The sequence below is a fragment of the Centruroides sculpturatus genome, unplaced genomic scaffold, assembly GCF_000671375.1.
Source record: "Centruroides sculpturatus isolate CEXI.00-Female unplaced genomic scaffold, Cexi_2.0 scaffold162, whole genome shotgun sequence".
Classification (NCBI taxonomy): Eukaryota; Metazoa; Arthropoda; class Arachnida; order Scorpiones; family Buthidae; genus Centruroides; species Centruroides sculpturatus.
In genome coordinates this window covers 94,117-166,205 of record NW_019384555.1, presented here as the reverse complement: position 1 = coordinate 166,205, position 72,089 = coordinate 94,117, and the positions used below count along the sequence as shown (strand labels likewise).

At 29.8% G+C, this 72,089-nt stretch overlaps 3 protein-coding genes and 1 pseudogene across 4 annotated transcripts in view; 3 read left to right on the top strand and 1 right to left on the bottom strand.

Moving 5' to 3' along the window:
- The window catches only part of LOC111623813, a 39,132-nt gene extending 35,169 nt beyond the window's left edge, over positions 1-3,963 (top strand). The window contains exon 8 of one of the 2 annotated variants that reach the window (XM_023366519.1): positions 3,693-3,963. In XM_023366519.1, coding sequence (XP_023222287.1) covers positions 3,693-3,734 — 42 coding nt within the window. In that variant the 3' untranslated portion in view covers positions 3,735-3,963. Of the gene's footprint in view, positions 1-1,130; positions 1,445-3,692 lie in introns of those variants that run through there. The other variant, XM_023366520.1, reaches the window with a different exon arrangement.
- Positions 3,964-6,673: 2,710 nt separating this feature from the next.
- Positions 6,674-7,813, bottom strand: LOC111623812 (annotated as a pseudogene).
- Positions 7,814-28,638: 20,825 nt separating this feature from the next.
- Positions 28,639-71,529, top strand: LOC111623798 (ras GTPase-activating protein nGAP-like). Its single transcript, XM_023366498.1, has 23 exons — positions 28,639-28,818; positions 33,228-33,355; positions 36,344-36,473; positions 39,786-39,863; positions 47,524-47,621; positions 51,415-51,512; positions 52,655-52,876; positions 52,955-53,056; positions 53,130-53,228; positions 53,314-53,406; positions 54,746-54,749; positions 55,163-55,180; positions 56,866-56,981; positions 57,056-57,204; positions 57,277-57,352; positions 57,518-57,608; positions 57,689-57,808; positions 58,258-58,526; positions 63,128-63,690; positions 63,803-64,100; positions 64,175-64,256; positions 64,447-64,649; positions 71,052-71,529. Exons 1-23 carry the CDS (start codon positions 28,764-28,766, stop codon positions 71,308-71,310), a joined length of 3,351 nt encoding a protein of 1,116 aa, XP_023222266.1. The 5' UTR covers positions 28,639-28,763; the 3' UTR covers positions 71,311-71,529.
- Positions 41,990-43,086, top strand: LOC111623811 (ras GTPase-activating protein nGAP-like). The gene is made up of 4 exons (XM_023366518.1): positions 41,990-42,269; positions 42,348-42,449; positions 42,523-42,621; positions 42,707-43,086. The coding sequence occupies exons 2-4, from the start codon at positions 42,382-42,384 to the stop codon at positions 42,801-42,803; spliced, it is 264 nt and encodes an 87-aa protein (XP_023222286.1). The 5' UTR covers positions 41,990-42,269; positions 42,348-42,381; the 3' UTR covers positions 42,804-43,086.
- Positions 71,530-72,089: the final 560 nt, after the last annotated feature.

Genomic DNA, 72,089 nt, shown 5'->3' with positions numbered 1-72,089 from the left:
TGCATGCAAAATATGCAACAACAAGTATGATTTACATTAAATATCAGGTATGGCATTTGCAGTGATCAAATTCTTGGCTCTGGATTCATTGACAGCACCTGGACTAGTGACTTAATATCCTATGCACAATAGTGGATAAATTGATTGATGAGTTGCCATTGGATCAACTACATCAAGTTTGATAATAGGATAGTGAACCAGCTTATTCTTGGGCAGAAGTGCATCAGTGGCTTAGAGTGATTCAGCAACACATCAATAGGACAACACGGTCCTGTTCCACATTGTCCTGTCAATTTGTTGCCGAATCGCACCACGTTCTCCGGGCTCGATACCACTAGATTTTTTCCTGTGGAATCACCCGAAAGCATCAATTTATGACACACTCAGCATCACCATATGGTTTTGTCAAACTTCTGAAATGAGTTCCAGAGACTTTTACAACAGTGACTGCAAGTATGCTACATCACCCATAATATCATCTGTATATCTTTGTGTTTCCACCGAGACAATTGTCTCGAATATGCACGATAATTTATTGAAAAACGTATATTTTTTTTTAACATTCTAAAATTCTACAAATAAAAAATTTTCCATAATTTTTTCAGGCTATTTTATTGAACATACCAGCATATGTAAAAAGCAGCCTTGTAGATTTAATATTTGATATAATTTTTCATCATTTATTTGAAGTGCATTATAACTTTTTTCATCTTTACATATTTTGCCAGAATAACTTTACATAAAAAGTTTTAATTTTTCTGTTGATTTTAAACATATTTTTATATATTCTAATTTATCATTAATGATGATAGTCTTATTAAAATAACTTTGATTTAAGATAATGAATAAATTAAAAGATATCACATTCAATTAAGATGTTAAAAACTGATTTTAATATTTTTGTATTGGAGATTACAAAATTTAAACCCAAAATAAAATATTTGTTAAATATTTATCAATTATAAAGTCTAAAATTCATCTTATTAAATATGATAATTTATTGAAATATTATATTTTAAATCTATTAATGTGCGTAATTAAATAACAACTTGCAATAAAAACCTAACTAAAAAATTAATATATATGATAATAATAAATTTCGACTAATTAAATCATTTTTTTAATGGCAGGTGTAAATGTTAGAGGGATAATTATTCCACTTACCGCTTCACCAACAGCAAGACTTTTGTCCTTGGCTTTACTCGGCCATCTCAATTATTTAATACAATTGTTTGAAAAATGCTTTTGAATAAAAGATAAAAAAAATTGTTAACATTACAACTAAATAAACTCAAGATTTATTCTTGTGATATTTTAAAAAATAAAATAAAAATTAGAACAGGTTTATTTATATGCATAGATGTAAAGAATTCGCATCATTACAATGTATAGATACTTGAAAGAGTACGATTAAAAAAATTGTTTACTGAGAGAATTCATGTAAACAAAAGAAAATCAATTAATTAATTTGTTTTATTTTGAAATGACACACTTCTGCTTGCAGCTCTTCAACAATGATGCCGTTTTTATTTATTTCATATAATCAAATTACTTTTGTATAACTTTTTACAATATTTTTTTAGTGTGTGTGTATATATATATACAGTGATAACTGCTTAGGCGACCACCCGCACTCGACGGGCACCTGTCAAAACGGGCAAAAATTTCTGGCACGGAATAGTTTATACATAGTCTTCGTATAGACCGTGGGCATCGATTTTTGATCCGAAACAACATACGCAACTGTAATAAGCGACCACTTCCGCGAAACTATTGTTCGAATCCATCTCAACAACGTTTCCTCCTCCTCATATAACGAATTAGTCTAAACTCTTCTTCGAACCCTCGAAATTACGTTCAGGTGTTAATGAATTAGTCTAGCAACAAAGGAAATTCATTTCAGTTTGTCGAAATTGTCCGAAAAACGAAAGAAATGCAAAGTGTGGTCGTTAGATCTTCAGAGAAAGTGAAAATGGTTTATCACAACGGCAATTAGCGGCGAAGTTTAACTGTGTGAAAACGAAATTTATTTTACCGTAGATCTACAGTATTTTCCTTAGGAGTATAAAATATTGTACACGATACTATTAATCGGTTGATCTCATTGTTTAATAAAATTTATTTTGAAGCTCATATACAGTACACGTGCGATAAATAATTTCTGTATCAATCTACTTTATTTCCACGATATTTTTAGAAAAATAATATCCAAGTAATTTTCGCAGGCAAAATACTCAAAAAACAATAAACGCATTAATGCAAAAATCAGTTTTACAGGCAACCTTCCTTTTTCCATGTAATGAAATTGTATTATGAGAAAAAATAATAAAATAGTTTTACAGTAGAGCATCGATTAACCGTCACATCGGTTAACCGACCGTTCTAGTCGGCAAATTCAAATGTCCGCTAGTGATGTGGCGCTACAATATTTGGCTATGTCTTGGCTACTTCAATATTATTTTTACATGTTTTAGCTGGCAACACTAGCTGGACCATGAAAGGGAGCCAGTATTTAAACGAGGCTTGATTTTCTAATGTTTAACGATACAATAGCGACGATTATTATTTTTAAAAAATTTTTGTTAGGCTTAACATCGATGAAAATTCAACACGAAGTAGGTTAATACTAATATACTAATTACATCGCATATAATAATATACTACACTAATAATGGATTTTTTCATACTTTTCAATTATCCGACCAATCCCAGTCCCCAATTGAGTCGGATAATCGATGCTCTACTGTGTTAATTAATCAATTTTTCTTATTGTACTTAAGAAAAGATTAAAAAATAATTTTATTTTAACTTTAAAAATACTGTAAACTAACTAAAACCAAAGTGATGGAGAGATACCACGCGCTTGTATATCGATGACGTAATACACGTAACTGAGGGGCGAACGAAAACGACCGAGTTGAAAGTCGAAAAAAAAAAGAAAGTGTGCATTGTAATCGAGAATATGCCAGTGTTGTATTAATCTGTCTTATAAAAGACAGGTTTTAATATATATATTTCAATCCTTTTTAAAGAATATAAGATATATAATACATATATTAATGCTTTCTTCTATGCACATTAACAGGAGTTTTAGTAATACTCATTAAAGATTTAGCTAGATATTGGGAGAGTTCATAACATTCATTAAAGATTGCTGAGAATTTAATCCAGATTCAAACCTAGATCCATTTCAGAGCAGTAGTATATATATATATATATCTTGGCCACTTTGTATATCCAGTCATCACAAAAACATATTTATATTAATAACTTTTTACAAAAATTATATTACCAGGGTTTAAAAATTGCAATTATCTATAAAATGAATGGATCATTATTTAGTTATAATCACTAATTACATTTTTATGATACAGTAGACTCGCTTATTGTAATTACGATGTCCCAAAACATGTAAGTTAATAATAATAATTATTAATTATAATTGTATAAATTGAAGATTTTTTGATAATATTTTTAATTGTTTTAATGAGAAGTTTCACTAATTGCAGTCTTATTTAATTACACTACTTTATGCCATTATTTGGTTATTGTTATCAGTATAGACACAATTAGTGGATTCTACTGTATTATAAAAAGTTTTTTTTCCCCCACTATTTGTTTTACATAGGTTAATTTTAACTGGCCTGTAAATATATTATTTTTTAATTCATTAAACTACTTTTCTTTTGCAGATTGTGAAAATAGATGGTATCAAATATGAAATATTCTCTTGATATGGTGTACTGGTTTACTTACAGTGGACAGTTCATAATCATGTTTTTAACTGCAAATCATAGAATTGATGTTGATAAATATCTCCATTAAATAAAACCTGACAAACTGTAATTGTTAACGGTTTTTGAAAGCAGTTTTGTATAAATTATTTTTTCTGACTCATCAATCAATCAATCTGAATTAAAATTTTAACAATATTTTGTTATTTGTACATATGATTATACAAAATTTATGTAATCAAATTTATATTAAAAAATAATTTTATTTTAACTTTAAAAATACTGTAAACTAACTAAAACCAAAGTGATGGAGAGATACCACGCGCTTGTATATCGATGACGTAATACACGTAACTGAGGGGCGAACGAAAACGACCGAGTTGAAAGTCGAAAAAAAAAAGAAAGTGTGCATTGTAATCGAGAATATGCCAGTGTTGTATTAATCTGTCTTATAATAGACAGGTTTTAATATATATATTTCAATCCTTTTTAAAGAATATAAGATATATAATACATATATTAATGCTTTCTTCTATGCACATTAACAGGAGTTTTAGTAATACTCATTAAAGATTTAGCTAGATATTGGGAGAGTTCATAACATTCATTAAAGATTGCTGAGAATTTAATCCAGATTCAAACCTAGATCCATTTCAGAGCAGTAGTATATATATATATCTTGGCCACTTTGTATATCCAGTCATCACAAAAACATATTTATATTAATAACTTTTTACAAAAATTATATTACCAGGGTTTAAAAATTGCAATTATCTATAAAATGAATGGATCATTATTTAGTTATAATCACTAATTACATTTTTATGATACAGTAGACTCGCTTATTGTAATTACGATGTCCCAAAACATGTAAGTTAATAATAATAATTATTAATTATAATTGTATAAATTGAAGATTTTTTGATAATATTTTTAATTGTTTTAATGAGAAGTTTCACTAATTGCAGTCTTATTTAATTACACTACTTTATGCCATTATTTGGTTATTGTTATCAGTATAGACACAATTAGTGGATTCTACTGTATTATAAAAAGTTTTTTTTCCCCCACTATTTGTTTTACATAGGTTAATTTTAACTGGCCTGTAAATATATTATTTTTTAATTCATTAAACTACTTTTCTTTTGCAGATTGTGAAAATAGATGGTATCAAATATGAAATATTCTCTTGATATGGTGTACTGGTTTACTTACAGTGGACAGTTCATAATCATGTTTTTAACTGCAAATCATAGAATTGATGTTGATAAATATCTCCATTAAATAAAACCTGACAAACTGTAATTGTTAACGGTTTTTGAAAGCAGTTTTGTATAAATTATTTTTTCTGACTCATCAATCAATCAATCTGAATTAAAATTTTAACAATATTTTGTTATTTGTACATATGATTATACAAAATTTATGTAATCAAATTTATATTAAAAAATAATAATAATAATAGTACTTAAATGTGTTATTTGAATGAATTGTTTTATAACATTATATAATACAGATATATTTTTTTTAATTTATTTAAAACAAAGTTTTACTATCATTCCATTGAAAGACTTTTTGTTATACTTTTTTAGGCTTCAATCTACATAAAATATGTATGTTTTAAAAAATGTACAGAAAACAATGCAAATTGCTACTTTATGTAGATTAGTTTTAAAAAAATAACAAAAAAAATATAGCAGAGACAATAGAATAAAACAGAATCGGTAGGACACATAAGAAGTATCTTTAAAGTGACTGCTTAAGTTTCTCCCTCTAAATGGAGGCCTGACAATGACCATCACAATTAGAACAATGCCAGGTCTGTTCAAATTTTTACAAAGAATCAACAATTTAGAATTATGGTTTCAACTTTAATTAATTCTTGTATTTAAATCAAAAAATATTTTTCTGTTTTAAACTAAAGATATAAATATTTTATTACTCATATTTATAGAACAATGCCTCTGTAACACTAGATATAAACGAATTGTTATTATCCAAAACGCAGTAGAAGATAAAAGAAAAATTATTTACACAGAAAAAATTCCAAAGCGTATAGATTTAGCATATCCTGTATAAATATTTACATTTAAAAATAGTAAAAATTTGAAGAAGTGACGTGCCCGAAGAAACAAAGATAGATATAAGAAGCACAAACACCGGTTGTTGGTCATCGTTGTTGTTATACGTTATCCTACGTCACATGGCCGCTAGCAAATATACTGTAACATGTGAATGACCTAGGAACGAGTCCGCCTGCGCAGAGCACTTGTTGCGCCACCGAGCGCTAAAAGAAAACATTTAAACGATAGTATGACTTGGTCGAGTGTGGTTACGTTTAGCACATGGTTCTGCAACTGTGTTATAAGCTGTGTTTAGCGTGTACTATAACACGTAACCATGACTAAACAGAAAGTAATACAGCGCAGAGTAGAAGGCTGGCTTAACATTTGCGGTAAGTACTATATTGTTTTATTTAAATTACCTCTATATAGCGCCATTTTTAAACGTCGTCTCGTGTATTTAAATATGTATATACGTTCTAAAGTCTTGCAAATTTTAACTACGTTGAAACTTTGGTTTGCGCCGTGTTTAGTTACAAACTCTGCACCCTTATCTCGTGTCAGATTCGATATATTTGTCCTTGGTACCTGATGTAACTATGCACTGTCTGAGTAGACATTTTTAAATGTTTAAAATTCCCCTCTTGACAGAAATTTTTCTTCTATCTAACCTCGTTAGAGATGACCGTAAATTCTCACGATCATAACTTTCTCAGGGTCAACCACTCGATATTGTTGCACGGCAAACAACAATCAAGCACCATAACATTGCAAATGTTTTGATGGAAGGAAAAAAAAAAGTGCNAAACATTTTGTTTTTTAATGTGATTTTTGTTGCTGCATATTAGATGATAAGGATTTTATATCTGGATTATACTTTGTTATTTTTAAAAGTACACATGCAGAGCTTGATTCGTCCGGCATCCTATTTTTGAATTTATTTTTTATAAAATTCCTGGATCAGGGGTTGAATTATCACTGAAAATTCTTGATTTGGTTTTTTCTTGATTTGGTTTTTCTTTCATTTCTCTTGATTTGGTTTTTCATGACTTTCAATGTCAGAAAAAACTTTTTTGTTTTCGAAAAATGTTTATGTGAATTTGAAAGAATGTCGCAATTAAAAACTTTAATTTGACTTCAAACGCTTTGATTAAGTCAAACATTACAATGATTGGTTTATTAACACCTTGTAGTTTTATCTTCTCACTTAAATGAGTTAAATATCAATCAGTAAAAAAAGATAGTTTTGCCAGCCATTCTATATCCATTAATTGACTGTATTGTTCAATAATAATCTCATTATTTAGAAATAATCTAATTTCCTCCAAACAATCTACAAATCTTTGCAAAACATTTCCACAGGTTAACCACTGTACATTATTGTGCAAAAATAAGCTATTGTATGATGAGTTTACCTCATTTAACAATTCATGAAATTTTCTTTTAGTTAGAGCCCTTGCTGATATAAAATTGACTACTTTTGTCACCAAACTCATATCATCATCCAAAATTTTCAAACCTGTCTTGGCACGTAACGCCTGCTGGTGAATAATGCAATGGAAATTGAGAATTGAATGTCCAATACATTTTGTAAATAAATTTATAAATCCATTTTCCTATCCAATAATGCTGCAAGTACCATCAGTTGTTACTGATACAATTTTGGAAGTACTGTACATATTTCTTTTTTGCCCAATGCATCTATAACTGCATTACAAATGTCTACTCCTTTTGTTGTTGTTAGTGTTGATAAACTTATTAATTCTTCTTTAACATTATTTTGAACAAAATAAGGTACAAAAATTGCTAAATGAGCTGAACCCGTTACGTCGGTGGACTCATCAAGGCAAATGGAAATAAAATTTCAAGATGTATTGATTGTTGAATTCTAATTCATTTTTATAATTTATAAAATAAAATTTCGTTATGATTAATAAAAAAAATCATATTGTGCGTGCCATCAAATTTTCTTTTATGCCATAGGTTTGCCATCCCTGCCATAGGATGCAAATTCACTTAATTATATTTTTGTCTTTGAATTTATATAAAATTTATAATTTATACAATAATTTATTTTAAGATATACCTAATAATTTATATATTATTAGGTATATCTTAAAATAAATTATTGTAAATAAATAAATAAATCATATATATATGGCATTAACCAAACTTAAAATAAATTTAGTATTTATGATTGTTAAATTAGCTTCATAATTTCTGATTAATAAATGTAATTGTATATAGTACCTTTCCATGAAATTTGTATGATTTGTATGATTTAATTAAGTTATTTAATGTAACTATCTGTTGCCATTTATTTAAGTGATTAAAAACAGATTACATCATATTATACATCAGCTGAAAGTATAGATTTGATTATGGCTTTCCTTCTTGTTTGTTTTCATATGGTCTTTAGATAAAGAATCAGATTTTTTTCTTTCCTCGTTGTTATATATAACAGAGGGAAAGTATGGCAATCGGTCAAAAAATAACCCCCCAAGAATTTTACATATTTTGACTGACGACTCTTGAAACGTCAAGAAATGCAAAAATATTCAAGGGTAATTTCTATATGTGTGGATGTTAGTGTAAGTATGTGGGCATTTTGTTAACCCTCTTCAAAGCTTAATAACTTCTGTGCTTTTGTCAAAAATTTCTGAAATTTTGCAGGGAGGTTTGTTTATTAGGGGGATTGATGTTGTTAAATTTTGGTGATTTAAAGGTCAAGGGGGGTGGACAGAAAAAGGAGATTGTGCGCATCTCCAGTAGGGTCAGACTAAATGACAATTTTACTTGTTATTAGCATTTACAATGTTTTTTTAAACCTATTTCTTCCCTCAAAATTAAGCTTTTTACCATTTTTATAATAGTTAAAAATATAAAAAGTTTTTAAATGAAATATGATAACGGATGGTGCCACCAAATATTGCCAGGAAAGTTGAGCAACTTGTCACTGGATTTTTTTTTAATTACTTAAGATAAAACATTATAAAAATAATAAATAGCAATAAATTAGCTAAATAGTTAGATTAGCTAAAAATATTTCTTATTTACAGATTATTTTTTTCAATGAAATCTAGAAACAGAAATGTTACTTTATTCAGACTGGTCACTTTAAACCCGGATGAGTGTTAAAACTTATCCAGGCGTAAAGATCTTTCCAGCACTGCTTGACTATATTCATATGATGCATTAGTTTCACAGCAGTGTTTACAGTAAAATAAATAAATAAATTCAAAAAATGAATATGTGTAAGTCATTCAGTAGTTTTGAGGCAATATATGTTTTCCAAACAAAGAAACAATATGCAAAATAAATGCAAAAATAAATCATTATGGCACAAGATGCCAGTGTCCTTATAAAAGAGTGAACATTGTACAGTCTGCAAATTGGTAGAAATCTGCAACGATTTCTTATATTCATGAACATTTTACTCTAAAATGATTATACTTTATGGGAAAAATGAGATGAAACATACAAGACCTAAGCATACAATCATTCTGAATGTAATATATCAGTTGATACAAATCTGTAGCATAGACGGGGATTACAATCCAGATTTCCCTTGTCTTTACAACATTGAAATTTTGGTATACTTCCATGCATATCCACATAGAAGCATATGTGAAGCAGCAAGACAACATGGCTTGAAGAAATCAAAAACACATCAAATTTACATTGCCATGACATACATGCATTCAATTGCTATGTGAAACATGCAAACTTATGATAAATTTATACTAGGACAAACCACAACTGCTTGAGAACATTTTATGGATTGATGAGACACTTTTTCCGCGGAATGAAGTGTATAACTGCCATAATGTACAACATTGGGCATGGCATGTTTCACAATGCATGCAAAATATGCAACAACAAGTATGATTTACATTAAATATCAGGTATGGCATTTGCAGTGATCAAATTCTTGGCTCTGGATTCATTGACAGCACCTGGACTAGTGACTTAATATCCTATGCACAATAGTGGATAAATTGATTGATGAGTTGCCATTGGATCAACTACATCAAGTTTGATAATAGGATAGTGAACCAGCTTATTCTTGGGCAGAAGTGCATCAGTGGCTTAGAGTGATTCAGCAACACATCAATAGGACAACACGGTCCTGTTCCACATTGTCCTGTCAATTTGTTGCCGAATCGCACCACGTTCTCCGGGCTCGATACCACTAGATTTTTTCCTGTGGAATCACCCGAAAGCATCAATTTATGACACACTCAGCATCACCATATGGTTTTGCCAAACTTCTGAAATGAGTTCCAGAGACTTTTACAACAGTGACTGCAAGTATGCTACATCACCCATAATATCATCTGTATATCTTTGTGTTTCCACCGAGACAATTGTCTCGAATATGCACGATAATTTATTGAAAAACGTATATTTTTTTTAACATTCTAAAATTCTACAAATAAAAAATTTTCCATAATTTTTTCAGGCTATTTTATTGAACATACCAGCATATGTAAAAAGCAGCCTTGTAGATTTAATATTTGATATAATTTTTCATCATTTATTTGAAGTGCATTATAACTTTTTTCATCTTTACATATTTTGCGAGAATAACTTTACATAAAAAGTTTTAATTTTTCTGTTGATTTTAAACATATTTTTATATATTCTAATTTATCATTAATGATGATAGTCTTATTAAAATAACTTTGATTTAAGATAATNTAATAATATGCGGCGCTCTGCCACGCACTCCGCAATATAATCGAATGTAATTTTAAAATATGTTAAGCTTATTTAAATATTAGCCACTCGGATAATGAAAATGATCAAGTTATTATTGAATAAGCTGAAAGGATAATATCGATTATTGTTAATAAATTTACAGGAAAAAATTCATTTTATATTCCAGGATGTTATGTGTAGTCGGGGAAAGTGCCAAATTTGTTTTATTAACCCAAAAAAGTAAAAAAAAGGAAGAATTTCCCGGAATGTGTGTATACGTAGATGGGTGAGGTGTGTGAGCGGGGAGTGAGTAGTGGGAATTTGGCATCGATGCTACTAAAGTTTGGGTACGGAACTCCAGAAAGTGGGATGAATAAACATTTTAATCGTTATTGATATTTACAATTTTTTAAAAAACTCATTTCTTCCCTCAAAATTAAGCTTTTTACCATTTTTATAATAGTTAAAAATATAAAAAGTTTTTAAATGAAATATGATAACGGATGGTGCCACCAAATATTGCCAGGAAAGTTGAGCAACTTGTCACTGGATTTTTTTTTAATTACTTAAGATAAAACATTATAAAAATAATAAATAGCAATAAATTAGCTAAATAGTTAGATTAGCTAAAAATATTTCTTATTTACAGATTATTTTTTTCAATGAAATCTAGAAACAGAAATGTTACTTTATTCAGACTGGTCACTTTAAACCCGGATGAGTGTTAAAACTTATCCAGGCGTAAAGATCTTTCCAGCACTGCTTGACTATATTCATATGATGCATTAGTTTCACAGCAGTGTTTACAGTAAAATAAATAAATAAATTCAAAAAATGAATATGTGTAAGTCATTCAGTAGTTTTGAGGCAATATATGTTTTCCAAACAAAGAAACAATATGCAAAATAAATGCAAAAATAAATCATTATGGCACAAGATGCCAGTGTCCTTATAAAAGAGTGAACATTGTACAGTCTGCAAATTGGTAGAAATCTGCAACGATTTCTTATATTCATGAACATTTTACTCTAAAATGATTATACTTTATGGGAAAAATGAGATGAAACATACAAGACCTAAGCATACAATCATTCTGAATGTAATATATCAGTTGATACAAATCTGTAGCATAGACGGGGATTACAATCCAGATTTCCCTTGTCTTTACAACATTGAAATTTTGGTATACTTCCATGCATATCCACATAGAAGCATATGTGAAGCAGCAAGACAACATGGCTTGAAGAAATCAAAAACACATCAAATTTACATTGCCATGACATACATGCATTCAATTGCTATGTGAAACATGCAAACTTATGATAAATTTATACTAGGACAAACCACAACTGCTTGAGAACATTTTATGGATTGATGAGACACTTTTTCCGCGGAATGAAGTGTATAACTGCCATAATGTACAACATTGGGCATGGCATGTTTCACAATGCATGCAAAATATGCAACAACAAGTATGATTTACATTAAATATCAGGTATGGCATTTGCAGTGATCAAATTCTTGGCTCTGGATTCATTGACAGCACCTGGACTAGTGACTTAATATCCTATGCACAATAGTGGATAAATTGATTGATGAGTTGCCATTGGATCAACTACATCAAGTTTGATAATAGGATAGTGAACCAGCTTATTCTTGGGCAGAAGTGCATCAGTGGCTTAGAGTGATTCAGCAACACATCAATAGGACAACACGGTCCTGTTCCACATTGTCCTGTCAATTTGTTGCCGAATCGCACCACGTTCTCCGGGCTCGATACCACTAGATTTTTTCCTGTGGAATCACCCGAAAGCATCAATTTATGACACACTCAGCATCACCATATGGTTTTGTCAAACTTCTGAAATGAGTTCCAGAGACTTTTACAACAGTGACTGCAAGTATGCTACATCACCCATAATATCATCTGTATATCTTTGTGTTTCCACCGAGACAATTGTCTCGAATATGCACGATAATTTATTGAAAAACGTATATTTTTTTTTAACATTCTAAAATTCTACAAATAAAAAATTTTCCATAATTTTTTCAGGCTATTTTATTGAACATACCAGCATATGTAAAAAGCAGCCTTGTAGATTTAATATTTGATATAATTTTTCATCATTTATTTGAAGTGCATTATAACTTTTTTCATCTTTACATATTTTGCCAGAATAACTTTACATAAAAAGTTTTAATTTTTCTGTTGATTTTAAACATATTTTTATATATTCTAATTTATCATTAATGATGATAGTCTTATTAAAATAACTTTGATTTAAGATAATGAATAAATTAAAAGATATCACATTCAATTAAGATGTTAAAAACTGATTTTAATATTTTTGTATTGGAGATTACAAAATTTAAACCCAAAATAAAATATTTGTTAAATATTTATCAATTATAAAGTCTAAAATTCATCTTATTAAATATGATAATTTATTGAAATATTATATTTTAAATCTATTAATGTGCGTAATTAAATAACAACTTGCAATAAAAACCTAACTAAAAAATTAATATATATGATAATAATAAATTTCGACTAATTAAATCATTTTTTTAATGGCAGGTGTAAATGTTAGAGGGATAATTATTCCACTTACCGCTTCACCAACAGCAAGACTTTTGTCCTTGGCTTTACTCGGCCATCTCAATTATTTAATACAATTGTTTGAAAAATGCTTTTGAATAAAAGATAAAAAAAATTGTTAACATTACAACTAAATAAACTCAAGATTTATTCTTGTGATATTTTAAAAAATAAAATAAAAATTAGAACAGGTTTATTTATATGCATAGATGTAAAGAATTCGCATCATTACAATGTATAGATACTTGAAAGAGTACGATTAAAAAAATTGTTTACTGAGAGAATTCATGTAAACAAAAGAAAATCAATTAATTAATTTGTTTTATTTTGAAATGACACACTTCTGCTTGCAGCTCTTCAACAATGATGCCGTTTTTATTTATTTCATATAATCAAATTACTTTTGTATAACTTTTTACAATATTTTTTTAGTGTGTGTGTATATATATATACAGTGATAACTGCTTAGGCGACCACCCGCACTCGACGGGCACCTGTCAAAACGGGCAAAAATTTCTGGCACGGAATAGTTTATACATAGTCTTCGTATAGACCGTGGGCATCGATTTTTGATCCGAAACAACATACGCAACTGTAATAAGCGACCACTTCCGCGAAACTATTGTTCGAATCCATCTCAACAACGTTTCCTCCTCCTCATATAACGAATTAGTCTAAACTCTTCTTCGAACCCTCGAAATTACGTTCAGGTGTTAATGAATTAGTCTAGCAACAAAGGAAATTCATTTCAGTTTGTCGAAATTGTCCGAAAAACGAAAGAAATGCAAAGTGTGGTCGTTAGATCTTCAGAGAAAGTGAAAATGGTTTATCACAACGGCAATTAGCGGCGAAGTTTAACTGTGTGAAAACGAAATTTATTTTACCGTAGATCTACAGTATTTTCCTTAGGAGTATAAAATATTGTACACGATACTATTAATCGGTTGATCTCATTGTTTAATAAAATTTATTTTGAAGCTCATATACAGTACACGTGCGATAAATAATTTCTGTATCAATCTACTTTATTTCCACGATATTTTTAGAAAAATAATATCCAAGTAATTTTCGCAGGCAAAATACTCAAAAAACAATAAACGCATTAATGCAAAAATCAGTTTTACAGGCAACCTTCCTTTTTCCATGTAATGAAATTGTATTATGAGAAAAAATAATAAAATAGTTTTACAGTAGAGCATCGATTAACCGTCACATCGGTTAACCGACCGTTCTAGTCGGCAAATTCAAATGTCCGCTAGTGATGTGGCGCTACAATATTTGGCTATGTCTTGGCTACTTCAATATTATTTTTACATGTTTTAGCTGGCAACACTAGCTGGACCATGAAAGGGAGCCAGTATTTAAACGAGGCTTGATTTTCTAATGTTTAACGATACAATAGCGACGATTATTATTTTTAAAAAATTTTTGTTAGGCTTAACATCGATGAAAATTCAACACGAAGTAGGTTAATACTAATATACTAATTACATCGCATATAATAATATACTACACTAATAATGGATTTTTTCATACTTTTCAATTATCCGACCAATCCCAGTCCCCAATTGAGTCGGATAATCGATGCTCTACTGTGTTAATTAATCAATTTTTCTTATTGTACTTAAGAAAAGATTAAAAAATAATTTTATTTTAACTTTAAAAATACTGTAAACTAACTAAAACCAAAGTGATGGAGAGATACCACGCGCTTGTATATCGATGACGTAATACACGTAACTGAGGGGCGAACGAAAACGACCGAGTTGAAAGTCGAAAAAAAAAAGAAAGTGTGCATTGTAATCGAGAATATGCCAGTGTTGTATTAATCTGTCTTATAAAAGACAGGTTTTAATATATATATTTCAATCCTTTTTAAAGAATATAAGATATATAATACATATATTAATGCTTTCTTCTATGCACATTAACAGGAGTTTTAGTAATACTCATTAAAGATTTAGCTAGATATTGGGAGAGTTCATAACATTCATTAAAGATTGCTGAGAATTTAATCCAGATTCAAACCTAGATCCATTTCAGAGCAGTAGTATATATATATATATATCTTGGCCACTTTGTATATCCAGTCATCACAAAAACATATTTATATTAATAACTTTTTACAAAAATTATATTACCAGGGTTTAAAAATTGCAATTATCTATAAAATGAATGGATCATTATTTAGTTATAATCACTAATTACATTTTTATGATACAGTAGACTCGCTTATTGTAATTACGATGTCCCAAAACATGTAAGTTAATAATAATAATTATTAATTATAATTGTATAAATTGAAGATTTTTTGATAATATTTTTAATTGTTTTAATGAGAAGTTTCACTAATTGCAGTCTTATTTAATTACACTACTTTATGCCATTATTTGGTTATTGTTATCAGTATAGACACAATTAGTGGATTCTACTGTATTATAAAAAGTTTTTTTTCCCCCCACTATTTGTTTTACATAGGTTAATTTTAACTGGCCTGTAAATATATTATTTTTTAATTCATTAAACTACTTTTCTTTTGCAGATTGTGAAAATAGATGGTATCAAATATGAAATATTCTCTTGATATGGTGTACTGGTTTACTTACAGTGGACAGTTCATAATCATGTTTTTAACTGCAAATCATAGAATTGATGTTGATAAATATCTCCATTAAATAAAACCTGACAAACTGTAATTGTTAACGGTTTTTGAAAGCAGTTTTGTATAAATTATTTTTTCTGACTCATCAATCAATCAATCTGAATTAAAATTTTAACAATATTTTGTTATTTGTACATATGATTATACAAAATTTATGTAATCAAATTTATATTAAAAAATAATAATAATAATAGTACTTAAATGTGTTATTTGAATGAATTGTTTTATAACATTATATAATACAGATATATTTTTTTTAATTTATTTAAAACAAAGTTTTACTATCATTCCATTGAAAGACTTTTTGTTATACTTTTTTAGGCTTCAATCTACATAAAATATGTATCAGTTTTAAAAAATGTACAGAAAACAATGCAAATTGCTACTTTATGTAGATTAGTTTTAAAAAAATAACAAAAAAAATATAGCAGAGACAATAGAATAAAACAGAATCGGTAGGACACATAAGAAGTATCTTTAAAGTGACTGCTTAAGTTTCTCCCTCTAAATGGAGGCCTGACAATGACCATCACAATTAGAACAATGCCAGGTCTGTTCAAATTTTTACAAAGAATCAACAATTTAGAATTATGGTTTCAACTTTAATTAATTCTTGTATTTAAATCAAAAAATATTTTTCTGTTTTAAACTAAAGATATAAATATTTTATTACTCATATTTATAGAACAATGCCTCTGTAACACTAGATATAAACGAATTGTTATTATCCAAAACGCAGTAGAAGATAAAAGAAAAATTATTTACACAGAAAAAATTCCAAAGCGTATAGATTTAGCATATCCTGTATAAATATTTACATTTAAAAATAGTAAAAATTTGAAGAAGTGACGTGCCCGAAGAAACAAAGATAGATATAAGAAGCACAAACACCGGTTGTTGGTCATCGTTGTTGTTATACGTTATCCTACGTCACATGGCCGCTAGCAAATATACTGTAACATGTGAATGACCTAGGAACGAGTCCGCCTGCGCAGAGCACTTGTTGCGCCACCGAGCGCTAAAAGAAAACATTTAAACGATAGTATGACTTGGTCGAGTGTGGTTACGTTTAGCACATGGTTCTGCAACTGTGTTATAAGCTGTGTTTAGCGTGTACTATAACACGTAACCATGACTAAACAGAAAGTAATACAGCGCAGAGTAGAAGGCTGGCTTAACATTTGCGGTAAGTACTATATTGTTTTATTTAAATTACCTCTATATAGCGCCATTTTTAAACGTCGTCTCGTGTATTTAAATATGTATATACGTTCTAAAGTCTTGCAAATTTTAACTACGTTGAAACTTTGGTTTGCGCCGTGTTTAGTTACAAACTCTGCACCCTTATCTCGTGTCAGATTCGATATATTTGTCCTTGGTACCTGATGTAACTATGCACTGTCTGAGTAGACATTTTTAAATGTTTAAAATTCCCCTCTTGACAGAAATTTTTCTTCTATCTAACCTCGTTAGAGATGACCGTAAATTCTCACGATCATAACTTTCTCAGGGTCAACCACTCGATATTGTTGCACGGCAAACAACAATCAAGCACCATAACATTGCAAATGTTTTGATGGAAGGAAAAAAAAAAGTGCGAAAAATCCTTGATTGCAATTAAAACTGGCTTCGCAGACATTCAATCTGTCTCCAACGTCATTAAGTACGTGCCAGGCGGGTAAACTGCTTATTAATTCTGTAATTGCGACACTATAATTAAAGAATCGTGTGATAATTATGTAGACTTAACTATATACAAATAAAAAATACATATATAATAAAATATCATATCAGACTATCTCGAATTATATTCACCATTGTTTCAAAACCAACCCCCGATATAACAGACGGGGGAAGTAGATTCGATTTTTCTTTCACTCTCTCTCTCTGGAGACCTTCTAATGAGGACCACTTATCGAATTCAGTTATTAGTTCAACAATAGATTGACCAATTATCCGGGTCACATTCGATCACGTGATTGCACAGTTAAGCCGGGTGACGTCTCGTCAAAGAAATTGAAGACAAAAAAAAAACAAAATGGTGATAACAAACTGACGGATTGTTTTTGACAGTTTGATAATATTTTCTTCTTTAATCGGGATGCCGCTGTACGAAATTAAAGAAAAACGTGTCTAAATTCTGTAATTCTAATCCAAAATTCACGATTTATTTTTAAAAAAAAAGTGATAAAAATCGAGACTTGTCGGCGCAAATCTGAAAGTTTACACCTCGTTACTGATATCAAAATAAATCGCGTATATCGTTACGGCCTTCAAAATATAGAAGATAATATTGTTAATAAAGCTATAAGAAGCTTCATAAAAGAAGACTTCTTTCATCTAATTGAAGGTTGATCTTTTACTTAAACTCTGCTGATGAATAAATTCATCGACATCTTTTAATAGTCAATTAGATAATTAAACACTTATACGGGGCGAATTAAAATTGACTGTTAGTATAACAGGCAACTCAGACAGAATCTAACAATGTGTGACGAACCAATGACAGGAAGTCAATGTCATCTTATTCAAATGGATGACAAGATTTTTTTTTAACATCCTTTGCCGAATTAAATGGAACTTTATCTAATCTTAACGGTTTTTACTAGTTAAAACATATTCAGAATCCTTGTTTTTTTTTCTATTTAATCTCGTTTAATTATTCGTAGAAGTTGCGTAACTCCTTTCCTCTGTCTTCCTGTTACGCTTCGCACTTCCTTTATAACATACATTATAGACAATTTAACGACATTTTTCTACTAATTCGGAAGCTAGTTTTTTAAATTCGAACCCGTAACGGTGCTAAAATTAAGACCTTAACCAGTCGGGCTTCCCTATAACGTGTGGGTCGAAGTTACACGGAGTCGAGCCCTATTTTATTGCACTTTACGCCCATTAGTGACGAATTCTCGAATGATTCACGGCTTCTAACATACTTTTATAATCCAATAGCCCTAATGGCTGCGTAACATTTCGCACCTTACTCTTTAAAATCATTCATGTGCCGCTCTTTCAAAAAACCATCCGAGTGTATCGAATGACTTTAAGTAATTCAACATTACATCTGCTCGAGTCGATTTTTTAATATCCGGTACTCTGTACCCAACTTTATGCGGCTTTAGTTACATAATCCAGACATTTATGATGCTGAATGAATGAACAATAAAACTAAAACATGTCCTATATGTAAGTAATTTTATACAGTAGCAGTGCATCTTTGTCAGTAAAAAAAATTCATACCAATATTCATAATTAGTTGAAGTAAATTATTCCTTTTTTTTCCTCCTTCTCTCAAATGACAGCTCGTTAAGAATCATTACACTAAGTTTAAACTAATTTTCGTAAGCGCTAGTGTAAGTTTTCTGTGTCAGTTTACAAGCTACTCGAGTAAATTTCCTTATTTTACGTTTAAATTTCGCGATTAATACCGAATAAAGTACGAAATACGTGGCTTCGTACGTCACTTTTCGTGTAAATTATTATTTTTTTCGATGACGAAATAATAATGTTTGTTTGTTCGACAATCGGGTGATGATTATAAATACAAAATACGTGACTTTAGATTTATAAAACTGCTGAAGTGTTGGGAATTTATTTACTTATAAGTACATTATTAAACTTTTTAATTGCTTATTGTTTATCGTGAAATTTTTTTCTATACATTTCATTCTTTTGTGTGTAAATTACATCGTTAAAATCAACCGAAACGTGAAGAAAGAAATCGGATATCGATCGAAGAAAGTTTACACTATTATGTTTCTATGAGTTTGAAGTGTATAATTTTACGTGTAGTTTACATTACAGCGATGAATTTAAAGAAAATATTATATCGTTGCATTCTCCGACGATTTCATTTATTTGTTTAACTACAAAACAAAATATAAAGTAGATAATAAAGCGGTAAAATTATCTACTCTCTTCGGGTTTACTCAGGATATCGATAATCTTAGCGATGATTTAGAGTATGGGTGTAAACTCGTGACTCGGTGACATCATTTCCGTTATTTATAAAATGTAAGTAAACAAATAAATCATAATTTGTTTATATTATAAAAGGTTGCTACTAATTCTTTTAGATTTTTAGAATAAAATGATGCGGCGGATGTAAGTTGTCGACAGATACTTGACAAGGTGATGGAAACGTCAAAACAAATAAATATAGAAAAAACAACAAACTTTGGTTACAAGAGAGACATTAATTTAGAACACGCCGTTGAACACTTGAGGGTTTCAAGATCGAAATTCTAGTAATTGCAAAATTACAAAAGATTCTTTTAGTTATTTTACCGAGTTGAATTTTTGTTTAATTTCGCTCTTTGTGACCAATGGTATGTTGTTGACCCACTACAAGGTCTCGAAACGTAATTGGATACTGTAAGTCATGAGTATCACGAACAACGTGACTACTACAGTTCAGTGAGAACGAATGCACTTTCTTTGTGTATGATTTGTACCATTCTTTACCAATAATCGTCCACGGGCCACTAGTAGCCGAAAAGATTATAGTTTATTGGCATTCCGATAGAGCCTTTCGGTTTCTTTATTCCGTTTAAAGTTTTTATAAGAATGGCAGGTTACTAGATGTATCGAAAAGGTAAGCGATACACGACGTGATAAGTACTCGGAATACCGAAAGTTCGATGCTTGGAATACAAAAATGTCGAGTGTTCGATTGCATGGGAAGATGTCGAGAGGATAATTTAATAGTGTGACACGCCACCATTTTCGATTTAATGCTACGATAACATTGGCGGGTATCTTAATTGCGTATCCGTTAAAGTGTTGGCGATTTTTATCAGAAATCGAACAATAGAATAACTGAAAGTAATGATAAACAAACCAATCAACTTTATGCTAGAAATGTTTAGGTGGAATGCAATAATAGCAGGAAGTAGCGCGATAGTTGTTGACCAGAACTTCCGCACGATTCCACCAACGAATTTTTTTTCAGATTTTAAAAGATATCGAGATTCTATTAGCCCACACTAATGATTTATAAATGTATAAATCCACCCGTATAAATCTTAATCGATCCGAATAAAAGAGTTTGTAGACCCTTAATAAAATGAGTGTGACATTCACGCTAGACAAAACACAAATATGTTGTTGTCACCTCAATTATAGGTCGTTGGACATCGTTTTCTTTTCTCTATTGTTCTCTCCGAGCAGGAAATTCCATTAAGAGAGTGTCTTCTGAAAGATGAATATCTACCGTTGTGTGACTGACACGGATCTTTAGTCAGCTGACCACTTTCTTCCAATAGTCTGGACTAGTTAATAACTTATTCGAAATAAATCATCTTAATGTGAACAACCTTCTTTCAAACTTTTACCTTAAAAAACATATAATCCAGGAAAATATTCGGTGCATTAAATTATATAATAAACAAGAAGCTCGGGATCTTTAATTATTTTTCTTTACGTGCTTCGGGTCGTGCCCATTAATAACTTCGCATACGAGTATAACCTGTATCTAAATTATTTTATCCCTTTTTTTTAAATTTTACTATATTATTATTTACTAGTAAAAATCTTAGGTAATTATTGGTCACAATTTTTAAGATAAACCATTTTTTTTTTCTTCTTCTTCTTTCTAGAAAGTGCAGATTTACTGGGCATAAACAGATGGAGATATCAATACAATCCTACGGCGTGGTTTTCTTACTATTGCGTCCTGACCATGGACAAAAAGATTTTTACCCATTACTCTGTTAAAGAACTGCAGGTAATGTATTATTAATCGTAAACTATGTGTAAGATACGAGTGCTGTTAAGATGTTTAGCGCTGTTATTTAATGTTTGGAGTTCAGAAATCGATACGGGGATTTGATTTTACGAGTCATAAATGAAATTATAGAAGTGATACGCCCTGTGTGGTACTTATAAAGCACGAAAATTAACTAAGCAGAACTATTTTCGGGGAGGAATACTTTCACATCACTGAATTCATTTTTTTTACTATAAAAAAAAGAAATGTGAACTCCGATTCAAAACCGTGTAGTATTAAGGACAATTTCTTTTTATTCTAATGTATATTATTCGCTTATATTAAGTTAACATTGAACCCGTTTAAGTCTATAGTAAACCTAGCATAGATGAGTGAAACTTAAAAGACAAATTTGATTACTTCCTCAATTACATTGTAGTTACTTCCTCAATTTTTTATTCAAATTATAATTTAACACAGTATTTATAATTTACATACGTTAACATATTTAAATAAATTATACATTTTAGTTTGTTTTTTTTTCTGTCTTTACATTAACCATTTAAACGTTAATTAGATTAACCGCAAACAGAATAGTTTCGTTTCTATCAAAATAATTGTATTTCGCATTAATGTTTTAAGTTTATTAAATGTTATTTATGAGATTGTTGTTATTTTTTTGTGGGAAAACGGGCAATTACTTAGAGGAAAAAATTGTACGAAGTAATAAACTCTATTGGGGAAGACATAATTGCTCGAAAGAGCATGAAAACTCGTATGTGTCCATGATTTTTGCGATGTTCTCGTAAGAAGCATCACGCACGAGCTGTAATATATTTAAATGGGTCAATAACATATTTGTTGGCCACGTTATCCTTCGTCTTTTTCCTAAGATTTTTATTATTTTAAATAACTTTTTATTATCCTTAATAGAAAAGTTATGCTTAGTTGGTGTTGTTCTCGATCAAATTTCTGTTTAAAAAGATAACTCGAGGGACAAATTAATGTATTTTTAGATACGTTCTTCAAGTATTAAATTTCAGAATATTNATTTATATATTATTAGGTATATCTTAAAATAAATTATTGTAAATAAATAAATAAATCATATATATATGGCATTAACCAAACTTAAAATAAATTTAGTATTTATGATTGTTAAATTAGCTTCATAATTTCTGATTAATAAATGTAATTGTATATAGTACCTTTCCATGAAATATAGATATGATTTGTATGATTTAATTAAGTTATTTAATGTAACTATCTGTTGCCATTTATTTAAGTGATTAAAAACAGATTACATCATATTATACATTAGCTGAAAGTATAGATTTGATTATGGCTTTCCTTCTTGTTTGTTTTCATATGGTCTTTAGATAAAGAATCAGATTTTTTTCTTTCCTCGTTGTTATATATAACAGAGGGAAAGTATGGCAATCGGTCAAAAAATAACCCCCCAAGAATTTTACATATTTTGACTGACGACTCTTGAAACGTCAAGAAATGCAAAAATATTCAAGGGTAATTTCTATATGTGTGGATGTTAGTGTAAGTATGTGGGCATTTTGTTAACCCTCTTCAAAGCTTAATAACTTCTGTGCTTTTGTCAAAAATTTCTGAAATTTTGCAGGGAGGTTTGTTTATTAGGGGGATTGATGTTGTTAAATTTTGGTGATTTAAAGGTCAAGGGGGGTGGACAGAAAAAGGAGATTGTGCGCATCTCCAGTAGGGTCAGACTAAATGACAATTTTACTTGTTATTAGCATTTACAATGTTTTTTTAAACCTATTTCTTCCCTCAAAATTAAGCTTTTTACCATTTTTATAATAGTTAAAAATATAAAAAGTTTTTAAATGAAATATGATAACGGATGGTGCCACCAAATATTGCCAGGAAAGTTGAGCAACTTGTCACTGGATTTTTTTTTAATTACTTAAGATAAAACATTATAAAAATAATAAATAGCAATAAATTAGCTAAATAGTTAGATTAGCTAAAAATATTTCTTATTTACAGATTATTTTTTTCAATGAAATCTAGAAACAGAAATGTTACTTTATTCAGACTGGTCACTTTAAACCCGGATGAGTGTTAAAACTTATCCAGGCATAAAGATCTTTCCAGCACTGCTTGACTATATTCATATGATGCATTAGTTTCACAGCAGTGTTTACAGTAAAATAAATAAATAAATTCAAAAAATGAATATGTGTAAGTCATTCAGTAGTTTTGAGGCAATATATGTTTTCCAAACAAAGAAACAATATGCAAAATAAATGCAAAAATAAATCATTATGGCACAAGATGCCAGTGTCCTTATAAAAGAGTGAACATTGTACAGTCTGCAAATTGGTAGAAATCTGCAACGATTTCTTATATTCATGAACATTTTACTCTAAAATGATTATACTTTATGGGAAAAATGAGATGAAACATACAAGACCTAAGCATACAATCATTCTGAATGTAATATATCAGTTGATACAAATCTGTAGCATAGACGGGGATTACAATCCAGATTTCCCTTGTCTTTACAACATTGAAATTTTGGTATACTTCCATGCATATCCACATAGAAGCATATGTGAAGCAGCAAGACAACATGGCTTGAAGAAATCAAAAACACATCAAATTTACATTGCCATGACATACATGCATTCAATTGCTATGTGAAACATGCAAACTTATGATAAATTTATACTAGGACAAACCACAACTGCTTGAGAACATTTTATGGATTGATGAGACACTTTTTCCGCGGAATGAAGTGTATAACTGCCATAATGTACAACATTGGGCATGGCATGTTTCACAATGCATGCAAAATATGCAACAACAAGTATGATTTACATTAAATATCAGGTATGGCATTTGCAGTGATCAAATTCTTGGCTCTGGATTCATTGACAGCACCTGGACTAGTGACTTAATATCCTATGCACAATAGTGGATAAATTGATTGATGAGTTGCCATTGGATCAACTACATCAAGTTTGATAATAGGATAGTGAACCAGCTTATTCTTGGGCAGAAGTGCATCAGTGGCTTAGAGTGATTCAGCAACACATCAATAGGACAACACGGTCCTGTTCCACATTGTCCTGTCAATTTGTTGCCGAATCGCACCACGTTCTCCGGGCTCGATACCACTAGATTTTTTCCTGTGGAATCACCCGAAAGCATCAATTTATGACACACTCAGCATCACCATATGGTTTTGCCAAACTTCTGAAATGAGTTCCAGAGACTTTTACAACAGTGACTGCAAGTATGCTACATCACCCATAATATCATCTGTATATCTTTGTGTTTCCACCGAGACAATTGTCTCGAATATGCACGATAATTTATTGAAATATTATATTTTAAATCTATTAATGTGCGTAATTAAATAACAACTTGCAATAAAAACCTAACTAAAAAATTAATATATATGATAATAATAAATTTCGACTAATTAAATCATTTTTTTAATGGCAGGTGTAAATGTTAGAGGGATAATTATTCCACTTACCGCTTCACCAACAGCAAGACTTTTGTCCTTGGCTTTACTCGGCCATCTCAATTATTTAATACAATTGTTTGAAAAATGCTTTTGAATAAAAGATAAAAAAAATTGTTAACATTACAACTAAATAAACTCAAGATTTATTCTTGTGATATTTTAAAAAATAAAATAAAAATTAGAACAGGTTTATTTATATGCATAGATGTAAAGAATTCGCATCATTACAATGTATAGATACTTGAAAGAGTACGATTAAAAAAATTGTTTACTGAGAGAATTCATGTAAACAAAAGAAAATCAATTAATTAATTTGTTTTATTTTGAAATGACACACTTCTGCTTGCAGCTCTTCAACAATGATGCCGTTTTTATTTATTTCATATAATCAAATTACTTTTGTATAACTTTTTACAATATTTTTTTAGTGTGTGTGTATATATATATACAGTGATAACTGCTTAGGCGACCACCCGCACTCGACGGGCACCTGTCAAAACGGGCAAAAATTTCTGGCACGGAATAGTTTATACATAGTCTTCGTATAGACCGTGGGCATCGATTTTTGATCCGAAACAACATACGCAACTGTAATAAGCGACCACTTCCGCGAAACTATTGTTCGAATCCATCTCAACAACGTTTCCTCCTCCTCATATAACGAATTAGTCTAAACTCTTCTTCGAACCCTCGAAATTACGTTCAGGTGTTAATGAATTAGTCTAGCAACAAAGGAAATTCATTTCAGTTTGTCGAAATTGTCCGAAAAACGAAAGAAATGCAAAGTGTGGTCGTTAGATCTTCAGAGAAAGTGAAAATGGTTTATCACAACGGCAATTAGCGGCGAAGTTTAACTGTGTGAAAACGAAATTTATTTTACCGTAGATCTACAGTATTTTCCTTAGGAGTATAAAATATTGTACACGATACTATTAATCGGTTGATCTCATTGTTTAATAAAATTTATTTTGAAGCTCATATACAGTACACGTGCGATAAATAATTTCTGTATCAATCTACTTTATTTCCACGATATTTTTAGAAAAATAATATCCAAGTAATTTTCGCAGGCAAAATACTCAAAAAACAATAAACGCATTAATGCAAAAATCAGTTTTACAGGCAACCTTCCTTTTTCCATGTAATGAAATTGTATTATGAGAAAAAATAATAAAATAGTTTTACAGTAGAGCATCGATTAACCGTCACATCGGTTAACCGACCGTTCTAGTCGGCAAATTCAAATGTCCGCTAGTGATGTGGCGCTACAATATTTGGCTATGTCTTGGCTACTTCAATATTATTTTTACATGTTTTAGCTGGCAACACTAGCTGGACCATGAAAGGGAGCCAGTATTTAAACGAGGCTTGATTTTCTAATGTTTAACGATACAATAGCGACGATTATTATTTTTAAAAAATTTTTGTTAGGCTTAACATCGATGAAAATTCAACACGAAGTAGGTTAATACTAATATACTAATTACATCGCATATAATAATATACTACACTAATAATGGATTTTTTCATACTTTTCAATTATCCGACCAATCCCAGTCCCCAATTGAGTCGGATAATCGATGCTCTACTGTGTTAATTAATCAATTTTTCTTATTGTACTTAAGAAAAGATTAAAAAATAATTTTATTTTAACTTTAAAAATACTGTAAACTAACTAAAACCAAAGTGATGGAGAGATACCACGCGCTTGTATATCGATGACGTAATACACGTAACTGAGGGGCGAACGAAAACGACCGAGTTGAAAGTCGAAAAAAAAAAGAAAGTGTGCATTGTAATCGAGAATATGCCAGTGTTGTATTAATCTGTCTTATAAAAGACAGGTTTTAATATATATATTTCAATCCTTTTTAAAGAATATAAGATATATAATACATATATTAATGCTTTCTTCTATGCACATTAACAGGAGTTTTAGTAATACTCATTAAAGATTTAGCTAGATATTGGGAGAGTTCATAACATTCATTAAAGATTGCTGAGAATTTAATCCAGATTCAAACCTAGATCCATTTCAGAGCAGTAGTATATATATATATATATCTTGGCCACTTTGTATATCCAGTCATCACAAAAACATATTTATATTAATAACTTTTTACAAAAATTATATTACCAGGGTTTAAAAATTGCAATTATCTATAAAATGAATGGATCATTATTTAGTTATAATCACTAATTACATTTTTATGATACAGTAGACTCGCTTATTGTAATTACGATGTCCCAAAACATGTAAGTTAATAATAATAATTATTAATTATAATTGTATAAATTGAAGATTTTTTGATAATATTTTTAATTGTTTTAATGAGAAGTTTCACTAATTGCAGTCTTATTTAATTACACTACTTTATGCCATTATTTGGTTATTGTTATCAGTATAGACACAATTAGTGGATTCTACTGTATTATAAAAAGTTTTTTTTCCCCCCACTATTTGTTTTACATAGGTTAATTTTAACTGGCCTGTAAATATATTATTTTTTAATTCATTAAACTACTTTTCTTTTGCAGATTGTGAAAATAGATGGTATCAAATATGAAATATTCTCTTGATATGGTGTACTGGTTTACTTACAGTGGACAGTTCATAATCATGTTTTTAACTGCAAATCATAGAATTGATGTTGATAAATATCTCCATTAAATAAAACCTGACAAACTGTAATTGTTAACGGTTTTTGAAAGCAGTTTTGTATAAATTATTTTTTCTGACTCATCAATCAATCAATCTGAATTAAAATTTTAACAATATTTTGTTATTTGTACATATGATTATACAAAATTTATGTAATCAAATTTATATTAAAAAATAATAATAATAATAGTACTTAAATGTGTTATTTGAATGAATTGTTTTATAACATTATATAATACAGATATATTTTTTTTAATTTATTTAAAACAAAGTTTTACTATCATTCCATTGAAAGACTTTTTGTTATACTTTTTTAGGCTTCAATCTACATAAAATATGTATCAGTTTTAAAAAATGTACAGAAAACAATGCAAATTGCTACTTTATGTAGATTAGTTTTAAAAAAATAACAAAAAAAATATAGCAGAGACAATAGAATAAAACAGAATCGGTAGGACACATAAGAAGTATCTTTAAAGTGACTGCTTAAGTTTCTCCCTCTAAATGGAGGCCTGACAATGACCATCACAATTAGAACAATGCCAGGTCTGTTCAAATTTTTACAAAGAATCAACAATTTAGAATTATGGTTTCAACTTTAATTAATTCTTGTATTTAAATCAAAAAATATTTTTCTGTTTTAAACTAAAGATATAAATATTTTATTACTCATATTTATAGAACAATGCCTCTGTAACACTAGATATAAACGAATTGTTATTATCCAAAACGCAGTAGAAGATAAAAGAAAAATTATTTACACAGAAAAAATTCCAAAGCGTATAGATTTAGCATATCCTGTATAAATATTTACATTTAAAAATAGTAAAAATTTGAAGAAGTGACGTGCCCGAAGAAACAAAGATAGATATAAGAAGCACAAACACCGGTTGTTGGTCATCGTTGTTGTTATACGTTATCCTACGTCACATGGCCGCTAGCAAATATACTGTAACATGTGAATGACCTAGGAACGAGTCCGCCTGCGCAGAGCACTTGTTGCGCCACCGAGCGCTAAAAGAAAACATTTAAACGATAGTATGACTTGGTCGAGTGTGGTTACGTTTAGCACATGGTTCTGCAACTGTGTTATAAGCTGTGTTTAGCGTGTACTATAACACGTAACCATGACTAAACAGAAAGTAATACAGCGCAGAGTAGAAGGCTGGCTTAACATTTGCGGTAAGTACTATATTGTTTTATTTAAATTACCTCTATATAGCGCCATTTTTAAACGTCGTCTCGTGTATTTAAATATGTATATACGTTCTAAAGTCTTGCAAATTTTAACTACGTTGAAACTTTGGTTTGCGCCGTGTTTAGTTACAAACTCTGCACCCTTATCTCGTGTCAGATTCGATATATTTGTCCTTGGTACCTGATGTAACTATGCACTGTCTGAGTAGACATTTTTAAATGTTTAAAATTCCCCTCTTGACAGAAATTTTTCTTCTATCTAACCTCGTTAGAGATGACCGTAAATTCTCACGATCATAACTTTCTCAGGGTCAACCACTCGATATTGTTGCACGGCAAACAACAATCAAGCACCATAACATTGCAAATGTTTTGATGGAAGGAAAAAAAAAAGTGCGAAAAATCCTTGATTGCAATTAAAACTGGCTTCGCAGACATTCAATCTGTCTCCAACGTCATTAAGTACGTGCCAGGCGGGTAAACTGCTTATTAATTCTGTAATTGCGACACTATAATTAAAGAATCGTGTGATAATTATGTAGACTTAACTATATACAAATAAAAAATACATATATAATAAAATATCATATCAGACTATCTCGAATTATATTCACCATTGTTTCAAAACCAACCCCCGATATAACAGACGGGGGAAGTAGATTCGATTTTTCTTTCACTCTCTCTCTCTGGAGACCTTCTAATGAGGACCACTTATCGAATTCAGTTATTAGTTCAACAATAGATTGACCAATTATCCGGGTCACATTCGATCACGTGATTGCACAGTTAAGCCGGGTGACGTCTCGTCAAAGAAATTGAAGACAAAAAAAAAACAAAATGGTGATAACAAACTGACGGATTGTTTTTGACAGTTTGATAATATTTTCTTCTTTAATCGGGATGCCGCTGTACGAAATTAAAGAAAAACGTGTCTAAATTCTGTAATTCTAATCCAAAATTCACGATTTATTTTTAAAAAAAAAGTGATAAAAATCGAGACTTGTCGGCGCAAATCTGAAAGTTTACACCTCGTTACTGATATCAAAATAAATCGCGTATATCGTTACGGCCTTCAAAATATAGAAGATAATATTGTTAATAAAGCTATAAGAAGCTTCATAAAAGAAGACTTCTTTCATCTAATTGAAGGTTGATCTTTTACTTAAACTCTGCTGATGAATAAATTCATCGACATCTTTTAATAGTCAATTAGATAATTAAACACTTATACGGGGCGAATTAAAATTGACTGTTAGTATAACAGGCAACTCAGACAGAATCTAACAATGTGTGACGAACCAATGACAGGAAGTCAATGTCATCTTATTCAAATGGATGACAAGATTTTTTTTTAACATCCTTTGCCGAATTAAATGGAACTTTATCTAATCTTAACGGTTTTTACTAGTTAAAACATATTCAGAATCCTTGTTTTTTTTTCTATTTAATCTCGTTTAATTATTCGTAGAAGTTGCGTAACTCCTTTCCTCTGTCTTCCTGTTACGCTTCGCACTTCCTTTATAACATACATTATAGACAATTTAACGACATTTTTCTACTAATTCGGAAGCTAGTTTTTTAAATTCGAACCCGTAACGGTGCTAAAATTAAGACCTTAACCAGTCGGGCTTCCCTATAACGTGTGGGTCGAAGTTACACGGAGTCGAGCCCTATTTTATTGCACTTTACGCCCATTAGTGACGAATTCTCGAATGATTCACGGCTTCTAACATACTTTTATAATCCAATAGCCCTAATGGCTGCGTAACATTTCGCACCTTACTCTTTAAAATCATTCATGTGCCGCTCTTTCAAAAAACCATCCGAGTGTATCGAATGACTTTAAGTAATTCAACATTACATCTGCTCGAGTCGATTTTTTAATATCCGGTACTCTGTACCCAACTTTATGCGGCTTTAGTTACATAATCCAGACATTTATGATGCTGAATGAATGAACAATAAAACTAAAACATGTCCTATATGTAAGTAATTTTATACAGTAGCAGTGCATCTTTGTCAGTAAAAAAAATTCATACCAATATTCATAATTAGTTGAAGTAAATTATTCCTTTTTTTTCCTCCTTCTCTCAAATGACAGCTCGTTAAGAATCATTACACTAAGTTTAAACTAATTTTCGTAAGCGCTAGTGTAAGTTTTCTGTGTCAGTTTACAAGCTACTCGAGTAAATTTCCTTATTTTACGTTTAAATTTCGCGATTAATACCGAATAAAGTACGAAATACGTGGCTTCGTACGTCACTTTTCGTGTAAATTATTATTTTTTTCGATGACGAAATAATAATGTTTGTTTGTTCGACAATCGGGTGATGATTATAAATACAAAATACGTGACTTTAGATTTATAAAACTGCTGAAGTGTTGGGAATTTATTTACTTATAAGTACATTATTAAACTTTTTAATTGCTTATTGTTTATCGTGAAATTTTTTTCTATACATTTCATTCTTTTGTGTGTAAATTACATCGTTAAAATCAACCGAAACGTGAAGAAAGAAATCGGATATCGATCGAAGAAAGTTTACACTATTATGTTTCTATGAGTTTGAAGTGTATAATTTTACGTGTAGTTTACATTACAGCGATGAATTTAAAGAAAATATTATATCGTTGCATTCTCCGACGATTTCATTTATTTGTTTAACTACAAAACAAAATATAAAGTAGATAATAAAGCGGTAAAATTATCTACTCTCTTCGGGTTTACTCAGGATATCGATAATCTTAGCGATGATTTAGAGTATGGGTGTAAACTCGTGACTCGGTGACATCATTTCCGTTATTTATAAAATGTAAGTAAACAAATAAATCATAATTTGTTTATATTATAAAAGGTTGCTACTAATTCTTTTAGATTTTTAGAATAAAATGATGCGGCGGATGTAAGTTGTCGACAGATACTTGACAAGGTGATGGAAACGTCAAAACAAATAAATATAGAAAAAACAACAAACTTTGGTTACAAGAGAGACATTAATTTAGAACACGCCGTTGAACACTTGAGGGTTTCAAGATCGAAATTCTAGTAATTGCAAAATTACAAAAGATTCTTTTAGTTATTTTACCGAGTTGAATTTTTGTTTAATTTCGCTCTTTGTGACCAATGGTATGTTGTTGACCCACTACAAGGTCTCGAAACGTAATTGGATACTGTAAGTCATGAGTATCACGAACAACGTGACTACTACAGTTCAGTGAGAACGAATGCACTTTCTTTGTGTATGATTTGTACCATTCTTTACCAATAATCGTCCACGGGCCACTAGTAGCCGAAAAGATTATAGTTTATTGGCATTCCGATAGAGCCTTTCGGTTTCTTTATTCCGTTTAAAGTTTTTATAAGAATGGCAGGTTACTAGATGTATCGAAAAGGTAAGCGATACACGACGTGATAAGTACTCGGAATACCGAAAGTTCGATGCTTGGAATACAAAAATGTCGAGTGTTCGATTGCATGGGAAGATGTCGAGAGGATAATTTAATAGTGTGACACGCCACCATTTTCGATTTAATGCTACGATAACATTGGCGGGTATCTTAATTGCGTATCCGTTAAAGTGTTGGCGATTTTTATCAGAAATCGAACAATAGAATAACTGAAAGTAATGATAAACAAACCAATCAACTTTATGCTAGAAATGTTTAGGTGGAATGCAATAATAGCAGGAAGTAGCGCGATAGTTGTTGACCAGAACTTCCGCACGATTCCACCAACGAATTTTTTTTCAGATTTTAAAAGATATCGAGATTCTATTAGCCCACACTAATGATTTATAAATGTATAAATCCACCCGTATAAATCTTAATCGATCCGAATAAAAGAGTTTGTAGACCCTTAATAAAATGAGTGTGACATTCACGCTAGACAAAACACAAATATGTTGTTGTCACCTCAATTATAGGTCGTTGGACATCGTTTTCTTTTCTCTATTGTTCTCTCCGAGCAGGAAATTCCATTAAGAGAGTGTCTTCTGAAAGATGAATATCTACCGTTGTGTGACTGACACGGATCTTTAGTCAGCTGACCACTTTCTTCCAATAGTCTGGACTAGTTAATAACTTATTCGAAATAAATCATCTTAATGTGAACAACCTTCTTTCAAACTTTTACCTTAAAAAACATATAATCCAGGAAAATATTCGGTGCATTAAATTATATAATAAACAAGAAGCTCGGGATCTTTAATTATTTTTCTTTACGTGCTTCGGGTCGTGCCCATTAATAACTTCGCATACGAGTATAACCTGTATCTAAATTATTTTATCCCTTTTTTTAAATTTTACTATATTATTATTTACTAGTAAAAATCTTAGGTAATTATTGGTCACAATTTTTAAGATAAACCATTTTTTTTTCTTCTTCTTCTTTCTAGAAAGTGCAGATTTACTGGGCATAAACAGATGGAGATATCAATACAATCCTACGGCGTGGTTTTCTTACTATTGCGTCCTGACCATGGACAAAAAGATTTTTACCCATTACTCTGTTAAAGAACTGCAGGTAATGTATTATTAATCGTAAACTATGTGTAAGATACGAGTGCTGTTAAGATGTTTAGCGCTGTTATTTAATGTTTGGAGTTCAGAAATCGATACGGGGATTTGATTTTACGAGTCATAAATGAAATTATAGAAGTGATACGCCCTGTGTGGTACTTATAAAGCACGAAAATTAACTAAGCAGAACTATTTTCGGGGAGGAATACTTTCACATCACTGAATTCATTTTTTTTACTATAAAAAAAAGAAATGTGAACTCCGATTCAAAACCGTGTAGTATTAAGGACAATTTCTTTTTATTCTAATGTATATTATTCGCTTATATTAAGTTAACATTGAACCCGTTTAAGTCTATAGTAAACCTAGCATAGATGAGTGAAACTTAAAAGACAAATTTGATTACTTCCTCAATTACATTGTAGTTACTTCCTCAATTTTTTATTCAAATTATAATTTAACACAGTATTTATAATTTACATACGTTAACATATTTAAATAAATTATACATTTTAGTTTGTTTTTTTTTCTGTCTTTACATTAACCATTTAAACGTTAATTAGATTAACCGCAAACAGAATAGTTTCGTTTCTATCAAAATAATTGTATTTCGCATTAATGTTTTAAGTTTATTAAATGTTATTTATGAGATTGTTGTTATTTTTTTGTGGGAAAACGGGCAATTACTTAGAGGAAAAAATTGTACGAAGTAATAAACTCTATTGGGGAAGACATAATTGCTCGAAAGAGCATGAAAACTCGTATGTGTCCATGATTTTTGCGATGTTCTCGTAAGAAGCATCACGCACGAGCTGTAATATATTTAAATGGGTCAATAACATATTTGTTGGCCACGTTATCCTTCGTCTTTTTCCTAAGATTTTTATTATTTTAAATAACTTTTTATTATCCTTAATAGAAAAGTTATGCTTAGTTGGTGTTGTTCTCGATCAAATTTCTGTTTAAAAAGATAACTCGAGGGACAAATTAATGTATTTTTAGATACGTTCTTCAAGTATTAAATTTCAGAATATTTTTTTTATAATTATTATTTTTTAATATAAGAAAGACATCCTTATGTTTTTAATGAAACACTGGATGTGAAAGGTTTCCTATCAAAGATAGTTTTTCAGTCTAAAATTAGAATTCCTATTATCGTTTCCTTTTAATTCCGGTAAGAAAAAAAAATCTTTTTAAATAACGCGCTTGTATTTAAATATAAAGTTATGTAATTTTTTAAATTTAATTTTAAAAAAATAATTATAAAAATTTACAACAGATGTCGCCACTAAATAAAAAATTTTTTTTCCTAATTTATTTTAAAATATGCCCGAAGTTTAGATTAGATAAGAGCAAATTATGTAAAAAAAATTAATTTTAAATTTATCACCGACGATAATCGCCTAAAAATTCTTAAAACTCGTATTAACGCCCTTTCTCTAACAGTAAGCGAGAATCCGTATATAGAGCTTGAAATGTTAAATTTTTACAGTCTAATAACCGGTTAAAATAGAAAAGTGGCATCTCTACCGTCTTTTTACAATGGCGCGCCTTATATTAATGGATGCATTTACCGGATAAGGGTAACTCGTTACCACCTTTTCGTAATTCCGTAACGATAACTTTTATGAGGCTATTACGAGAACGTACACAACATTTTTTAGATATCATCCAGGACGTGACAGTAGATACGAAAAAGATTTCTCACGTCTTTTTTGTTCAAAGATTGCCGATGATAAGGGGGGGAGAAAAAGAATTGGACAAGATGCGTGACGTAGAAAATGCCATTTACTCATTTACTTCGGGCGCCATCTTGTAATGTATTTTTTAAAATTTATTTTAATAGAAATATTTTGATACGATTGGAGTTCGCTCGAATTTATTAATAATTTNACTCGTGATATTGTTTTGTATATAAATATATAAACGTGTTGTGGACAAGGACGTGTGCCGTGATTAAAATCAGAGTATAACTTAATATATATACATCAGATATGTCAGACAAAGGCACGCTTAATATTGTTTCCTTTGGTATTTAACTCCCTATCGTAATTTTATGTGATAAGAACACTTTAGTTTACTCTATTTGATCGGAATTCTTAAAGGAATTTTTACGTCACCACTTAAATAAACGGCGGCCGTACTAAAAAAAGCAAAAATTAAGAAATGAACGAAACCAATCTAGAAAGTCGGAAAGGGGCCAATTTAACGCATACTTGTGTGTCTGTTCGGGACAGTCTTGGTAGTTCCTCAGCCAATAACACATCCTGTTACAACCAGGAAACGACCACGGCCTTTACCACGTGATGTACCGAGTCGCGTACACAACCGGAGACGTCGTAAGTTCTACAAGTGTTTCTGAATGCATTTGTGTAACGTTGGCGGGGGATGTCCAGTCGAGGCATCGTAATGCCCTGGTGTTTAAATTAAACGTGTTGAATGTTTAATAAATCATAACACGTTACATTCGAATGCAATATAATATGGCTTAACGCAAATGCATTTATGACGTTTCTACAATAAAAACATTTTCCGAAAATGTGAATAAAATCGGATCAAAATCGCTTTAAATGTTAGAATTACTTTAAATTATTTTAAAAGGAAACAATAAAGATGCCAGTGATCTATTTCAATTTTGACGCGCTTCACTGTCACGCGCACGAGATAAAAATGTTAAATAACTTCCGTTTCCGGTGTCGGATTATGCCAAAAATCGATACATTTTATCGTAAAATTGAAGCGAATTTTTAGCTGTAAAAATCATTAACATCGAACGAGCCGTTATTTAGTTATGGGGAATGTATTTAATAGGAAAATATGGAAATTTTCATTATTTATATGATATGATTTTTTAAAAGTAAACAGTAATTCGATATACATATGAAGAACTATTCATTATTTTGATGTATTAGATTCGTACTGTATTATTTTTCAAGATGTATTATCATTACTAAATCTAAAAGTAGTGCATAATTTATTGTTTCTACTTTAGTTAGGAGATATTAGAAGATCCAAACTGCAAAAAGAACATCGTTTGAGTACTCCAATCACACCTTCGGTTCGAGAGGAAGTTAGCGAAGAATTAGCTGAATTGATTTTCCCTAAAAGTTCTGTTATTAGAGGTGAGAATCGTATAGCATCTAAATTTAAAGGGTATTTCTTTTTCTTTTTTTACTGTGTCGTGTAGAATAAAAGTATAAAGGGAAAAATGAATGAGAGAGACGTTAATAGATAAAGATCAGCATAATCTTCTTTCCTGTGTGTAAGTTTTCACGCAAGGGAAGCGTCGGAATTTTTTTGACCTTTCGTGAAAAGGAAATGGCCTTTTGGTTGTCTTTTCGTGAAGCGGAAACTCTTGGTAATTTTTTTTTATTTTATTTTCTCTATGCTTTAACAAATCTGGCAGTATGATTTTGTAATCATTCGTGTCTCCATCTATCCGCTAAAAATCTAACTAAATTCGATAATAATTATTACGAGTAAAATTTAATAATTAAACTGGAAAAATGCGTATCGTCGATTTCTCTTTATTTTTTCAAATTTTAATTTCAAAAAATATCAATACGTATTTAATAAGACTATAAGCAGAATTTATTTTTAGTGAAAATTACGTTTGAATTTTTCTAAATTTTAAACGAAACGTAATAGTTCGTTTAAATTTCGTAAGATGGCGCTACGAAATTTTCTAATTTGAACTCTTAAAACAGAGGAGAAGAGAGAGAGTGAGACGAATGCAAAGTGTTATCGATTGTTTTATTTATACCAATAAATACATCTTTTGTATGGGTATTGTGATGTAAATACGAAGTGGCCTATTTGTATATGTTAATTTTACCTCATTTCACTTTTAGATGGGCATCTGCTTTTTTCAAGATTGATCACCTGCCTTTTTGTACGGAGCTACTGCTTTCATACATCGATTATCCGCTTTTTACAATGATCATCCGTATTTTTTTTTTTAAGACTGATCACCCGCTTTTTTTACATTAAACAACTGCTTTTATTATAACGATCAATTGCCTTTTTTTTCTATCGATTATATAATATATATATTTATTTTTTCATGATTTAAATTCTTCTCTCTTCTTCCCTCCCCTTCTTGATAAATGCTTCTACATCGACTTGTATTTTATTATTATTATTTATTTTGTAGTTTTTAAAATTGAATAATTACAATTTTGTTTTGCTTATTGATTCCTTAACTAAATTTAGATTTTTCTATTGATTTTTTTTCCTCCCTTTCTTTTTACTAGTCTTTTTATTATTTTATCGTGTTTTTAAATTGATAAATTTGATTTTATTTTGTTCTATTTTTAATTTATGCCATCAGATTTTTAAATTTAACAGCTTTTTTCTTCCTTAGAACACCGTTATTTTTCTACTTATCACCTTGTTTCTAGGTCAATCAACTTCTTAGTTTATCAATTAGTTCTTAAGATTGATAAATTATTTTCTTCGAATTAGCAGACAAGTTTTTTATATGAATGTGCAATGTTTGTTTATGTATAAATCTATATATTTTTTTCATTTAGAGGAATAATAATAATAAATATTACCGGACAATCTTGTGCCAGTTATAAATCACACTTTATCAAATTGGCCGAGTCATTAAAACTTTATATAAATTATCAGCAAAATGAATTTTTTTCCTATCGATCCTTTAATAGATGTCTCCATTAATCACTCTTGCCGAGTATTTTATATTATTTACGATATTTTTTCATTACTCTTACGTCGCTATAGATATTTTCTCTAATTAATGCCAACGTAAAACTTTCAGCTGCACTCTCGAATTTTTTATTATATTATTTTTATTATTTTTACGCTTGTTTTCTCCTGATGGCTTCTTGAGAATTTTAATTTTCAATAAGTAGAGTTTTTTTAGATGGAAATTTGCGGAAGTATTCCAAGTCTAAATAGGAACCAGGTGATAACAAAGACATCTGTTTCCTTTAAAAACATCTGCATGTTAAGCAGATGTGGAGAAATAATTAGTATTCGAGTAAAGGAAGTAAACGTTTGGTCGAATTATACATTTATTAAATGCTCCCTTACACGAAAAATAAGTGTGTAAACTGTATAGGTATGCATTATTATATATAGCTTACTCGTGATATTGTTTTGTATATAAATATATAAACGTGTTGTGGACAAGGACGTGCGCCGTGATTAAAATCAGAGTATAACTTAATATATATACATCAGATATGTCAGACAAAGGCACGCTTAATATTGTTTCCTTTGGTATTTAACTCCCTATCGTAATTTTATGTGATAAGAACACTTTAGTTTACTCTATTTGATCGGAATTCTTAAAGGAATTTTTACGTCACCACTTAAATAAACGGCGGCCGTACTAAAAAAAGCAAAAATTAAGAAATGAACGAAACCAATCTAGAAAGTCGGAAAGGGGCCAATTTAACGCATACTTGTGTGTCTGTTCGGGACAGTCTTGGTAGTTCCTCAGCCAATAACACATCCTGTTACACCCAGGAAACGACCACGGCCTTTACCACGTGATGTACCGAGTCGCGTACACAACCGGAGACGTCGTAAGTTCTACAAGTGTTTCTGAATGCATTTGTGTAACGTTGGCGGGGGATGTCCAGTCGAGGAGTATGGTCGTCATTTGCCAGAAGAAAGAAGTATGGAATTTGTAAGTAGCTTGTCCCGTTTAAGAGAGATTTTTAAACTCATAACTTGAAAAGAAAGAGGAAAAAAAATAGGTTAATGTACAACAGGAGGCCCTACGGGAGAGGTCCCTATTGTGTTTTGGAAGCACGATTTCCATACCACACCCTAATTATCAAGAAAAATTTATATTGTTGTGCAGGATATCGGATGCCTTTCCAGTTTTTCTTGATAGGAGAAAGTTTGAAACTTTAACCTTGTCCCCGGTGTTAGCATGCATTTCTATTCTCGTACAGTGAAGAGAATGTGGGTCAAACAAAAATTTATTTTTTCTCCTCCCCTTCATCTTCGTCTTTATATATATATATATATATGTATATATGTTCTACAATTCGACCTAAGTTCCACAATTCGCTCCCCGGTCCGGAAGTTTGGATATACTTCCCGGATATGACGTCGAATTTTTGTAATTGAGAAGATGAATTATAGAACGGATGCATTTTCAGATAAACAGATAGAAAAAAAAAAACCTTATAATAATTGTCTTTACAGAAAATTTTTAAATTTATATCTCGGCCATTTTTAATTAATAAGAACACTAAACTCTCCTGTTTATAGTTATTTTTAGGGATAATAAATCCGTTACAGCATCCTTTTAAACTCGGGCTAATAATTAAATGTTTATGGAATAATAATAATAATAATAAAATTAAGTTTAATATTTAATTAAAGTGATAAAATATATAGAAAACGTATGAAAGAATATTATAAAATTTTATTTTATGCATTTTTTTCCCCCTCAGCATCAGAGTCGAATTCCACAAAAAGACATACCATCGGTATCACTCTGCCGACATCGTATTCTTTGGATGGATCTCAAGGTATTCCACTTACTATGGCTTATACGCGGTCGCTACTACAAAGTTAATTAAATGACTCACTTAATTTATACTTTAATAACATAACTTTAGACTAACTAATTAATATTGTAATTAAATAATTAATTATTAACAGATATTACTTGTTATATGGCACGGTAATGCTTACTTAATTAATATAAATGCTCCGTTCGATGAATTTTATTTCGCTGGAAAAATCGATGAAATATGAGACACTCCGCCTTTTTTCTTTTTTAAATGCATTTTAAATATTAATTTGCATAGTACTTAACTTTTTAAAAGCATATTATTGGATTTTTTATGGTCTCCGGAGAGGCGAAAACTCTTCAAATTTTTATTGAAGAAATGAAGCTCGAATTATTTTATATTTTCCATGATAAAAATAGAAATAATTTGGGATTTTTATGCCGTAAATCACGGTCTTTTCGATATTTTTATCGGAGTTACGGATCTAGAAATATCGACGGAGAATTTTTAACGCCCTTAAGAAGTTTGAAATTGTACTATTTGCAGTGATGGAACGGTTTTAAACGGGGCAGAATTGTTGTTATTTAACGTCGGCATTAATCTCGTTTAATATAAATATATATTTGCAACGTCATTTTTTAAACACTCCCCTCCCCCCGCATTGGGAAGTGCGGACGTGCCTAAGTTCGATGCACAAGCCTATATCCGCAATAGGTTCCTTGAATTCAGCCCAGGAAAATTGACTTCCTGTAACCCTGGATGCTAGCTGGGATTTGTCCATAATAATAATCAGATAGAAGCATGGGCTGTAATTATGGTCGATGTTGTAAGTGGAAAATAAGTCAAAGGTCATTCGACGAATCGGCAAGAAATTCGATTTTATCAGGTGAGACGTCACTTTTTTTTTTCTTTTATTTTCGGTAATTTGGTGTTTACGTCCTAAAGGGCATGCCGATCCACTACGAGGATGATTCATTTGTGTAGTTACTAAATTAGATTCGGTAGCTCGTTCCCCTAAGCATAGGGGTTGGGGAAGTTGAAAGATGGGTTAAATTAGCGCACTATCTAACAGAAAAATTATACACCCCTATATAGACAAATAACGGAATCAGAAGCCGGTCAAACTGGATATACATAAAGGAATATATTTTAAAGGAAACGTAAAAAATATGATTTAATTTTTAAAAGGCAGATGTTGAGTGTGACTTTTTGTAAGCTTCATTTCGCGCAGCTGTGGTTCCTACTTCACCCCTGGGGGTCCACCGTCTGCCACACTTTGGTCCCGTTCGGTCGCGTGCTACACGTTGTGTCACAACAGCTGCACAGTATGGTTAGTTCGGATAGCTCTGAGTGTATCGTCGGAGAAAGTTGTTTCAAACGAAGAATATCCAGGTTTTTGGGATTTTGCATTACCGTCGAACAGATAGATGATGCAGGTAAATCCGTTTGTTATATTTTATATATCCTATTCCATTACGTACGCTTCGAAAGCCGCCAATTTCGGCACTTTTGAAACTCCGCTCTCTCATTGGTCAGTAATTATCATATTTTAAATGAACCGTAACTTTGTTTATGATTTAAATAAGACAGGAAGACGTTTCGCACGCTTTGTTTCTCGGTTGTAACTTTATTTGTACTAATTCGCAACAACAGAAAAGTACTTCTTTTCTGGAAGTATCGGGTATTTGTTTGGTTTGCTGATAGAAAAGAAAGAAAAGAAAAATAATAATAAAATAAGAAGGGAATAGAAAAAAGGAAACAAATCTCTCCGGAAACACCTGACATGTAGTGAGTTTATTGTATAGAATATCACCGCCGACTGACAGAAGATAATACAATTTGAAAAAAACTCTTGTGATATACGGTCTTCGACTTCAAAGAAAATTTTAGTAAATTCTAACAGAAGTCATCGTTCGATAAAAATAAACTTTTTATTTTTAATAATAATAATAATAATAAAATTAAGTTTAATATTTAATTAAAGTGATAAAATATATAGAAAACGTATGAAAGAATATTATAAAATTTTATTTTATGCATTTTTTTCCCCCNATTTTAATTCAAAAAAGTTTTTTAATTTCAAATTAATACTATACTCAGTAAGGTATATTTTTTTCTTCCTTCCTTTTTAAATTAAAAAGTTGTAAAGGAAAATATAATAAAATAACCATTAAAAATTTAATTTTCTGCTAACCACAGCGTACCTTCATCGAGGTTACGTCCATCACGTTCTCATGAATCTCTACTTCAGTCGAGTCCAAGTGTTTTGGGAAGCTTAGATTTATCCCAGGGAAATGTTAAAGTCTCGGCACTGCATCCAAGCATTCTTGGTCAGGATAACTGTTTTCATTTAACTGCTGACGGCAGCACACGATATTATTACTGTCATACTGCAGCAGAAAGAGACCGATGGGTTAAGAGGTACGTACATTTAAATTACGAAAACTAACAGTACTTTTATCTTAAAATGATAAACGTTAATAAATAATCTATATTCAGTCTTAGAGGAACTATTCAGCCAGATCAGGAAAATATGAGAAGGACTGAAAAATCTCTACACATATGGATACTTGAAGTCAAAGGAGTTGCTCCTAAAAAAAAGTGTGTTACACTACTTCTAGTGCGCACAGATATTCTGAAGCTTTGAAATTCAAAGTAATTTTTCTCTTTTTAGATACTTCTGTGAATTATGTCTTGATAAAACATTATATGCAAGAACATCATCTAAACCAAAAAGTGATATGTGTTTTTGGGGAGAACGTTTTGAATTAAAGTAAGTTACATTTTGAAATAAAAAAAAAAAGAATAATCTATATTTTAGTTTTGAATTCTGATGCAGACCATGTTTAAAATTTTAGTAGCCTGCCAGAATTAGAGATGATCACAGTAAATCTGTACAGAGAAGCTGACAAGAAAAAGCGCAGGGATAAAAATGTTCTCCTGGGTAAGATGTAATTTTATGTAATTTAAAATTGAAAGTTTTCAATATTTAATTTTATCATGCAGAATAAAATGTAATATTTAAAATATTAGTTTTATAAAAGTATTTACGAATCACTTAAGTTAAAATTATATAGAATTTTGTTTTGAATAAAGGCTATGAGAGATTACAATAATATAAACTGGTAAGAAATAAAAATTTTTCTTACATCTTGATATGTGGAAAAGTAGCTTAACAGATAAGTTTGTCAATAAATATGTATTTCTTGCTTTAAAATAATTCTATTTGGGACAATCTGTTAATCTTAGGATCCGCAATAAAACTATTTATAGTGCAATTTCCAGAAGAAATTATAAAGTAGAATGAATAAAAAACATCCAAAAATACTTACGTCATAAATAAACTGTCAACGTTTAAATTATAATTAAAATAATTGAAAATTATAAATTATTTCTCCGAAATAATGTAAAAATATTATTTTAATCACTTACGTCGATAGAAATCTCACTTTCGGGTCGACGACCTTTCATTTATCGATGTTTTTGTGCTGATAAATTTGTATGATTCTGGCATATTTTCCGCCCCGATTTATAATATGCCCGACTCGACAGGTCAATGCAGTGTTCTTTAAAGATCTTTACTACACTTTTTAAAGATTAAAAAGGAAAAAGAAAAGATTTTTAGTAGATCCGAACCAATGCCGCCTCATCGTATCGTCTATCTCGCGTTACATTAACTTCAGTTTACGCGATGGAAAACCGACATACATTTTAGCAAAATATGTCTTTTTCGTACTTAAAAACTAATTTTAGAAAAGCCGGTAATAAGTTCGTTGGGGTAAAATAGTAATCCGATATTTTCAGAAACAGAAAAAAATTACATTTAAAGAACATTTGTAAGCGGTAACAGCTTTTACGATACGTTTTTGTGCGGCTCGTGTAAAGTCGCTAACAACTTTTATCACGAAAAGGAAGGGGGAAAGAAATGAAATTCTTCGTAGAAAAGAATTAAATATCCTCTATCAAAAATTAATAAGTTTTATACTAGAATCGAAATTAAACAACTGCAGAAAGTTTTCCGTAAGGGCATGCATTATACATTTTAGTTTCGAAAGCCGAAAACAATTTTTTTACGCCGAAAATACTTACTTCGAGTCTAAAAATAATGCACTTTTTGAGCTTAAATCTTTATTTTTCTTTTTTAAAAAAAAGCAGAGATAGATTAGGAAAAAAGTGCAGAAATACTTTTGGAACAGAACGTTTATTTATTTCTGGCCAAAATTTTTAAATTATTAAAAAAAATTCCGATCTAACACGTTGCATTCTACGATCTAATCCGGATGTCATAGACATCGAAATTTCTAGATATTTTGGGGGAAAAAGAATTAATAATATATCGTGAATCTGTGAGTCGTTGGATTAAAGTCTAACCCATCAATTCAAAACTTTTTAGACACGAAAAAAATATTTTTTTTTCTTTGAAAAAGGAAAAGAAAAACAGAAATGTAAACATGGTACATTGAAAGAGAGTAAGGTCTAGCGGCAAAAAATAAAACTACTTAAAAACTACCCAACAGTGATTAATCATCTACATAAACGAGAGCACTCGCGACTAATTACTCAACAAAGGAAATGACAATTAAATTCATAACTAGAAACGTTTATTTTTATTTTTACTGATTATCTGTAACGTGCAGAAAAGTTAGGGATTTGTCAGGAACGGTCTTTTCATCCCTAAATCGGCACTTGCAATTCTGAAGCTCGGTAAACATAGGGAACTGTACTATAAATATACCACAGGAAAGCCATGTATGCCTGTATGATAGCGATAAGAATTTTTTTTCTGTTTGTTGTAAGGATCAAACGAGTAATATTCCGGCTGGCTTTTATACGCAATCTCCTCTAATTAAAAAAATATTTTAAAATACTTAAATTTGTGAGGGCCACGCGTGTTACATGCCATGTTATTTTTTAAAAAGACCAAAAAATTCCATTGGTATATTTTCAGCAGTTCTTTGCCCCTAACGTTTGCATTCTAAGAATTAACGGGGCTTCGAGGAGTAATACGTCTTTTCTTCTGCAACAAACTAACCTACGTTTTCCCCATTCGATGCTGTTACGGGGGAGGATCTTTTCTTTTTTGTTTTAACAGTTACTATCAACATAATACTGTCGTTGCCCGCATCTGTCGAGACCGTTAAAAACGGGGTTTACCGCCGCTACCTTCGCTGGCAGGTGATGTAAGAAGGTCTTTAGCAGCTGGAGGGGAGGAGGACGAAAAAGGGTTCTCTCTGGGGTGAGGAACAGTCACGTGACTGGCGTCCACCAGATGGCAGCTTGGCGTTCCGCCGTTGACCAGATGGTGACGAGAAAGCGTGCCGAGTAAACGTGCGAATTGTGGTGAAAGATGACGCATTGCTTCATCGGAAGGGGAAAATAGATGCGGTGAAGGAAACCACTATGTTCAGGTATTACTTAGTGACTATAGCACGCATTTGTTTGTTAAGTATGGTTCCCGTTTCTGCACGAGCTCATTGAACCGCCGCTAGAGAATGTATTGATTGTTCCACACTGGCTCCTGTAAATCTAGTAGGCTGTAGTTAGGTTACCGAATTGTGCATTTGTGTTTATATTTAACAGGCCGCTGTTTATATACGACTTTTGATATACTATCGAGAAACGCTAGAGTAGAATTTTAAATATATTAATTAAAACAAAACCTTGGCTTTTCGTCGGCATTCTTATACACCGTTTGAGGGTGGCGTGGGGGTTATTATCCTCCCGATTGAAAAAAGTATAGGCTACTAGACAGATGCGCTAAAATTTCACGCCGTATCGGCTTCTTTTTCATAAAATTATCGATCCGTTTGAATAGTTACGATCTAAACTCACTCTATTCGGGGATCTTTTAATTATATTTGTGATTTTTTTTTAGATTTATCTCTCTATAGAAAACCAGTCTCGTGAACAAAGCTATGCATGGCATACCCGGACATTTCGACACTTCCCTACCAGAGGGGACTGTCAACCAACCGGAAATAACTACGATGACGTCTTACAAGGGCGACGGTAGCAGGGTGAAGATGATAGAAATCAGGGGATTTTTTTTAACATTAGATTGAATGAGGGTAAACGTACCTCTTCCCCAAAATGGAACAGTCGGTAACCAGGATACACACAAATCTTGTTTGGTTTTACATAAGTTAGCCTGATTTAGCCTTCGTTCTGACCGTTATTTTCCTGTACAGATTGTTAAATTCCGGTTGCACATCAAGAGTAACAGCTCTCGGTACTATTTTTTTTTTCCTTTTCTTCCCCTCCCTTCCAGTCACAGATTAATGGAGCATGGCAGTTTAGATTGTATCGGATGTTGTGCGACTGGATCCTGCATTCAGAACAGGATATTGTTAGAAGAGTGTACTATAATTGATATATCTAATAAAATTACTAGGGAGAGATATTGAAGTATGGGATCGATCGATCGGTAAAAATATTTCCGCTGCTATATCCGTGATTGTCACTATGGAGATATACAACTGCCTGATTTTTAGAATAAAATTAAGCGTTTTGTGTAAAAATCGATTGATGCCACTAAGTTTAGATTAGATATTTTATTTGACGTCGGCACGTTAAGGGAATAAACATCGAGGAGGGGGGGAAAAATTGATTTCTTTCTCAACTGTTATGTTTATCCACACTTTTAATATTTTTTCAATGTAAAGAAAAAAAATATATCCCGAGGAAAAAAGATTATGATAACAATGAAACTGATTTACTTCTTGTTACTTGTGAATTTTCCTAGTAGAACACTTATTTTCTTTCTTTTTATTATTTTTTCTAATGTGTAGATAAAACGAATACGTGTTTTACTACCCTAGTTTGTGGGACACTACATTTAACATCTTCGGTGTAAAAAACATACTAAATTTCCTCAAACAATCGAATATCTTCACACAATTGGTCAATTACACGTGTGAAGCCAAATCTGCGTTATATTGTTTTTTACACTCTCACTAATTGAGTTCCGTTCTAAGTGTCCGGTAGTAAACTCACCATTACGATGAAATTTACCAAAAAACCTCTAATCTAAGCTAAGCACGTAGAAGTTTTACGATAAATTATCCGTCAAGAACAGGATAAAGTTTATTGCAGACGGAGAAGCGTACAGGCAGCTGCTGGGGGAGTAGAACGTTTGGGCCCTAAACAATATAGCATTACTATCCTAAGGGGCCTAAACCGTTCGGAGAACAAAAGTTCCTGTGTCTGTGTGACTGTGTCCGCGTGTGGTTATTCTATGAGGTAATTGTTAGCCTAGTTTCGTTACCGTTGTGAGGTGGGTGTAGTTTGTGCGTCAGACACACAAAGAAAATCATTTTGGAAAACCATAAAGTGAATAGAAAGATGATTTTTAAGTGCTGCATTGCGTAAAAAGCCCCTTTCCGATCTTAAATTACGTGCCAAGCATCTGCACCAATAATTACGTATTGATGAGAAAAAAAAGAGATGGTTTGTCGATAACATTCGCCAAAAGTTTAATCGAGTAAAGCCGATAGTAAATCAAGCCGCAAAATGTGGCATATCTGATAAAACAGTTCGCTAACCTTAATGAAGTCATCTGTTAAAGTTATTTTTATTATATTAAATTATCGTATAGGGATAGCGGGTCAGATATTGTATTGTAGCCTATTCATCTTGGCTTCCTTAGCTTTTTTTCTAATTATTATTGTTGTTGCAGATACTTCGTATGAGAAGAATTGCCCTGAGCGAAGAGGGAGTACTCCTGCTGTGGTAAATGCACGAAATATGGATACGCCAACGCCTTCTCGAATAGTGGTAAGTTTTATAGTTTCTCAGAACGGTTAACGGGAAAAAAATCCCAACTCTTCTTAAAGAATTAGGCAGAAAATTAAATTTAATCTTTGTGCTCTTTCATTAAATTTTATATAATTTTGGCCACATTAAAAATATGGCGTTGAACCAATTTTTGACAATGTTCCTCCTTAAAAACTTCTTTTATAGAAGTCCTGCCGAGATGATTTAATTACTAAAATATTTCCTCTCCTTTCATTTAACTATTTCTTTTTTTTTATTAGTCATTTAATGTTGATGTAATTATTTCTCCGGGACTAATTTCGTTTCTAATATAAAAAAAAAAGTTTTTGTACGCTTAAATCAATAGGAATATGATGGGATGTAAATATTTAGCTTATTTTGCCAAGGACTAGTTGTGTTATTCACAACCGTTTCATTTTACATATCAGTAATTTATGAATTAAGTAAATATCCATGTCCCATTTATCTAGAAACAATCATTTTGTTTTCTTAATTCAGTTACGCGGAAACTATACAAAATTTGTTTGTCTCGAAAATTTAACCTATTTCTGCATACTTTAATTATCAAAAATTTAAATAATTCTGATAATACCAATGAATTCACTCATATTTTTAGCCCTTTCGTAGACTGATTGGATTTTATCATCATTTATTCGTCATATTTTACATTAAATGTGGAAAATTACATAAAAATCTCTTATGTACAGTACTTGTACTGTACAGGACCTATATAGTAAAGTGTAGGGCAGCATTTATTTTCGTTTAATTTATTTCAAGAAGAAAAAAAAAATATATTAATTAAACTTTATAGCAGTCATATTAAATTTAAATTAATTAATTATCGCCCTTAGAAACAATTTTACTTTTACCTTTAAGATAACAGTAATTTTATTTATTTAAAGATAAAAGTAGCGATAAGATTATATATAAATATATATATATTTCCCTTCCTTGCAAAATATAATAAGTTATAATCTATGTTTAAGCGATTTTTTAACGTTTGCATGATTGATTTCGGTCTTACTTTTTCTTACTTGTTCTTTCTTGTTTTGATGTACATTGATACGGGCAAAGAGCGCAGCTGTAATTTTCAAACCAGATGTTTGCCTTGTTTCTCAAACATGGAAGCAAATTAGTGTCAAAAATGAAAGATATCATAAGTAACAAAATAGATACGCCTCGATGGGTTAATATGACATCTTACAGCAACCCTTAAGTGAATATCTTCTTTCTTGGCATTTGTGCATACTAAGGCAAAATATTGCATTTTTAGTTTAAAATAAACAATTTAAAAAATTCGTTTTCTCATTTTTCAGTACTCTGACAGTTTGCAACACGATTTTTCAATGCGCTCTTTCCAAAAAGTTCGTATAAAAATTCATAAAAAAAAAGCAAAAACACAACTTCTCTAGCATGCCAGAGAGTATTAAGCAATATATTTGTATATAATTATTACACAGTTATATATTAATCTAATTTTTTAAAATATATTTTAATTCGCTAATATATTAAAAAAAAATGCTATAAAAAGTTTTCTCGTTTTATGAGCATATTTTCTGCAGAATCTGGATAAATTTAATCATCTGCTTGAAAATGTCATAACCTAAGTCCTTAAAAAACAAAGATATTCATGAATAGGTGCTAAAAATACGTGTTTCCCGTTCATACTCATATCTTGTAACATGAGCTAGAAAGAAGTTCATATCTAAATCCACGGATCCACGGTCAGACAGAAAGCTTATAACTACCCACACTTACCGTGCTGTAGATGGATATGACAGACAAGGAGGAAGAAAAAAATGATTTAAAAAAAAGCCATTTCCGTTACGAAAAAACAATTTTAAACAATTGATTTTGGAATTAATCAGTAATTCCGATCGCTTAATGTTGTATTAATTTTATAATAATATAAGGCTAAATTCCCGATTAACTATCGAAACTGAAAGCCGTTTTCATCTTTAAATTGTGATAAAAAGTCGAAAAGACGATTACTTGGTATTTGAAGTCATTACCGAACTCTCCTTTATTCATTTACTAGTTAAAGGATGGATCGGGGTGATTGTCAGCTTCGTGTGAATCGCCCGTTGCAACCGCGAATTTTTTCGCTTTCGCGGGTTGTTTATTAAAAGATTTACACCTTCCTACGCATTTCGAGTGATGTATTGAATTTAAAAAATGGTGGAATAATTATAAACAAGCGAATTAAAGTATAAAAAATTGGTTCGGGCGTTCACTAAACGATTATTTGTCAGGTTCTTTTAGACTCGAAACCGCGACACGTGTTTCGGTATAAACAATATTAATTGTCGTGAAACGTGTCATTTAGAAGTTTGCTAACAAGGTTCCTTCTAAAGACTTTGCTAAGGTGGATGACCTCCTTGCCAAAGTATTGATTGCCGATAAAACTGCAGGAAGAATTCTTCTTAATGTCATACCACGAAGTAAATGGATACTTTTAACTATTTATGTTATTACAACACACTATTATGTCATTTAAAAATCATTTTTGTTTCTATAATTAGTAAGACGTAATATATTCTGTTCTTTCTTTTTAAATTTATAATTACAAAAAGCGGAAACATTGAAGAGATAAGAAAAAATATATATATCTCGCTTCGGAGGCGAATCTTGAAGATTGTCACTAGATGCTTGATGGAAATATTAATAGAAATGTCTATAAGAGCTCCTGAAGCGAAAATTTAATGTTTAAATTTAAAAATTCTCTATAAAATTTTTCTATGTGACGGGATTTTCGTTTAGTTTAATGGATGCTCTACGTCTAACGTTATTATTTTTAGTCCAATTTGCATAACACCAGTTTTATCTGGCCGTAATGTATTATATAAGCTCGAGAACGATATCCACTCGTTTCTTGCATTTGAATCGTTAAAAGAGAAAATCACAGTTGTCAAATATAGGGAGAGGAATCCGCAATAAAACTATTTATAGTGCAATTTCCAGAAGAAATTATAAAGTAGAATGAATAAAATTTAAGATAGTTTCCAATTTCTTTACCAATGTCAATAAAAATGTCAGATGTGTCATAAAACAAAGTCCACTATATAAACTTGCCTCTGGCAATAGGTGTAAAAATTTCCCAGTTTCTCTGAGAAGTCAGATAACATTATCACAAACTGAAATGAGAGTGGGGATAATGGATACCATCTTAAAAAAATATAATGGAGTCCTTTTTCATAAAATTTACTAACAAATGCTGCTATATAGATAAATATATTAAGAAAAATCCTATTTTTTAATCCCAGGTTAATGTTTAAATATTCAAGACCTTGTTTTGATAGCTGTTAACTGTTCTCGTGATATAAAAAAAAATGGGGGTAATAATTACAATAATATGATAGTAGGAATAAAGCATGCATTTATATCTGATGTTTTTTTTTTTATTCTAAGGTTATTTTTTATTCTATCATAAGACTTGCATTGACCTACCACCTGGAGTATATCAACTGTAAACTCTGCCAGGTGTTCCATCTTAAATGTTTGCTTTTTTAACTTTTTAATCAAATTTCTTTTCAGTTTATAATTTTTGAGTTTGTTTAATGATTAAAAGTTTAAATATTTAAACATAATTTACAACATCTGTTTAATAATTAAATGTCTTTTTCAGAAGAATGGGAAATTCATTAAAATATTATAACTAATGGTTTTTTTTCTCCTTGATTAAAACTTAATGACAGTGTAAAACTGTTCAATTGTTTTTAATGTTTAGAGATTTATTAAAATTAAAATTGGGAAAAGGATGCTTGCACACATGTAAAATTTTAAATATTTTCAGAATTTTTTTGCTAAACGTTCATTTAAGAGTAATCCACTTAAGAGAACCAAGAGTGTGACTAAATTGGAAAGGAAGAGATGTACAATTGACGGAGACAGGTACGTATAAAGATTTATTGCCTGCAATTTATTTGCATGACAAATTTTAATTACTTATTTGATTGCAGAATTTACTATAAGATAAAATCTAACTTCACTTTTTAAATGATTATATTAATATCGATAAAATATATATTCGGTTTGCATAATTAATGCGGATGTAATAAATGAAGAATTTTTCATTCGTAATCTATTTATCTCCGCTTTTTATTAGATAAAATTGTTATCTAAAAAGAAACAGGTTATCGGTATAATTGAATTTAACCAAATTTATGAGACGCGATTAGTCCCGTAGCCAGGAAAAACACGAGCCACGGAGGTTATTAAATATAGATGAGAATAAATCCAAATTTTGTTAAGTGTCGTTATTCGACAAAACTTGTATCTATTTTTTTCCGCCTCTGTCTCTGGTTAAAATTACAAGTTGCTTTTATGGCACTATCGAAATAACTATTAATAACATTTAATAGGTAGGCGGTTGATTAACGGCAAAGAGGGACGGAAAGCCAGTTCTGATTAGAAGTGATATATAACTGAACCGATGACTCATTCAATAAGCTCATTATTATTCACCCGCAAGTTTCCTCCATCAGTATTTTCGAATCCTTTGTGCTCTTACTTTAAAAAAAAGAACTGTTATTTAAACATGGTCTCTCCAAATATGTTAAGCATGCTGCTTTTCTTTGTTCTTGTTATAGTGTAATGTTCATCCCTTTTGCTGGCATCTCATTTTTCTCTTTTAATATAAGTAGTGATATCTAATGCAGCATGAAAGTGAAATGACTGAGATCTTTGGAATTAATTAAAATGAAGATGAAAATTTTCTGTTTAGTTATTTGACAAGATCTTGATATGAAAAATTAAATAAAGAAAATTTTCTAGCTATAATATTATTTGATATTTTAAAAATTTTCCTCAATTTTTAAATTATTCAAAATTCCTGCTTTTAAATTTTAATAACTTTTTTGGTACATAAGAAATTTTAATTCAAAAAAGTTTTTTAATTTCAAATTAATACTATACTCAGTAAGTAAGGTATATTTTTTTCTTCCTTTCTTTCTTCCTTCCTTTTTAAATTAAAAAGTTGTAAAGGAAAATATAATAAAATAACCATTAAAAATTTAATTTTCTGCTAACCACAGCGTACCTTCATCGAGGTTACGTCCATCACGTTCTCATGAATCTCTACTTCAGTCGAGTCCAAGTGTTTTGGGAAGCTTAGATTTATCCCAGGGAAATGTTAAAGTCTCGGCACTGCATCCAAGCATTCTTGGTCAGGATAACTGTTTTCATTTAACTGCTGACGGCAGCACACGATATTATTACTGTCATACTGCAGCAGAAAGAGACCGATGGGTTAAGAGGTACGTACATTTAAATTACGAAAACTAACAGTACTTTTATCTTAAAATGATAAACGTTAATAAATAATCTATATTCAGTCTTAGAGGAACTATTCAGCCAGATCAGGAAAATATGAGAAGGACTGAAAAATCTCTACACATATGGATACTTGAAGTCAAAGGAGTTGCTCCTAAAAAAAAGTGTGTTACACTACTTCTAGTGCGCACAGATATTCTGAAGCTTTGAAATTCAAAGTAATTTTTCTCTTTTTAGATACTTCTGTGAATTATGTCTTGATAAAACATTATATGCAAGAACATCATCTAAACCAAAAAGTGATATGTGTTTTTGGGGAGAACGTTTTGAATTAAAGTAAGTTACATTTTGAAATAAAAAAAAAAAGAATAATCTATATTTTAGTTTTGAATTCTGATGCAGACCATGTTTAAAATTTTAGTAGCCTGCCAGAATTAGAGATGATCACAGTAAATCTGTACAGAGAAGCTGACAAGAAAAAGCGCAGGGATAAAAATGTTCTCCTGGGTAAGATGTAATTTTATGTAATTTAAAATTGAAAGTTTTCAATATTTAATTTTATCATGCAGAATAAAATGTAATATTTAAAATATTAGTTTTATAAAAGTATTTACGAATCACTTAAGTTAAAATTATATAGAATTTTGTTTTGAATAAAGGCTATGAGAGATTACAATAATATAAACTGGTAAGAAATAAAAATTTTTCTTACATCTTGATATGTGGAAAAGTAGCTTAACAGATAAGTTTGTCAATAAATATGTATTTCTTGCTTTAAAATAATTCTATTTGGGACAATCTGTTAATCTTAGGTGAATTGAAAAGTATGTAACAGTGCAGAAATTCATGCCAAAAATATGCATAAATGAAAACTGATGATAAAGGAAAACAATCAAATCTTATTACCTATAAAATCATTCTATTAATGTTTGTTAGATTTTACTGTTTTATTATTTATCTGATTTTTCTCGGAACTAAAAAGAATGTATTGTTCATTCTTAAAATTCAAAGGTTTATTGGAAGCTGTCCAAAGTCTTATTTGAGTTTGCAAACAAAAAATAAATAAACTTTAATATTTTCTAACCTAAAGATCATCTTTAGAGAATAAATGATTACATCTAAAATCACTGCAAAAAATCTTAAATTCAGAATGAACAAATTAAGATTAAAGAATTCCAGTACTGCTGCCATGGCAATACATCAACATTAATTTCATTACCTTACAAAATATAAATAAATGTTAAACTAATTTATTGTTATTTTTTTTTAACTTGAAAGAATTAACAGGAGTACTGTATATAACAACCATTTCTCTGGCTATTATTATAGAAGTCTTTTCTAATATTCATCTTAATAACAAACCATTACAGTTTTCTATAATTCTGAAGTTTTGATTTGTTCTTATTTTGTTCATTCTTGAAACTGATTAAATTTAAGCTAACATAATTGATTCTGACAAACAATTGCTTACCTTATTAGCATTATAATTTACTGCATTCATAGATTATTTTTGATATTTACAAGTAAAAACCTTTTGTATATTTTTTAATTTATACAAAAAGATAAGGATAAAATGTGGATTTGACAGTCAAAAGAACGAAAAATTAATTCATATTCAAAATAGTTCACTTTTGAAATCTACAATAATAGTTTGTATAGTTTGTATAATGGAATGTCCTTCAGTTTATTCAGTTGGATTTTTTTTTTATGTAAATATTACTACAAAAAGAAATATTAAGATTTTATATATGTAGTTGTGTAATAATATCCTTTTTAATTTGATTGTCTCCCAGTTTATTTTATTTTTAAATTTATCTTTTTTTTTAATAAAAACCTAAATCTGTATCCTGTAGGTCAGTATATTCATATTCTGTAGAACTATCATCAAACTTTTATAAATATATTTTACTTTTTTAATACAAGAAAGCATCTAAGTTACTTTACAGAAGTGCAAATGGTTTAGAAATAAGGAATTTTATATATTAATTTAAACCTTCTAGTGTCTACAGAAAGCAAATCTCAGAAGTTTAAAGAATTTCCACTCCAGAATGGATAAAGTTTTACTGTTAAAGTTATTATTTTGTTAATAATTGAAAGTGTTGAAAATTTTATTCATCAATAACGTTCATTTTAGAGAATTTATAACTAAAAATAATTATTATTACTTTATTATTATTATTAAAATTATCTGGATAAACATTAAATTATTAACAATAATTTTAATTTGCAGTTTAGAATCCAAATTTTTAACATTATATAATATGACATAGGNGCCCGAAGACTGTGAGGTAAATTATTATTATTATTTTTATTTAAAGCTAAACTATTTATATTTATATGCTCAATTTATAATGCAATAAATATAATTATAATTTGATATTAATTAATAAAACTAACTTTACACTTTCATATAAAAGTTGCACGAAGAAGGTTCAATATGAGCTATAATACAGGATTAAATATCGATAAAATATCAAGTTAAAGATTTTTGAATGTAAAACAACACATCATTATTCATTCAGAAAGTAATGTTAGCAGGTTGGGCCTCTCCCAGTAATGGAAAACCTATTTATCCTTAATGACTTGGATTACAATTTCCTTTCTTAATTTTTTCCTTGATCATTCTTTTCATAAATTTTTTATTAGTTGTTGTTTTATTAAAATTTAGAATAAATTTTTCAACAAATTTTATATTAACTATAATTAATTTATAATCATTGTTCTTGCAAATCTGTGAACTACTCAAGCCTTTGTTTTTAATATTGGGGTTGCATACAAAACATTATAAAATAAACCACCAATACTTTTATAGTTTTGAGCTGCAGTAATTTTGATTTTGTAACTGATTGAATTTAGTTTAATTTTAAAATATCATATACAACTGAAATAATATAATGATTACTATTAATTATTTAGAAATTTTCTTCAGAAAACATTATAATCATTCTGATATATATATTGATCCTTCATATACTCTACTGATATTTTAATAATGTGAAAATTTGTCTGGCTTTATATTAATAAATATTTAATTCATAAAAGCATTTTCCTAATCAAAATTATCTTCTTAATGTATGCATGATATAAAGTAAAAATTCCTAAATATAGCACATGTATACTATATAATTTAGTACATTGATAATTTGTATGGATAGACAGTTAATTATATCAAAATTTATTTTATATGATAATTTTTTCTGCATAATATTTAAATAATAATTTTTAGAATATCATTAATCATGAGATTTTCATTAACAGTTTAAGAATTTCTAGCAATTATTAATTGAAACCATAAAATAATCATTAAAGACAACTTTTTATTTTAGTAAGATTATCATCTCAAGCTATAATGATTCTTAGAACATCTTATGAAAAATTAATTTTATTTTATAGTAATATATATATGCACAGTATTGTAAATAGATTGTAATATAAAAAATTTATTTTATTATCCACTTAAATTTAATTAATTACATCATTAGAAAAATAAATCTTTTTCTCAAAAAATCAAGCATCCAACATATTTGATTTTTTTAATCTACATTAAAAATTAATTAGTTTTCATTTTTATATATCACGATGTAAAGGATACTTCTAAAGTATTCTATAAACAGTTATCAATTTACATAAGATGTTTTCAATTACAGATCACATAAATTTAATAAAAAGTTTTAAGTAAATAAACAAAACTGATTCCAAATTAGATTTTGCTGATCTACTTAAGATGATTTTATGCATAATTTAGGTCTGAATAACTATAAAAACCTGAATATATGGAAAATTTCTAATCTATTTTATCTGAAAAACAAAAGTCATTTGTTATTTTAATCACTGTATCTCTTGCTACAAATATTTAAAAAAAAAAGTAGAACTTTTATTTTTGAATTAGAGAATAAATATTTATATACAGTATTAGATGCTTGTACTGTACTTTATTCAGTATATAGAAGAAAATTTCACTTTATTTTAATAGGTTGATCCAATGAAAGTATGTAACAATGCTGTTCTTCAACGCCAGCAATCAACTTTAATTTCTTTCGTTGAAATGACTTGGGCTAAAGTGATTAATTCTGCTAGTTACTTTCCTGCGTAAGTTATATTTCAAAATTATCACAGAAAATTAAATATGTAAATAAGTGAATTGTAATTATAAATTTTTACAGTGAACTGCAAGATGTATTTTATAAATGTAGGCAGTCTCTGGCTGCTATAGGTAAAGAAGAACTTAGTGATAATTTAATAGGTGCATCCATATTCTTAAGGTTTCTTTGTCCTGCAATATTATCACCAAGTTTATTTAATCTCACACAAGGTATATTCTTAAATTAAAACTATAAGCACAATTTTAAATATTATTTTCTTATACAATCCATATATTTTATAGAATATCCTCAGGGTCGTGCTGCGCGTAATCTTACTCTTGTTGCTAAAACCATTCAAACATTAGCAAATTTTACAAAGTAAGTAAATTTATGATTGTAATTATATATGAAATCATTAAATAAATATATTGATGTCTGTATATTCTTTTGTAAGATGTTATAAAAATTTCTTAAATTAGTAGAAATTTTATCAAAATGACAAAGTATTAATTAAATATTGATGTGTTAATAATATATAATTAGATTTGGAGGAAAAGAAAGTTTTATGGAATTTATGAATGATTTTGTGGAAAAAGAATGGGGCACAATGAAAGCATTTATAAGGCAAATTTCTGTAAGTTTCTTATTTGGAAATCTTAATTATTTTTAACAGTAAAGATTAATATTAATAAATGTTTTTAATCAAAATTTAAGAGTCAAGTTACCAAAGAACATGAAAACCAGTTAGAGTTTGATGGTTACATTGATCTTGGAAAAGAATTATCTATATTGCACAGTTTGTTGAATGACTGCGTCCTTCGTATCAACCAAAAGGTAAGACGCAAGACAATTCATTTATAAATGTAATTAAGATGATGGATGTAAATAGTTGCCATGTAGCTTAATGGATTTCTGAAATTTAAGAGAACATTAACATTGATTTTACTGTTAATTTATCATAATTAATAATTTACACATCGAGATTGTATATTTGACTTCATAATTAATGGCTGTGAAAGTCATTTATATTTAAACATAAAAATTTAATGTGAGTTTATTTAACAAAATTCATTGAATTTTTTTTTTACTACAATCAAATTATATTGTTAATCATGTTAAAAATTTTATAACAAATCAAAGAATGTCTGTTTAAAATAATTGAATAACAATTTTTAAGGAATATATTTTTATTATAAAATTTTCCATTTTAATATTAGAATACATGTACTGTCTTATTATATCGTATATTTTGTAGTAATGAAATTAATCATTCTTAATTACAGTTATATACGGACCAAGTTGATCACCTGCAGCACATTTTAGATGGTGTGTCAGCAGCATTAACCCAACCAGGTGTAATGAGACAGATGAGTTCACCTGCACAAGGATTATTATTTGATAGTCCTGTTACCCCTATAGACTATGAGCCATTTTCATTATTCCACCAGCAGTCATTACCAGAAGAGCATCTTATTAATAATAGTGGTACAAAACAAGCAAGTACTTCTAGTCAAGAAAATGGAGAAACAATACATTCCACTTCTTTACAACAGTAAGTTATTTCACTTTACAAATCAATAATATATTTTTTCCATTTTTTAGAAGATTGTTGCTTAATATTTGATTTACACTGAAAACAGAATAGTTATTCTAAATTAGACACTGTTTATTGGTTTCTATATGTATATATAAGTATTTATTCATTAAGTAGTTCTTATATTAAATATATATTTATAATGCAAATGAAGTTTATGTTGATATTATGAATCATTTTATCAGAAACAGTTATTTTTAAATACTTTTTGAATTTCATGATATAGAACATTTTCTTGTAAAAATTTAGACAAATGGGATGTCAACTTATAGCCATCAGGAATCTGGATTCAAATCTGATTCATACTCCTACAATTTATCATAAACAGTAGGTATAAAAGGTACACAATAGATGGAGAAATAATCTATACCATCCATTCTAGTCAATTCCATCGTAGTTAAATATACACCCACAACTGTCATATGATTTGGCTAAATTTGGATATAATGATTATAAATTAGAAATGAATTTGGCACTGAGGTGTTAGGTGCCATCTCATATTAAAATTATTATTAATCTAAATAAATTAATTGTGTCCCCAGTCGGCACTGTAATAACCATCGATGGCTATGTGTGAAACTTACATATACTGGAAGAGGAGATCAGACTGGAGGTCCAGGTAGCATAATTGGCAACGCGTCCGCACAGTAAATGGGAGTTGCAGGTTTGAGTCCTGCTTCGGGCTGATTCTTTTCTTCCAGTTTAATCTAAATTATATTATTTAATTAATTAATTATTAATTAGTTAGTATCACGTGAAAATGGAATCGTTTTCTTTTAATATTATTTAATTAATTAATTAATTATTAATTTTATTTTATAGTAATATATATATGCACAGTATTGTAAATAGATTGTAATATAAAAAATTTATTTTATTATCCACTTAAATTTAATTAATTACATCATTAGAAAAATAAATCTTTTTCTCAAAAAATCAAGCATCCAACATATTTGATTTTTTTAATCTACATTAAAAATTAATTAGTTTTCATTTTTATATATCACGATGTAAAGGATACTTCTAAAGTATTCTATAAACAGTTATCAATTTACATAAGATGTTTTCAATTACAGATCACATAAATTTAATAAAAAGTTTTAAGTAAATAAACAAAACTGATTCCAAATTAGATTTTGCTGATCTACTTAAGATGATTTTATGCATAATTTAGGTCTGAATAACTATAAAAACCTGAATATATGGAAAATTTCTAATCTATTTTATCTGAAAAACAAAAGTCATTTGTTATTTTAATCACTGTATCTCTTGCTACAAATATTTAAAAAAAAAAGTAGAACTTTTATTTTTGAATTAGAGAATAAATATTTATATACAGTATTAGATGCTTGTACTGTACTTTATTCAGTATATAGAAGAAAATTTCACTTTATTTTAATAGGTTGATCCAATGAAAGTATGTAACAATGCTGTTCTTCAACGCCAGCAATCAACTTTAATTTCTTTCGTTGAAATGACTTGGGCTAAAGTGATTAATTCTGCTAGTTACTTTCCTGCGTAAGTTATATTTCAAAATTATCACAGAAAATTAAATATGTAAATAAGTGAATTGTAATTATAAATTTTTACAGTGAACTGCAAGATGTATTTTATAAATGTAGGCAGTCTCTGGCTGCTATAGGTAAAGAAGAACTTAGTGATAATTTAATAGGTGCATCCATATTCTTAAGGTTTCTTTGTCCTGCAATATTATCACCAAGTTTATTTAATCTCACACAAGGTATATTCTTAAATTAAAACTATAAGCACAATTTTAAATATTATTTTCTTATACAATCCATATATTTTATAGAATATCCTCAGGGTCGTGCTGCGCGTAATCTTACTCTTGTTGCTAAAACCATTCAAACATTAGCAAATTTTACAAAGTAAGTAAATTTATGATTGTAATTATATATGAAATCATTAAATAAATATATTGATGTCTGTATATTCTTTTGTAAGATGTTATAAAAATTTCTTAAATTAGTAGAAATTTTATCAAAATGACAAAGTATTAATTAAATATTGATGTGTTAATAATATATAATTAGATTTGGAGGAAAAGAAAGTTTTATGGAATTTATGAATGATTTTGTGGAAAAAGAATGGGGCACAATGAAAGCATTTATAAGGCAAATTTCTGTAAGTTTCTTATTTGGAAATCTTAATTATTTTTAACAGTAAAGATTAATATTAATAAATGTTTTTAATCAAAATTTAAGAGTCAAGTTACCAAAGAACATGAAAACCAGTTAGAGTTTGATGGTTACATTGATCTTGGAAAAGAATTATCTATATTGCACAGTTTGTTGAATGACTGCGTCCTTCGTATCAACCAAAAGGTAAGACGCAAGACAATTCATTTATAAATGTAATTAAGATGATGGATGTAAATAGTTGCCATGTAGCTTAATGGATTTCTGAAATTTAAGAGAACATTAACATTGATTTTACTGTTAATTTATCATAATTAATAATTTACACATCGAGATTGTATATTTGACTTCATAATTAATGGCTGTGAAAGTCATTTATATTTAAACATAAAAATTTAATGTGAGTTTATTTAACAAAATTCATTGAATTTTTTTTTTACTACAATCAAATTATATTGTTAATCATGTTAAAAATTTTATAACAAATCAAAGAATGTCTGTTTAAAATAATTGAATAACAATTTTTAAGGAATATATTTTTATTATAAAATTTTCCATTTTAATATTAGAATACATGTACTGTCTTATTATATCGTATATTTTGTAGTAATGAAATTAATCATTCTTAATTACAGTTATATACGGACCAAGTTGATCACCTGCAGCACATTTTAGATGGTGTGTCAGCAGCATTAACCCAACCAGGTGTAATGAGACAGATGAGTTCACCTGCACAAGGATTATTATTTGATAGTCCTGTTACCCCTATAGACTATGAGCCATTTTCATTATTCCACCAGCAGTCATTACCAGAAGAGCATCTTATTAATAATAGTGGTACAAAACAAGCAAGTACTTCTAGTCAAGAAAATGGAGAAACAATACATTCCACTTCTTTACAACAGTAAGTTATTTCACTTTACAAATCAATAATATATTTTTTCCATTTTTTAGAAGATTGTTGCTTAATATTTGATTTACACTGAAAACAGAATAGTTATTCTAAATTAGACACTGTTTATTGGTTTCTATATGTATATATAAGTATTTATTCATTAAGTAGTTCTTATATTAAATATATATTTATAATGCAAATGAAGTTTATGTTGATATTATGAATCATTTTATCAGAAACAGTTATTTTTAAATACTTTTTGAATTTCATGATATAGAACATTTTCTTGTAAAAATTTAGACAAATGGGATGTCAACTTATAGCCATCAGGAATCTGGATTCAAATCTGATTCATACTCCTACAATTTATCATAAACAGTAGGTATAAAAGGTACACAATAGATGGAGAAATAATCTATACCATCCATTCTAGTCAATTCCATCGTAGTTAAATATACACCCACAACTGTCATATGATTTGGCTAAATTTGGATATAATGATTATAAATTAGAAATGAATTTGGCACTGAGGTGTTAGGTGCCATCTCATATTAAAATTATTATTAATCTAAATAAATTAATTGTGTCCCCAGTCGGCACTGTAATAACCATCGATGGCTATGTGTGAAACTTACATATACTGGAAGAGGAGATCAGACTGGAGGTCCAGGTAGCATAATTGGCAACGCGTCCGCACAGTAAATGGGAGTTGCAGGTTTGAGTCCTGCTTCGGGCTGATTCTTTTCTTCCAGTTTAATCTAAATTATATTATTTAATTAATTAATTATTAATTTAGTACGAGATGGTACCTAACACCTCACTCTAGTGCCAAATTCATTTCTAATTTATAATCATTATATCCAAATTTAGCCCAATCATTTATGGCAGTTGTGGGTGTGTATTTGCTTAATGTTGGGTTTCGTTTTGATGTGTATATTTATATATCCATTGTAGTTCAGATCTGTTCACAACGAACAAAATTCCCATTAATCATATTGCCTTAATCTTGTGGTGCCACACATTTGATACAGGATTGATTCAGTTTGACAAACTTTTTATTAAATGATTTTTTAGTTAAAAAGATATTTCAGTTAATGTAATTTTATTCAAAAAATTTTCTGAATCATTTGTAACAATAACTGAACATATTGCCTTTTAAGTCACAAAAATAATTTTAATAGTTTAATGTTCCTTTTTAAGTGGTATTAAATTTTTGAAATTATACATAATTGAGTTTAAATTTTCTTGAATTATTTTCCTAAATTTCAAGTGTAGATATGCAAAAAATCAATTGCCTATTTACCAATATATTAGTAAAAAACACCTAAACAGAAAAACTAGTTTAAATGTCTTGAAGATTAGAGGTAAAAAATGTTTAACATTTAAGTATTTATCATTATATATATTTAACTTGTATATTTGAATAGTGGTTATAATTTCTTTCATATAAGAGTTTATTGTTCATAATTTTTTACAGAGATATTTTCTGTTTTCTTTAATTACAGAAACACATTTATATTAGGGAGTGGAAAACTCCCAGCTCAGGATTTATCTACTGCAGATGATTATGTCTTGTACAGTGCATTGAATCAGAATAAAGAAGGCAGAGATAACATTCCACTGCGTCATGGTATAGACCCGTCGTTAAGAAAAGATGGCTGCATGCGATTGGCTCAGTCATGTTTCTACGGTGATATCTTGGGCAATAGTTTTGTGTCAGAAAGGTTGGAAACACCTCCAAGTAGTCCCAGAAGTCTTGCAGAACTATCTCAAGATTCTGCATTTAATTTTTCAAATCTGTCAATGTTACATACAGCAGAGTCACCTAATGGAAATAGTTCAGCTGAAGGAATATCCTGTTTATCAAAGCTATCTAGAAATTTAGAATCATTTTATACAAAAAGTTCACCAGCTACACCATTGCCAGGACCACTTGCTTTCAATAATCCTCTTTACCATTTTCCACATTCTGCAAGTCCTAACAAACTAGACAATGAAGCAAAACCATCTCCTTGCAGTTCTGTAGGAAGTAATGAAGACATGTCTGTAATGGGAAAACTTTGTCTAGGTAGTGTTTTTCAGTTACATTGCAGATAAACAAGCACATGAATTTCTTAAAATAATACTGAATTAAACTTTTAATACATTATTTCAATAATACTTTTACTTTAATTATAAAGGAATAGCAGAATCTACTCCTGAACTTCCATATGATAGACATTGCTACACAAGTTCGTCGTCTAGTGATGGTTTCACCCCACCTAGAGAACGCCGTAGTACATTCAAGTCTACGGCACCACGAACAAATCCGCATTTCTCAAGTTCCCAGCCATCTGTAGCAAGCAGATCGCCGATGTTAAATTATAACAACAATGTCCAATATCAAACAAATGGACATTCAAGTAATATATATCCACTCCAAGATAATGACTTTTTAAAAGGTGTTTCTTCAGATTCTTTGTTAAGTGAACAACAAAAGTAAGTGCAAAAAAAACTGAGTGAAATTTATCATATTAGTTTTATATTTAATTTAATTTTTTATTTTAATTTAGTGTTGATGAAGAATGGGACAGTGAACCTCATACAAAAATCCAAACACACAATTGCAAAACATTAAATAAAACATTAGAAGAGGTGGGTGAGTCAAATGCACTGCATGTTATCTTATCAAATAGCACGCCAGTTTGATGTTTTGTGTACTCTTGCATGTTTTTCAATGCATGTTTATATTTATGGTGACGGATATATGTATTGCATAAAGAAGATTGGCCATTTGTGTTTGTCTGTGAATATTGTGTTGTCATCAAAATCGTATTTTAAACAGTATGAACAACAAGTTGAAGAACTAAGGCATCTAATGGAAGACTTACAAGATAAACTTCAAGGTGCAGAACAGAAACTCACGGAACAAGAAACTGCAACAGAACAAGTCGTTGCCGACTGGAAGGCCAGACTAGAAGCAGGAGAAGAACGTTTACGTCGTCAGCAAGAAGAAAAAGATCATCAAATGAAAAATATTATTACAAGGTAAATAGGTCTCTACAACCTATTTTTAATATTTAAGTATAACCTAAACCCAATTTAACAGTAAATCTTATTTCCAGATTAGATACAGACTACATTCAAGATAATTTTTAATTAATTAAATGATGAAATCTGACCTAAAGGTAGGCAGTTATGCCATCATCTTTTGCTAAGATTAATAATTAATACTTAGTTATATTCAAAACTAAATAATTTAGAAAATTCTGGAAGAATAGATGTTTTAGCAGTTAATTAATCACCAGCCAATCTTTGTTTCCAGAGATGTATATTAATTTGGATCATATAATTATTACAAGGTTAACAGTTACAAAGATTGGACAAGTCAGGCAGCATAACTGATATATTAGTTCAGTAAGCAAAATCTTCCTGAATTTCCTAATTAATAATCTTAGCACAAGACGATGACATAAATGCCTACTTTTAGAGAAATTTGATCACATCTGTTAAAAATAGTTTATCTTTTGGCTAAATTTAAGCTTAACAATTTATGTTTATGATGAAATATTTTAATAATTTATTTATTTAATTTATAGAATGTAATGAATTAAATAATTAACACAGCTAAACAATTTAAATATTTCTTTTAGTTAAAATTTTACAATTTCCTGTTGTTCTATAAAATATATTTATTCCTTTCTTTATAGCTGCTTCAAATTGTCTTTATAAAATGTTAAATTTCTTATTTTCTTAGCATTGTTCATTCTGAGGATGCAATGAATAATGATTTGGTCAAATATCAAATATTTGACTGATACTGAAGCCAAATTATTTGGCTGTCTGACAGTAAGTAATCAAAATTTTAAGATGATTTTACTTAAAAAGTATTTGTTCAGAATATTTATATTTTAGTTTAAAGAAATTAATCATAGCAGATATATTCTCAAAACTTATGATACATCTGAGTCAGTTTCTGCGATTTTTGTATTATATCATACTTAAATGATAATTGCATATTTAAAATTCTGTTGTAGACAATGTTTCATTTTCAGATACTTCATTATCAAAGTTTCTTACAGATGACAACACACTTGTAGTTTAAATTTTCTAATCACTGACTCACATGATTAACCTAGTTAACTAAGCAACCATCATCATAACAACTTAATTATTATTTTTTAAAGATGAGTCATTGGAATGATGGTTGTTATAAATATGCTTACTAGCACTCAAATTTAAATACTAAAAAAAATTGTTTATTATTATTTTTTTAATTTATGTTTCTTTCTTGTTCATAGCAAGCTTTTGTATGGGAATAATTGAAAATTTGATATTCAGACATACTAATTGCATATTAGAAAATTATTCATGTACAGTACATTTAATAAGCTTACTTTTGCTATAAATGTAAACACTTAGAGATGTAATGAAGCATTCAAGAGTTTTAACAAAAGTTAAAAACCAAATTAAAATATTTTTGTTATTTTATTGTAGGCCATTTTCTAATTCCATTACAAAAATTATCTTATAAAATTATTATTAAATCAACTGAAACATTTATCTTGTCTCTCTGTAGTAAAAGACCAAAGTTTGCAGTCAGTTCTAGGTACCAGTTGCATAGCAACATCTGATTTTAGAATAAGAACGAGCAATTATTTATTGTGACAATCATATTTTTAATTTATTTAATTAAATAATATGCTCTCCATCTCAAATTAGTAAATGAATATTTATTGCATCCTTACTTATGATGTATGTTCAGTTCAACTTAAATTATTTGATAAGAACATTCATGATTGTTCATTAGGGAATTTTTTTTTAATATTAATCTGAATTTATCCTATTAAAGAATCTGCTTATTATTAAATTCACTTAAACTATAAGAATGAAAATGTATGCAAATGTTTTCTTTTATTAGCATGATTTTAGAATTTATTTCTTGTATGAAAGAAGAATCACTTATACATAAAATATGAAGTAATAATTTGATTTCTTCTAGATCACACTTCCATTTAATATGACACGTAACATATTTGTAGTAGAATCCTGTCTAAAGGCATTAGCATTTTTATTTCCTCAAATATGCCCTGAATTTAATAACTTCAAAAGCTCTGACTGCAATATTTTTTCCACTATATGAAATCATCAATCAAAGAGAAGTTATTACCTATTTTATAGTTATCATTGAACAACTGAAATTTTGAGTTATAAAATTCAGCTTCATGTAATGGAATAAATGCTCTTCAGAATATTTCTTCCATAAAAAATATACTCCTAGAAATAATGCAATGTAACATTTAAATCTAATTTTATTGCAAATTCTTGTCAATACAATTATATTTTAAATGTACGAATAAACAGATGTCATTCAAAACCTTTGCTTGATTTCCATAATTCTAGAATTATGTAAATGCAAATTTAAATCATACAGGAGAAGGAAAGGATAATATTAAAGTAATAGCATAAAATAGTGAATTTGATGAACAATTCTGAATACATGGCATATAGGAAGTCAACAGACATGAAAAAAATTTTATTCATTGTATTTACTTATCATCACACTGGAAAATAACGCAGCTGCTGTTTTTGTAGATACATTAAATTTTAACATATTATAGCATTTAAAATTGGAAAAATCATCTGTTCATTGATATTTTTCTTTGACTATAGAGTAAATAAGTATATTATTATTACATTCCATACTATGCATTCATTAATAGTTGCTTTTAGTTTACTTATTTCTGCGCAAGTGATTTGATACATTAAACAGAAAAATTAAGTCATGGAATAATTTTCTACAAGAATTCATTCACCATACAAACAAAAATGCCATAAGTTACACCAGACAATTTTTATATCTCAAATATAGTAACTAACAAGCTTTGTGGGATGAAAATTATTACACTATATTGCAAAAGCCTTCATTAATGGAAACAAGCTATGTACGTCAGAACTGCATTAGCTCATTAGTAGAAAAATGACAAACTAAGATTATAATTAAAATGTTGGGATCACATACATGCATTGCATTACATAACATAACACTTGAACTGCTTGAAATATTAAAAACAAATATAGAAAATACAATGTTGCCAATTATATCTTATACTTAGGATACTGTACAAATTGCTTTTGTCATCATATGTAATTATTTATTACATACAACAGCATAGGAATGTGGCGACCCCACTGCCCAGGGTGTAAACCCTGCAGTTAGCCAAAGGTTCATTGGTAAATGGCAAAACCAATGGATGTCATCACTTGCCCCTTGCCAACCCGCACTGAGGCAGCGTGGTTTCTTGTATCATGTCGTGCATGGGGTTGGTGAGGCATTGCCTCACCAACCCCATGCACGACATGATACAAGAAAAAACATGGCCCTCATTCTCCATAGGCCCAAATGACCCTGGGAGGAGTAGACCTCAGGATCCAGTCAGAAGGGCAGAGGGTGCTAAGAATCTGTGGAGTCTAAACCGTAACTACTCACACAAAACTACAATGTTCTATCTACATAGCAACTTACAACTGCTTTCAAACCACCTTGACCACTTGGCCATCCAGCTGTTATAGAGCAGTTGTTTGGCTGACATGCAGAGTTATGCTCAAACTACAAGAAACAATGCTAAACGAGTAGGAAAAAGCGTGAGTCTCCCTTTGTTTTTACAAATTTTCAGTGAGGTCACATGGGCACACCAATGAAATCCAAAGCAAATTTTTCGCAAAAAAAATCGACAAACTGAAACCGACGATAATCAAAATCAACTAAAACCAAGGTATTACTGTGCTGGGACAAGTAATATCCAAATCTGGCTCACTACTTCCAGAAATTAACAGGAGGATCAAACTAGCATGGTCTACATTCAGACAAAATTCTGAAATCTTCAGGTCTAAAATGCCAATCGACCTTAAGAAAAGAGCATTCAATCAATGCATACTACCAGTCATGGGTTATGGATGTGAAACTTGGACACTAAAGAAAGAAACAACAGTTTGCCCAAAGGTCAATGGAGCGATACATGCTAGGAATAACCAAGAGAGATCACACAAGAATAGAGTGGATTAGGCAAAGAACACAGGTAAGATGTAATCCACAGAATTAAATCTCTCAAATGGCAATGGGCAGGATATCTGGCAAGGAGGACTGACAACCACAATGTAATATCCACGGGGAATCCATACTTAAGGAGACAAGCAGGCACAACATGGTGGAGAGTGGCAAACATGGACACAAATGGAGGTCAATTATGTAAGGGAGGCTACATAACTTGAAATAGTAGAATAAGCTGATGATGATTACCAGGTTTGGTTTTGTGTGTAAACATTATTAATCAAATGATACAGCCAAATTCTTAATATGTTACTGGGCTACAATATGGTTAATTTATTAAGCAATTTGAATTAGAAATAGACAGTTAAGCTACCATCTTTTTAGTTCCTAATTTTTAAAATTAACACATTAGACTAGGGAGATTTCTTCCAGACTATTCTAAATTCAAATTGTTTGACAGCTTAGTAATTAGACATAGCCAAAGCTTATTGGTCTATACTCTATCATTTGATTATTAATTTCTTGTCATCTTGGACTGTCAACTCTGCTGTTTAATGTTTCCACATCGTAAATTCCCCTCTTTATTAGATAAGTGACATCAATTATTTATCAAAACAATCAGATAAAAACTTCCAAATTGATTTCAATGACATATTTACCATAATTTCCTGATTTGAAAGCAAAAGATGTGTCTTTTAATTACACAGGATGTATCTTTGTACTGCTACTACATTTTTCCCAATACCAACAGATTTATATACAGTAATTATATACAATCAACCCCCCTATAATGCAGTAGATACGTTCCACTTTATAAGAATTTCGCATTGTAGGAATCCTCAAATATATGAGCCAATTACAGCCCGGAATGCATGCAGTTTACAGACTACGGCTGTTTAATTTTATGGAAGAAAACCTTTCAATCAATTCTAGACTAATTTCACTCAACATTTCCAAAACACGTATAATTTTTTGGGAATAATCCATATAAACTATGCTATAAACAAAAAATTTGTAGGATTACTTACCGAGTGTGCATCGTTTGACCACGCCACTGCTTAAGCTTGTTTTCGTTGTGGAGCAGCGCAACAAACGGCAACCGCGTTTTCTGATCAATGAATTTTTCACAGAAAAATAACTTAACTTTGGAGACATTGTTAATAGAAATAATTTTTATGACCGTTGAATAAGAAATGTTTTTCACAAGAAATATATAAAATTACAGTACTGTATTAGACTTACAGCATCTAATTTAGGCCTATATACTGTACAGACAATAGTAAACTCAACTTACCCACCTAAACTGTCCGTAGCATGTAAGTAGTTCAGCTGCTCGACCAATCCTGTCACAACACGAGTCGGCGATGATGTTTTACCACATTTTACGAGTCTCTGTTAGTGTCTTTATATGAATACCGTCACAATTTTTTCGCCGCGATATACAAATCTGCATTATATGAACCCACGTTATAGGGGTATCTACTGTATTTAAAATCACAAAATCTAAAAACAAAATTTAAGTATATAGAAAATATCAAATCAATCAACATCTGGTAAGTTACATCTAATTCACTATCAATGAAAGTTCTAGCATTAACTAATAAACAGGCATTTATTGGAAGATATATGGTATGTCTCCAATACACATTAGGTTACAGTGAAGACTCTTCAAGATGTAATTGTTAAAAATTTTTAACAATTACATCTTGCCAAATGGAAGATTAGTACTTGTAGTGATATTGAATGCTTCCTATTATTATCTACAAAATAATAAATTTTTAGATCTTTCAGTAAGTTAAGAGTTTGTAAATGAAACATTGAAGCAAGCTGGATTCATCAAAAAGCATGTTAAAGAAATCAACGAACAACATTGTTAGTAACTTTAGCAGATACTTTATATATCTCTTAATTTGATTTAATAGCAGATAATATTATGTATTTTAAGTGTAAGCATTTTATTAAAACAAACTAATCCATTTTTAAATTTTAGAATGGAATACGAATCTATTAATTTTAATATGAATGAAATAAACGCTCGATGCTACAGTATATCTAAAGAAAAGAATTCAAGCATAAATATTACTATTAAGAGCAATAGTGATATTATTATTCTTGATGACAATATCACTGATCTCTGGAGATTTTCCATAACTGAGTTTCAATTTTGCTTTTGATTATGAATTGCCATCTTAAAGTAACGAAAGGGGTCATTAATTATCTTTTTCCATTTCTGTATTTTTTTTTTACTTGTTCTTTACTCAATTTCCTCTTTTTTGTAGGGCATAATAAATGCTGGCTTGCCACCATTACAAGATATATGGCATATTAATAGTGAAATGGTTCTTAATTATCTAAAAATATTTCAAAATAAAATTTAAATCTTTTTTTATTATTAACAGATTAATCACAGTAGAAGACGAATTGCGTCGCGAACAGCAAGAACTACAAGACATGATTGCAGCCAAACAAAAAGTGATTGATGCACAAGAAAGAAAGATTCAAACTTTGGATGCTGCAAATACCCATCTCATGTCTGTTTTAAACCAGTTAAAAGAACGATATCAACTTCATTCACAAAACGGTATCTTGGGATCACCTCCTTTAGTCAAAATGTCTCTCTTTGAAAACGATTTACCATTTAAGAGCAGTTCATGTTAAAGAAAAGAAAAAATGCAAAAAGAGTCCTTTTATGCAACCTCAAACACTGCCATATCAATTATTCAGATTACAATTTTATTTCTGCACCAAAGGTTTGGAGAGAATTAGAGGAAGCTCTCCGATCTTATCTCGTTTTCTATGCAAAAGTCTGTTTTGTATATTCGCTGGTTCGTAAAGTATTATAAACGGGTTAATTTTCTTATGTAAATTATCGACTATCGAGTACAAATTAGGAGTAACAGATTATCCTTTGGTGCTAGAGTATTGCTTATCAAAAGCTCTAATATAACTGCAAAGTATCCAGATTTACGCTCTAAAGTAAGAGACGACACCCTCGAGGGAGCAAAAATAAAGATGCTCAAGTCTTTTCTACTATTTAACACTTTGTACAAATTATTGACTTTGATGCAAATATGCTCAACTTTTATTTGGCACATTTTTTTCTATAATTTTACAAATGACCAACTAATTAATTTGTAATTAAATAGCAGTGCCAATGATATCATTTCACACATAGATTGTAGATTATTGAATCTTTGTAACATGCTGTCTTAATTGTAAATAAGCAAACAGTATTTATTGATTACTGTAAGATGTGCGTCATGTTTTATTGTAGGTGTATATTTAAAGTGTAAATAAATTTATTTACATGTGTTAGTTTTAGAAACTTAATTATTCATTCAGAAGATAAAAAGCACACTAAAAATGTTACTTAAATGTAAGAAAAAGACCAGGAATTTGACTACATCGTATCAGTCAAAAGTATTGGAATCACTTTC

What these genes read in the sequence shown, in the direction of transcription:
- LOC111623811 (XM_023366518.1), top strand. Translation starts at nt 42,382, where the DNA reads ATGAGAAGGACTGAAAAATCTCTACACATATGGATACTTGAAGTCAAA. An exon ending in GGAGTTGCTCCTAAAAAAAA is followed by an intron (nt 42,450 to 42,522) that starts GTGTGTTACACT and finishes TTCTCTTTTTAG; the next exon opens with ATACTTCTGTGAATTATGTC. An exon ending in GGAGAACGTTTTGAATTAAA is followed by an intron (nt 42,622 to 42,706) that starts GTAAGTTACATT and finishes TTAAAATTTTAG; the next exon opens with TAGCCTGCCAGAATTAGAGA.